The sequence below is a fragment of the Marmota flaviventris genome, chromosome 1 (genome assembly GCF_047511675.1).
Source record: "Marmota flaviventris isolate mMarFla1 chromosome 1, mMarFla1.hap1, whole genome shotgun sequence".
Lineage (NCBI taxonomy): Eukaryota > Metazoa > Chordata > Mammalia > Rodentia > Sciuridae > Marmota > Marmota flaviventris.
Window position 1 is genome coordinate 120,429,816 of NC_092498.1, and position 72,089 is coordinate 120,501,904.

The 72,089-nt window shown below is 38.2% G+C and overlaps 1 long non-coding RNA gene and 1 gene segment (V, D, J or C); both read left to right on the plus strand.

Annotated features, from left to right (window-relative positions):
- The first annotated feature begins 34,599 nt into the window (after window positions 1-34,599).
- LOC114106480 (uncharacterized) lies at window positions 34,600-35,011 on the plus strand. Its single transcript, XR_011706755.1, has 2 exons — window positions 34,600-34,785; window positions 34,912-35,011. It is a non-coding gene; the product is annotated as an uncharacterized lncRNA (long non-coding RNA).
- A 25,089-nt stretch (window positions 35,012-60,100) lies between these two features.
- LOC114106469 (immunoglobulin lambda variable 8-61-like) lies at window positions 60,101-60,698 on the plus strand. The segment is given in 2 exon segments: window positions 60,101-60,252; window positions 60,350-60,698. Coding segments are annotated over 2 exon segments (363 nt in total).
- The last annotated feature ends 11,391 nt before the right edge of the window (window positions 60,699-72,089 follow it).

Here is a 72,089-nt window from a genome sequence, read left to right on the forward strand (position 1 = left end):
TTGTGGATTGGTCTCTGTGTCCTCTATTCTGTACCATTGGTCCACCCACCTGTTTTGGTATCAGTACCATGCTATTTTTGTTACTATTGCTCTCTAGTATAGTTTGAAATCTGGCATCACTATACTGCATGATTCACACTTCCTGTTTAGAATTGCTTTTGCTATTCTGGGTCTTTTGTTTTTCCATATGAATCTCATGATTGCTTTATCTATTTCTACAAAAATGCCATTGGGATTTTGATTGGCATTGCATTGAACCTATAGAGAACTTTGGGTAATATTGCCATTTTGAAGATGTTAGTTCTTCCTATCCATGAACAGGGTATATTTTTCCATCTTCTAAGATCTTCTTCTATTTCTCTCTTTAGGGTTCTGTAGTTTTCATTGTATAAATTTTTCACCTCTTTTGTTGGGTTGATTCCCAAGTATTTCATTTTTTTTGAGGATATTGTGAATGGGGTGGTTGTCCTCATTTCCGTTTCAGAAGATTTTTCGTTGATATACAGGAATGCCTTTGATTTATGCGTGTTGATTTTATATCCTGCCACTTTGCTGAATTCATTTATTAGTTCTAGTAGTTTCTTTGTAGACCCTTTTGGGTCTGTTAGATATAGTATCATATCATCCACAAATAGTGATAATTTAAGTTCTTCTTTTCCTATTTTTATGCCTTTAATTTCTTTTGTCTGTCTAATTGCTTTGGCTAGTATTTCGAGAACTAAATTGAATAGAAGTGGTGAGAGAGGGCATCCCTGTCTTGTTCCAGATTTTATAGGGAATGCCTTCAGTTTTTCTCCATTCAGAATGATGCTAGCCTGAGGCTTAGCATATATAGCTTTTACAATGTTGAGGTAAGTTCCTGTTACTCTAGTTTTTCTAGAGTTTTGAACATAAACTCTGTACTTTGTCGAATGCTTTTTCTGCATCTATCGAGATGATCATGTGGTTCTTATCGTTAAATCTATTGATGTGGTGAATAACATTTATTGATTTTTGTATATTGAACCAGCCTTGCATCCCAGGGATGAATCCTACTTGATCATGGTGCACAATTTTTTTGATATGCTTTTATATTCGATTCGCCAGGATTTTATTGAGCATTTTTGCATCTAAGTTCATTAGAGATATTGGTCTGTAGTTTTCTTTCTTTGAAGTGTCTTTGTCTGGTTTCGGGATCAGGGTGATGTTGGCCTCATAAAATGAGTTTGGAAGAGCTCCTTCTTTTTCTACTTCTTGAAATAACTTGAAAAGATTTGGTATTAATTCTTCTTTGAAGGTTTTGCAAAACTCCTCTGTATACCCATCTGGTCCAGGGTTTTCTTGGTTGGTAGTCTTTTGATGGCTTCTTCTATTTCCTCCTTTGTTATTGGTCTGTTTAAATTGTGTGTATCTTCCTGTCTCAATCTGGGCAAATCATATGACTTAAGAAATTTATTGATATCTTCACTATCTTCTATTTTAATGGAATATAGGGTTTCAAAATAATTTTTAATTATCTTCTGTATTTCTGTAGTGTCCGTTGTGATTTTCCCTTTTTCATCCCGTATTTTAGTAATTTGTGTTCTCTCTCTTCTTCTCTTTGTTAGCATGGCTAAGGGTCTGTCGATCTTATTTATTTTTTTGAAGAACTAACTTTTAGTTTTATCAATGTTTTTTTTTTTTTGTTGTTGTTTCAATTTCATTGATTTCCCCTCTGATTTTAATTATTTCTTGCCTTCTACTACATTTGCTGTTGTTTTGCTCTTCCTTTTCTAGGGTTTTGAGATGAATTGGGAGTTCATTTATCTGTTGGTTTTTTCTTTTTTTGAGGAATGAACTCCAGGCAATGAATTTCCCTCTTAAAACTGCTTTCATTGTGTCCCATAGATTCCGATATGTTGTGTCTGTATTTTCATTTATCTCTAAGAATTTTTTGATTTCCTCCTTTATGTCTTCTGTAACCCATTGATCATTCAGTAACATATTGTTCATTTTCCAGGTGATGCAGGATTTTTCCTTCCTTCTTTTATTATTGATTTCCAGTTTCATTCCGTTATGATCAGATAAGATACATGCTATTATCTCCACACCTTTATATTTACTAAGAGTTGCCCTATGGCATAATATATGGTCTATCTTTGAGAAGGATGCATGTGCTGCTGAGAAGAACGTGTATCCACTTGATGATGGTTGATATATTCTATATATGTCGGTTAAGTCTAGGTTATTGATTGCGTTATTGAGTTCTATAGTTTCTTTATTCAGCTTTTGTCTGGAGGATCTGTCCAATGGAGAGAGTGGTGTGTTGAAGTCCCCCATAATTATTATGTTGTGATCTATTTGACTCTTGAACTTGAGGAGAGTTTGTTTTATGAACGTTGCAGCACCATTGGTTGGTGCATACATATTGATAATTGTTATGTCTTATTGGTGGATGGTTCCTTTTAACAGTATATAGTGTCCTTCTTTATCCCTTTTGATTAACTTAGGTTTGAAGTTGATTTTATTTGATATGAGTATGGCCACTCCTGCTTGCTTCTGAGGACCATGTGAGTGGTATGATTTTTCCCAACCTTTCACCTTCAGCCTGTGTATGTCTTTTCCTATCATATGAGTCTCCTGAAGGCAGAATATTGTTGGATTTGTTTTTTCAATCCAGGTTACTAGCCTATGTCTCTTGATTGGTGAATTTAAGCCATTAACATTTAGGGTTACTATTGATATGTGGTTTGTACCTCCAGTCATGTTTATTTATTTATTTATTTATTTATTTATTTTAATATGACTAGTTTTTCCTCTTTGGTTATTTTTTTCTCCCCTTTACTGAGTTACCTCCCACTGTTAGTTTCGGGTGCTGTTTTTCAATCCCTCTTCTTGTAGTGTTTTGCTCGAAATGCCTTGCAGTGCTGGTTTTCTGGCTGCGAATTCTTTTAACTTTTGTTTACCATGAAATATTTTGATTTCATTGTAAAATCTGAAGCTTAATTTTGCAGGATACAGTATTCTTGGTTGGAATCCATTATTTTTCAGCGTTTGAAATACGTTGCTCCAGGATCTTCTCGCTTTCAATGTCTGTGATGAAAAATCAGCCGTTAACCTAATTGGTTTACCCCTGAATGTAATCTGCCTCCTTTCTCCTGTAGCTTTTAATATTATCTCCTTGTTCTGTATGTTGGATATCTTCATAATCATGTGTCTTGGAGTTGGTCTATTATGGTTTTGTATATTTGGGGTCCTGTAGGATTCCAGGATTTGGCAATCCATTCCATATTTTATATCTGGATGTTTTCTAAGATTATTTCATTCAATAGATTGTTCATTCCTTTGATTTGAACCTCTATACCTTCTTCTATCCCAATGACTCTCAAGTTTTGGTTTTTTTATGACATCCCATATCTCTTGGATTGATTGCTCATGATTTCTTAGCATCCTTTCTGTGTTGACTATATTCTTTTCAACTTGATAAACTTTGTCTTCATTATCTAATGTTCTGACTTCTATTTGATCTAGTCTATTTGTAATATTCTCATTTGAGTTTTTAATTTGGTTTATGGTTTCCTGCATTTCTAGGATTACTGTTTGATTTTTTTTAAAATCTCTATCTCCTGGTAAAGCTCATTCTTTGCCATTTGAATTTGCGTATGTAATTCATTTTCAAAGTACACTTTCATTGTTTGGACTTGCCGTCTAATGTCTTCTCTAAGATTCCATTCCATCTGAGTTAGGTATGCCTTGAGTTCTTTCTCTGTCCATTTTTCTGATGCCTCTAATTTCTCCTGTGAATTTAAGTTGTCCTGCATTGTTTGTAATCCTTTTTTCCCTTGTTTTTTCATGATGCTCACATTAATTTCCAACTCTTTTTGACTGCTGTGTTTCTGTTTTCTCCTTTAAATTTGTTTTGGTTTTTATAGTTCCAATATCTCTCCTTTGTGTTGGGAGACAATGTTTAGAGATATTGGATTTAATTGTGATTTAAGGTAAATTCATTAGTTTCATTAAAGGCCTACAGATTTTGATGGCATATAGAGAATTGAGGTTTGAACTTAGGATTTTATGTTGAGGTCGGGTGATTTGATGGTATGGAGGTTAGAATATGTTAGCTTCTTTGGGGGGTTGCTCAAATGCAGGCAGATATTAACAAGAGAATAGACAGGAGTACTTGGGGGTAGTTAAGGGCTTAGGTGGACTATAGACCAACTCATAGTATTCATCTATTTGCATTTAGTAAATTATATGTAATCTGGGTGGTCATGCTTAAGAGGAAAGATGGGGAAAAGGTTAGGAAGCAAACCAAGAAAGAGAGAGGGAGAGAAGAAAGAAAAAGAATAGAAAAAAAAGAAATGATAAAGAAATAATAAAATGCAGTAAAATAAAAATTACAATTAAAAGAAAATAATTAAAAAATAAAATTAAAAAATTTTAAAAAAGGCACTGTTAGGCTTCTATTTTCTTTGATTCCAGTAGGTGGTGCTGTGCCTTCCAGGCCAAGATTTTGCCCTCTGGCTGTAGGAAACAATCCGTGTGAGGCCACTCCCCCCCCCCCATGTGTCTCAAAACCTGTTAGCTTAGGTTTATTCCTGGACTCTAGTCTCCTCACTTCTCCTGCCAGACAGGCCTCCCAAAGTGTGATACTACTCCACAGTTCAAGCTACACTCTGGGCCTGCAGTTTCCTGGATGTGGAGCGAGGCTATTGGGAACTGGCCCCTTATTGTTTTGATTCCCACCCATAGCCACTCCTCCGAGAGCTGGCGAGACAGGTTTCATTTTCGCCGCTGGTGGGAGGGGGGAGTTGGAGGTCAGGTGCCTTTACCTTTCCCCATGCCTCTATTCACACTCACTCTGATATTCACACCCCCGGAAAGCTGGGGAGAGATTTTATGCGATTTCCCCGCTGTATGTGAGAAGGGCTAAATGTCACACACCTGTTCTATCGCTGAACTTGCTGCAGTCTGTCGGAAACTGGTGATGGTGACGTCAGCTCTCCAAGATGGTGGCCGCTGGCTTCCTCGGTGGGTTGTCCAGTGTGGAGGACAGACCTGGACTGTTTCTCTCCCCTGTCTCAAACCCAGAACTCACCCTGGAGCACAGTGAGGGCATAGTTGGCAGGACCCCGCAGAATCCACAGCACTGTTTCTCTGTGTTGCTGGCACGACGTTTCTCGGAGCGCCACAGTCTACAGCTGCGGGGTGGGCCGCCGATCAATCAGCCTGAATCTCTGGGCGCACGGTTCACTCGCGATAGAGCCCCAGTAATTGATCCTCAGGTGATGGAAATCCTTCCTCTAGGTTTTGGTGCACCCCAATTTTGCTGGAAATTCCTAACAAGAAAGCTTTTGGCCATTCTAACTTGTTATTCACCTGCACAGTGACGCGGCACATGGGGGTGATGCACTCTATTCGCTGCCATCTTCTTCCTAAGTCCCTTATTTATTCTTAAAGAATTAATGAGTGGAAGAAGAAATGAAAGACCCAACTAATTCCCCTATTAGATATTAATTTACATTTTGCATTATTCCTATGGGAGGAAATAAATTCCTGAAGCACTGTTTGTTTCTGAACTTTCTAAATAATTTCCACCTTTTGATAACAGGGCCACAATGTGACAAATGTACAAAAAATTCCCCTTCATCATTCTCTTACACCTGGCCTCTCTTTTGTGAATCTGAAAACATTATTGTATTTCCCACATCTTGTCCTATGGACTACCTGCTGCTCTCCCACATGAGGTACTTTAGGCCCAGGAGTCACCGTATCAGGCACTTGACATTTCACCCCTTTTCTATTTCTTTTGCTCTCATCTTACCACACACACCCACTTATTCCCCTGCCAGTATTATTTGTCCCATTTTTGTCATATAATTTCCCCAGAACTGATGCTCTAAAACATGATATAATGATGTGCATGGTCCAGATTAAACATAGTTCAGTCAACACAGAAGTTATTTTAGGAAAATAAACAGATGTACAGTGTCCATGCACATAGACATTGGTGTGGTCCCAGCAGATTTTTTCCCCTAAGCTTCAACTACTAAGTAAGCTATTTCATCATGCCACCCTCCATTGGTCAGGGACCCAGACCACTGTGAGTACACATGGGAAAGATACATAATATAGGGACATTTGCATGAGCAGCCCAAACTCTGGGAGATGAATGGAGCTGGTATAAGAGGTCAAAGGCAGTGGAGCTTTTAGAGTGAGGCCTAAGAAGGAGCTGTGTCTACCATGGCTTGGACTCTTCACCTTCTTCCAGTCTTCTCTCAATGCTCAGGTAGGTACAGGCCTCAGCACCCTAAGGCAGGTCCTTAGCCTGAGTCATTCCCCTCTGCCTCAAATATCCAAGTCACTGACCCCTGCCTTTGCCCTTCACTGTGATGGGCCTGTGCTTGTAGGTTCCCTCTCTTTGCCTGTGCTGACACAGCCACTCCCTTGCTCTGCATCTCTAGGATAAACAGCCAGACTCGCCAGCACTCTGAACAGAGACCTGTTGTTGGTAGAAAAATACATGTAGTGGTAGTAGCAGGACTTGTATCTGATCACTACTCAGACAAACTTGTATTTGAGTCAGACTCAGACAAACAGCTGGGGCCTGGGTGCCTCAATTGAATTTCTGGATACAAGATGTCTCAACCAATGTAGGGTATTTGTACATCCCTGGATTCCAATCTGAGGACAAGAACAATTATTACTTACTGGATATGAAATTAGTACTATGACAATAAAACAACCATATGAGGTAGTGAGACATGTTCCTCATCTGTAGAGGTTTAAAGTTTATGTCATTTTACTGGTGGTCAAGAATCACACTGTTTATAAAATAACACATCAGTTTCTGGTTTACATTAGTGGTACACAAAATTCTCTCCCATTACATAATGCTCAGAGGAACTTCAAAATGCAAAACAAAATTCTTAACAATTTATATTAATACTAAAAATAATAAAGTTTTCAATTATCACCAGTAAAGAAGGTATGGCACAGAAGTTGATACCCATGAAGATGAAAACCAATAATATCATTATGTCAATATACAACAATATTTTATTTAAATTACAAATTATGCATAATTGTATATGTAATATAATTTTAGTAGTTGTCAGTATCTCTAATCATCAGGATCTAGAAATTGTCATTGCAAATTATACACTGAATTCTGTAACTGCAGTGTCTTTAAAATAAAATCGTTGAGTTAAACATATAAACATTCCTGATGTCTCTGCAGATTGACATGTAAGAGCTGGTTTCATTTTTATTCCTATTTGCTTTTTTAAACTCCTTAATTTTCGTGTATCTTTGCAGTAATCCACAGACTGGCCTTAGTGAATGGGTGAGCTCATGCTAGCTTAGCATATGTAATTATTCCTTTCGATTTATACATTAAGTAAAGGCATCTGGATTTTATAAAGAATATACAGTTTTGGTATAATACATTTACTTTTATTTCAATGCCCTTGTGGAATATTTAAATCACCCCATAGCTGTGTAGCACATTTCATTGCTACTTTAATATACACAGATAGACAAAATTTAGTGTTATTTCATGTGCTTATAGTTTTTATTAGTTATTTTTAGATACGCATTACAGCAAAGCATATTTTGACATATTATTCATACATGGGGTATATCCCATTACATTTTGATCCCATTCTTGTGGTTGAACATGATGTGGAGCTATAGTGGTCATTTATTAATTTATGAACACAGGAAAGTTATGTCCAAATCCTTCTGCTGTCTTTCCTATTCTTATTACCTCCTTTCCCTTCATTCCTCTATTTCTAAAACAATGAACTTCTATACCTACCCCACCTACTATCTCTTCCTATGGGTTAGCAACACCATATCAGACAGAACATTTGATGTTTGGCTTTTTGTAACTGACTTATTTCACTTAGCATGATAGTCTCAAGTTTCATCCATTTACCCGCAGATGCCATAATTTCAATATTCTTTAAGTCTAAGTAATATTCCATTGTGTATATGTACCACACTTTCTTTGTCCCTTCATCCGTTGAAGGGCAGCTAGGTTGGTCTCATAGTTTAGTTATTGTGAATTGACCTGCTATAAACATTGATGTGGCTCCATCACTCTTGTATGCTGATTTTAAGTGCTTGGGGTATAAACTGAGAAAGAGATATCTGGGTCAAATGGTGGTTCCATTCCATTTTTTTAAGGAAATTTTAGACTGCTTTCCACAATTGTTGCAAAGATTTGCAGTTCCATCATCATATGCTTATTTTCTATTTGCAATACAGATTGTTTCATGTTGCTGGGTCTAATGGAAATCCATATGACAAAATAAAATTCACTCCCCTACCTGTCAACATGCACAAAACTTAACTCAAAATGGATAAAGAACCTAGGAATTAAACCAAAGATTCTGCATCTCATAGAAGAAAAAGTAGGCCTTAATCTTCATCATGTAGAATTAGTCTCTAACTTCCTTAATCAGACTTCTATAGCACAAGAATTAAAACCAAGAATCAATAAATGAGACGGAATCAAACTAAAAGGTTTCTTCTCAGCAAAAGAAACAATCTGTGAGGTGAACAGAGAGCCTACATCCTGGGAGCAAATTTTTACCCTTCACACATCAGTAGATCCCTAATCTCTAGGGTATATAAAGAACTCAAAAAGCTAAACACCTAAAAAACAAATAACCCAATCAACAAGTGGCCAAGGACCTGAACAGACACTTCTCAGAAGAGGATATAAAATCAATCAACAAACATATGAAAACATGCTCATCATCTCTAGCAATCAGAGAAAGGCAAATCAAAACTACTCTAAGATATCATCTCACTCCAGTCAGAATGGCTGGAGTGTTGGCAAGGATGTGGGGGAGAAGGTACACTTATACATTGCTGGTGGGACTGCAAATTGGTACAGCCAATATGGAAAACAGTATGGAAATTCCTTGGAAATCTGAGAATGGAACCACCATTTGACCTAGCTATCCCTCTCCTCAGACTATATCCAAAGGACTTAAAAACAGCATATTACAGGGACACAGCTACATCAATGTTTACAGCAGTGAATTCATCAGTGGATGAATGGATAAAAATATGTGGCATATATACACAATTCCATTGTGTATATATGCCACATACACAACAAAAGAGAATAAAATCATGGCATTTTTCAGGTAAATGGATGGTGTTGGAGAAGATAATGTTAAGTGAAGTTAGCCAACCTCAAGAAAACAAATGCCAAATGTTTTCTCTCATATAAGGAGCCTGACTCATAGTGGGGTAAGGATGGGGACCATGGGAGGATTAGATTAAATGTAGATAGGGAAGAGGGGTGGGAGGAAAAGGGAGGGGGCAGGGGTTAGTAAGGATGGTGGAATGTGATGGACATCATCATCCAAGTACATGTATGAAGACTCAAATTGGTGTCAACATACTTTATATACATGTAGAGATATGAAAAATTGTGTCATATATGTGTAATAAGAATTGTATTGCAAAAAAGTACATGTGTAAAGACATGAATTGGTGTGAACATACTTTACATACAAAGATATGAAAAATTGTGCTATATATGTGTAAGAAGAATTGTAATGCATTCCACTGTCATGTATTTAAAAAAATAAAATCAATAAAAAATGGGTCCAAGTATTTTGGGTTACTTTTTGGAAATAAAATTAGAGAAAGGATAATCAAAAGAAAAATCTATATGTGCTGGTATATTTGGATAACTCATGAAGAAGAGGAGAATAATATTTTCTGATCTGCAATGGAGTAGGGAAGAACTTTTGTCCTACTCTTTCTGAATTAAAAGGCAAGTGGAGCTTGTCCTGTGTAAAAAAGAGAATCTGCAGGAAATAAACAGTCATTTCACTTAAGAGAACTGTATGAAGGTGGAAAATCAATTTTCATCAAACCTACAGAAAACCACAAAAGGACATACATTGCCTATTCCTCACCGGTATAGGAAATAAGGAAGAAAGGAATGAAGAAATGAAGGAAGAAATAATGAAAATAAAATTTAATATACTAAACTTTTACAAATTTGAATGTCTTCAAAATGCATACAGTCTAGTATAATTTATTTTATAATTATCTATTAATCAGGAAATGTAAATTTTTTTCAAATTTCTATACTATTGCTTTCAGAAATATAAAAAAAATTAAAGCAATGTACACAATTTATCTTATCACATAAATAAACAATTGCTTGATTTTATCTGGTCTATATTTAATTACAAATTGTGCTGGAGTTGAAAAGTAGCAACCTACCATGCGATGAGTTACCTTCTTAAGTATGGAAGTTTCTAGGCTGTAGAATGGCACTTGTTCCCTATCTTGGGATTTGGAACTGCCAAAATTATGAAAAAATATTTAACATCTCTATCAGAGAAATTAAAATCAAAACTACATTGAGATTTCATCTCACTCCAGTCACAATGGCAAGCTTTGATGATGCAAGAACACAGGCAAGAATCAATGTTAATGATGATGTGGGGAAAAGATACATACATTGCTGGTGGAATTGCAAATTGGTGTAACTACTCTGGAAAAATATTTGGAGATTCCTCAGAAAACTTGGAATGGAAGCACCATTTGACCTGGCTATCCTACTTCTTGGTTTATACCCAAAGATCTTAAAATCAGTATGCTATCGTTATGCAGCCATATCAATGTTTACGGCAGTTCAATTAACAATGTATAAACTATGGAAACAGCCTAGGTGCCCTAAAACAGATGAATGAATAAAGAAAATGTGGTGTATACACACAATAGAATATTATTTGTCATAAAGAGAAGGAAATTTTGGCATTTATGGATAAATGGATGAAAATGGACACTATTATCTTAAGTGAAATGAACCAATCCTAAAAACAGAAAGGCTGAATGTTCTCTCTGATATGTGAATGCTAACTCAAAATAAGGGTAAGGCGTGAGTCGATTGGCTGAGTCGCATGGGCGGAGCCAAAAAAGTCCCCCAATGAGCACCTCCGTGGTCTGAAAGGGTGAGGAAACAGCCCAATGAGCATCACTGCAGAGGAGCCAATCAGCTAGCAGCTGGAAGTTTGTTGGGGCCGCTGTGAGCCAATCATAAGCTGGCAGCTGCAATTTTGCTTGGGATGCTGTGAGCCAATCGTCAGCAGGCAGCTGGAAGTTTTTTGGCAGGTGGAAGTTTGCTGGGGCCCCTTCGGCTGTGGCTCTCAACATCTCCCCCTCTCTGTTTAATCAACAAGCATGTGGCTTAGGTACTGTGACTGCCTTAGGTTGTCCAATACTACATATGGTCCTTACCCATCATCAGATCAGCTGACCTCAAGGCGTCAGCCTCCTGTCTTAGGTTGGTACCACTGCAATTGGATCTTACCTGTCATTGACTACCAGTCTAGCATACAGCCACACCTGTGGATAGGTCTTTGTACCAGTGGGGGGTGAAGTTCTTTGCCTCACCTCTGTTGGCCCCCAAATTTTCGCTGAACAACAATCACAAGCAGAAGGGAGGAGGAGGATACATCAAGCCAACTGATGGCTCCTTTTGGAAAAATTGTACCACCGATGACACCATCAGCAAAAATACCCCAACACTACCACAAGTCGCTGCACCAACAGATAGTTCACAATGCATACAAGTGAGTTCACAATGCATACAGGTGATACATAGTCCAGGCAAGTTCTGCAAGCAGTTCAGTGATAGCTATTCCAGAAGCTGTAGATTGGTTTTATCTTTGTCTTCTCTGGCACTGGGATGAAGATAGGAAATCTGGCAATAATGGCTAAAGAAAAAATTATGTAACATTCCAGCAGGCACTAAAAGAAAACAATTTTCTGAACAATTTACAGTATCCTGAACAGAATTATTAAATATAATGAAAAGGAAATGTGAAAGTAAACAAACAGGTCTGTTAACCTCCTTTTTTGTTCACATATTAAAACAATCCTCAACAGCTGTTTACCCAATTTAAATTAAACCATTTAAATCACGTGAATAAAAAAAAATATTTGGATCCATTTTTTCATGAGCGCTCATCATATATGATATAAGGACATATGTACATACAAACATACAACACAAAACACATGTGTGCACACATATTATAATACATCCAACACATTTCATAATAGTAAAGGCCTCATAACTTTTTCCAGGTGAAATCTCTATTGCAATGTTTAAAAACTCTATAGTCAAAAAATAGAACTGATCAGCAAAACATTAACCTAGGTCTGTATGATCTCAAAAAACAAAATATAACTTCATGATGTGGGAAAGGGCAATAATAAAATAGATACTGAAAAAAGCATCCTGGTTCTGTTGCAGAAGTAAGGATTGCCAAACTGGAGTTTTGGATAGCAGCTGTTATGGATTTGAGCCAAATCATCTTCTTTTTGGTCTGTAGAAATCACTTTAGTTAATCTCTCTGGAATCCAAATCGGCTGCTGTTCTCCCTGTGGAAACACACAAACAGACCCCCGACTCCTGACAATCACTGGGTCAGAACCTTAGTTAAACTCTCTGGAATCCAAATTGGCTGCTGTTCTCCCTGTGGAAACAAACAAACCCCCGACTCCAGACAATTACTGGGTCAGGATCTTTCCATTGTCCTGTTAGAATATCCTTCCAAAGTACCTTGGGCTTATGTACATTTTTTGGACACATATGCCTTTCCGCAGCACTAAGCCCTGATGAATCCAAATTTAAAAAGTTTAGAGTAAAAAGGCTTATTTTAAGTTTGTCTTTGGGGAATATATATACCCCTTCCCAATTCCCTCTTTTTTGCTTTAATAAGTACATTTTAATAGTTTGATGAGCTCTTTCAACTATGCCTTGTCCCTGTGGATTGTATGGGATTCCTGTTATATGAGTAATGCCAAATGATGAGCAAAATTGTTTAAAAGAGGTAGAAGTATAACCAGGGGCATTATCTGTTTTTAACTGTTTTGGAACGCCCACAGTGGCAAAATTTTGTAAGCAATGAGCCATAATATCTTTAGTTTTTTCTCTGGCATGAAGGGAGCCCATCAAAAATCCGGAAGAAGTATCAACTGTAACATGCCAATATTTTAATTTTCCAAATTCTGGCAAGTGTGTGACATCCATCTGACAAATATGGTTAGGTATCAGTCCTCTAGGATTGACTCCAAGATTAACTTGTGGTAAAAAGGTCACACAATTTTGACATTCTTTTATTATTTGTCTAGCTTGTTCCTTAGTTATTTTAAAACGCTTTTGTAAAGTATTAGCATTGACATGGAACTTTTTATGAAAATTTGTAGCTTCTTCTAGTGTAGAGAAAACATGTATGTCATGTGTAGTTTTATCTGCTAAATCATTGCCCAAACTAAGGGCTCCAAGCAATCCTGTATGTGCCCTGATATGTCTTATAAAGAATGGATCTTTTCTGTCCCAGATTAGACTTTGTATAGTGGAAAGCAAAGAGAAAACAGTAGAGGAAGGGGAAATCCTACCAGCATCTTCAAGGGATACTATAGCATTAACTATATACTGACTATCGGAAAATAAATTGAATACAGAATCTTTAAACATCACAAAAGCTTGTAATACTGCATTAAGCTCTACCTTTTGAGCTGATTGTTTGGGTACTAAAGATGTAAAAGTTTGATCAGGTGTAACTATTGCTGCTGTACCATTATTTGACCCATCAGTAAATATATTTGGAGCATTCATGATAGGTATTGTTCTTGTCATTTTTGGAAAAATTACAGGATGCAATAACCAAAAAGACAATAAAGGATTATATGGTAAGTGGTTATCAAATGAAACATTAGATTTACACATGATTATTGCCCAAGTATTTAACTGATTAGCTAACTCATTAATTTGATCCCTAGTATATGAAGTAATAATTTTATTGGGAAAAATTCCAAACACTCCCTTTGCTGCTTTTATTCCTTTGAGTATTAATTGTCCTACAGCCTCAGGATACCTAGTTAGAATAATGTTAGGAGAATAAGATAAATGTATCCATAATAATGGACCTTCTTGCCAAAATACTCCTGTAGGAATATTTTTTGTTGGTAGTACAATAAATAATAAAGGCAAGCTTATATCAATTCTATCCAAATGCATATTTTCCATATATGTTTCAATGATTTTTATTGCCTTTCTTGCTTCAGGCGTTAACATTTGGGGTGAATTTGGATCTGATGGACCTTTTAGGATATCAAATAAAGGTCCCAACTCTCCTGTTGGTATACCTAGATAAGGCCTTATCCAATTTATGTCTCCTAGTAACTTTTGAAAGTCATTAAGTGATTTGAGTTTATCTACTCGTATTTGAATTTTTGGTGGACAGACCATGGTTGAGGATAATAGAAGTCCTAAATAATTAATTGGAAAATTTATTTGTACTTCATCTATTGCTATCTCTAGATTATAATTTTTTAATAAGTTTGTAAGTGTGGCATAACATTCTAGTAATGTGTTTTTATCTTTGTGTGCTAATAATTCATCATCCATATAGTGAAATATTTGTAGTTCAGGATTTTGATTTCTAAGTGGCTGGATTACTTTGTTAACATAAATTTGATACATAGTTGGGCTGTTAGCCATCCCTTGAGGGAGTACTTTTTATTCATATCTCTGATCAGGAACTTCATGATTCAGTGCAGGGATAGTAAATGCAAAACGTGGACTATCCTCAGGATGAATTGGAATTGAAAAAAAAATCTTTAATATCTATAACTAAAACATACCAGGTTTTTGGCAAAGCAGACAGTTGAGGAATCCCCAATTGAGCAGGTCCCATAATAACCATCTCATTATTAATGGCTCTTAAATCTTTCAATAATCTCCATTTACCAGATTTCTTTTTGATGACAAAAATGGGAGTATTATGGGGAGATACAGAAGGTTGTATATGTCCTTCCACTAATTGTTGTTTGACCAGGTCATGGGCTGCTTGTACCTTTTCTTTAGTCAGGGGCCACTGAGGAACCCATACTGGTCTTTCTGATTTCCAAGTAATTTTTATTGTCTCAGTGACCCCTTATGAAAACAGAGTGCATGTCTATTTATTCCTTGATCTATTTGAATTGGTGCTGCTATACATTGTTTTTGTTCTCCGAATCTTTTTTTCTTTCCTAAAACCTTGTCTAGCCCTAATAGTTGGTGCATTTGGATTGATGTTATTTGTTAATGTCAAACCTAATTGATCTAGAACATCTCGTCCCCATAAATTTATCGGAAGATGATCCAATACATATGGCTGTATAGTTCTTTCACATCCTTCAGGTTCCTTCCAATCTAATACCATTGCACTTTTATGGGGATTAGTCGCCACTCCCAGGCCTCGCAGCATTTGAGTGGCTTGTTGTAATGGCCAATGTTTTGGCCATTCTTGATGAGGGATGATGCTAAGTTCTACACCTGTATCCAGTAGCCCATTAAATTCATGTCCTTGAATATTTAGTTTTAGCATGGGTCGAGAATTTAAATTTAAAGAAAGCATAGCCCAATCTACACCTGTGGAGCCTAATCCCCTGGAACCTCTTTCTACAGTATGACTGGAAAATTTATCATGTAGGCTGGGTATTATTAGTAACTGTGCTATTCTATCTCCTGGTGAAATTACTGATATACCCTTTGGAGAACTGGCTATAATTTTTATTTCACTTTTATAAGTGGGATCAATTACCCAGGACTTATCATAAGTCCTTTTAGAGTAGCAGAACTGCATCCCAATAATAAGCCTACTGTTCCTTTGGGAAGAGGTCCTTTTACCCCTGTGGGAATGATTTGAATTCCCATCTCCGATGTTAGTACTGTTCTTCCAGAGGCACAGATGTCCAATCCTGTGCTTCCTCTGGTTTGTCTAGTGAGGGATCTAATGGACAATGTGTCCTGTGTCCTGGATGGTGTTGCTGGGTTCCTCCAGTGCTCCGTATACTTGTGGTCTTGGGCCCTGGAGCATTGGGCCCCTCTGGCCATTTTTTGGCAATGAAGCCCGATGCCTTTCTCCACGATATTGTGGATAGACACTTGGTCCTTGTTCGTTTTTTGATAATGGAGTACCCTCTATGGTGGTTTGAGAACAGCATTCATTAGCCCAATCTCTCCCTCTATGGCATCATGGGCAAATACCCGGTGTTCTACTCCTTTGATACCTAGTTTTGTTAAACCCCCCTCCTATGGGGCAATTCCTTTAAAATGTCCTGTTTGTTCACAACTGTAGCATGTTTTTGGCCTGGGATCTAAAACCTGTTGTACTTCAGCTGTCACGACTTGCCCTTGTTCATTAATGTCTCTACATAATTTAATATGTGTGTTTAAATCTTCATGTTTCCATGGTCTAATGACTTCTCTGCACCAACGATTCGCTTGCTCATAAGCCACTTGTTTTATTAATGGCATTGCTTGTTCTGTATTCCCCCAAACTCTGGTAGCTGTTTGAATAAGCCTATCTACAAATTCAGCGTAAGGTTCATTAGCTCCTTGTATTACCTTAGATAATTGACCTTGTAAACCTCCATGTCCTTGTAAAGTCTTCCATGCCCTAAGCACATCTGCAGCAATTTGTGAGTATATGACAGGATCATATGCAATTTGTTGCTGCTGATCCTCATAAGGTCCCTTTCCTAACAACATATCTAAATTTCTCTGAGGATAACCAGCTGCTGCATTTCGCCTAGCCGTCTCCTTGCAAAATTCCTCATTGGCAACCTTCCATAACAGGTATTGTCCTCCATTTAGCACAGCTTTAAACATACTAGCCCAATCTGCTGGCGTCATGTTCAAGTTGTTAATGGATTCAACCATGCTTACAGTGAAGGGTGCTTGAGGACCATAGGTTGTTACAGCCTCTTGTAGCTGCTTCACTGTTTTGAAATCTAAAGCATGATGAATTCTCTGCCCTCCTGCCTGCTCAAATACAGCGCATGTTAATATTTGAGGTCCTGTCTCAGGATCCCATCTATGAACTACGGGGTTTGGGGGCCTCCCAGCATATGGAGGTGGTGCTGTTGGTTGGAAACTTTTGCCCTCTGGTGATAGAAAGGTGTTAGTAGCAGTCTTCTGTTGTAATTTTTCCCCTGATGGCTTTTTCTGCTCTAAACTTTCTTCCTCTGACTAGCTTGAGAGACCTTCTCTTTTACTTGAATTTTTTCCTCTGACTGACTAGCTCAAGAGACCTTCTCTTTTACTTGAATCTTTTCCTCTGTGTGACTAACTTGAGTGACCTTCTCTTTTACTTGAATCAATATGTCTTCTCCTTCATCTACTATTGTCCAAACTGAAGGCTTTGGAGTAAGCAAACAAGATACGAACATCGACAATGGCAATGTGCCAACTGGCAGAGTCCCTGGGCTTTTCTTTTCTATTCTTTTTAAATCTTCACCATGATGGTTTCATTGTGATATATTTAACAACTCCTTCTTAAAAAGCCATGGGTTACATTTTTGTATTGTATCAACATATGCCCTGACTGCTCTTGATTTTACTGGGATGCCTTCTTCCTCTAACAATTTACTTAACACTCTTTCTGTTTGTTTTTTACCAATTTCTGATTCCATATTTTTACTATAACAAGATGATGCCAAACAAAACTGAAACAGAATGAAACAAAAGTGGAACAACAAAAAATCATTATAATAGCCTTTCTATAATCCTGAAATGTCCATCCATCCTTTCTCCCTATCTGTTCCTCAGATGCAAATAGTTTTTCCTCAGATGTGAGCATTTTTTTCTTCTGCCTTAGACATCTCCAGGGACAGGCAACTTAAAACAAAAGCAAAACAAAACAAAAGAAGAATCTTAAAATGGCTACCCATCCTCTAGCCCTGCCCTCAAGGGCGAGCAGTTTGTCTTATCACTTACCCTCAGTCGTTCCCCATATGGTCACCAAATGCCACAGTCTGGCTGGGCACAATTCAGGAGCCACTTATTAAGCAAAAACAAACTTTATTTTTAGAACACACATGCAAAACCACAGGAGCTCTTCAGGAATTCCCTCAGAGCCCAACTGCCACCACCGGCTTCCCACAAGCCTCTCAACCCCCCCACTCCTCCTGCTCTTGAGGCCAATTGGCTGGGTCGTGTGGGCAGAGCCAAAAAAGTCCCCCAATTTGCAGCTCTGTGGTCTGAAAGGGCGGGGAAACAGCCCAATGAGCATCACCGCAGAGGAGAGCCAATCGGCTGGCAGCTGGAAGTTTGCTGCGGCAAATGTGAGCCAATCATCAGCTGGCAGCTGGAAGTTTTTTGGCAGCTGGAAGTTTGGGGGGCCCCTTCGGCTGTGGCTCTCAACAAGGAAGCATCTGAATATATTCCTCTTCCTGACTGAATCCTAAAGTGGAGGATATTTATGATTTACTTGGGTGGAAGTGTGTCACAACAAACAATTCAATTATTTTCTCAAGAGTACAGCAGCACCTGGTCCTATCTCACCAGTAACAATGAATTTTCTCCATAATTAAGCATCTCCAGTAATATTTTTTTTGCCATGTAAGAGAAAAACAAAGAAATCATCTTCTGTACGTCCATTATATTAGGTTTAATTTTAGTACTATTACATTGCATATTATTTGAAAATATCAAAAAGTATAAAAATTTTGGAAAACATCCATCTCTAATGGAATATGTTAAAATATATTCTCGTAAGAAGACATGTTGAAGTGATGATTCTAAATACCACAGATTGTGACTTTATTTATAAAAAGAGTCATTGTAAATGTCATTAGGTAGAATGAAGACATTCAGGAGTGGGGTGACATACTGATCCAATATATCTGCTACTCTTATAAGATGATGGCCATGAGACATAGGAAAACACAGATAGAATGTCATGTGAAGATTGAGGTAAAGACTGGACTTATGTAACTTCAGGCCAAAGGACACCCCAAATTGTCCTCAAAGAACTAGGAGCCAGAAAATTATTCCCTAGAGGTGTCATAAGGAACATGATTTCATTTGTCAATTTTGGATGATTAGTCACAACAAGTATAGGAAAATATGTTTCAGATGTTACTAAATACGAAGTTTGTGGTATATGGCCATTATTGTTCTAGCAAATGAATATACCATATACTCAATATCACAGTGTTAACTTGCTTTTAGTTTTCTGTCTTGCCCTATGATTTATCCACAAATATGATCTTATTTTATGTTCAGATTTCTAATGTTGATGACTGTGTTTGTGACTTAAGGCTGAAATAAAGAATTTCTGTGTTAAAATATATAAATATAGTACACCTCTTTAATATTAAGATTAGAAGCATTAATACAAAAACCACAGCTTTTACAAAATCCCAATTTTTTACTGCTATCAAGATGCAAAGATACATAAAATTTGGTGTATAATGACCAGAAGAGTAAATCAGAAGTTAGTTTGTTGGATATATTTTGAAGGAACAGAATAAATTGAAGCATGAAAAACAATTTATAAGCAAATACCCATCTTTTCTTAGACGAGTGCTTCTCAGAAGCACTTCTTTTCTTTGACTTATTTTTTTCATGTATAATGTGCACAGGGATCCTCTCTGTATCTTTTAAAAATATGGATTGTGAGTTTGTGGTTTGAGAGTGAGAATTAAATTTCTGCATTTCTGAAAGTCCCCTTGCCCTAAAATCCACACTTAGTCTTTATCATCATCAAATTCATAAAAATTGTATAAACAAAGAAGGGAAGACTTAACAAACATAAATCAAAGAAATATCTTGTAAAGTAAACCAGAGTTTTGATTAAATAAAAATCTGCAAGCCATTCTGGGAGAAAACAAAAAAATAAAGGTGAGAGTCTGGGAGAGACTGTGTTTCCTATAAAGAGTACCAATAGAACAGAAATCAAACAACACAGAACAAATTTCATATTGACCTGACCTCCCCTCTAGCTCTTGCCCCTTCTCCATATTGGCTTCACCTCTGGTCAGTATTCATCACTTCCTTCCTTTATTCTTGGTTCTTTCTTACTACTCCTTAGCTATGAGCTGCTCACTGTGACCTGCTTAATACCAAGGTCTTTATACCTGAAAATCCAGGGAAAGCATTTGAGATCTGTTTTTGGAAGCTGATCCTCATCCCTTCTTTCTTGAACTTTTCTGATCCCTAACTTCATAAGGATCCTCCAGTTCATTGTTTTGTTTTTCAATTCCCTTATAGCTTTTCTTTTTACTTCCACCTCTTTCTTATTTGCACTATGTCCTTTGAGTTATTGACTGTACAAATTTATTTTCTCAATCACTCACTAATCTGATCTCTATGTGTGTCCTTGTGAGAAATCAAGTAGGGAGAGAGAAAGCAGACTTTTTGAGCAGCATGAGAGATGAGTCATTCCTGAACTCTTCCAGGGCCCTGATATTTGACTTCTTTATTTATGTAGAATTTGAATATAAGACACTCTTTCCTCTGACGGTCTCTTATAATGTGGAATGAATTATGTGTCCTCCTACTATTAAGGAAGAACCAATAGAAAACTGAAGATGGAGGTGGAATCAGACTATTCCTGCAAAAGAACTTTATTCTGACCTTGGGCAAGGAGAGGGCAGTGGCTAAGGCCCTGGTGGAGGCAAGAAGCTTCCATCTGGACCACATGTCCTCTGCTCACAGATATGATGAACTTGATCCTGGCAGCAGGAATTGATGTGGGCCTGCTATGGAGGGGCCTGTGGGGCTCTCAGCTGTGAACTTGCCTCCTGGTCTTTTATTGGGCCCAGTATCCAGGGACTCTCTGGGTACCTGAAGAGCCTCAAGCCAGGCCATGCCAACTTCCCCCCTATTTCTCAGTAATGATAGCTAGACATTGGACTACACACTGAATCAAAGAGGGGTTTGGTTGGCCAGAATAAAAGGAGTCAATTTAAATGAAGCTCCTGTCTCTCTTCTCTGGGAATTCACAGTGTATAAAAGAGACCTGAAGTAGGACTGTCTTTGCAGACCTCTGGGGTGTCTGCTCCATGGCCTCTATGCTACTGCTCTCTCACAGTTCGCCTTCACTGTGTGGGTCAGGAGAAACCTCACCATCCTTATTCCCAGATCATTCAAACATCTTTGTAACTATGTGCCATTAATATTCTCTCATTTCTCTTCCTAGTCTGGTACATAATGAGTTTCTTTTTTTTTTTGACTTTTTTTATTGGTTGTTCAAAACATTACAAAGCTCATGACATATCATCTTTCATACATTTCATTCAAGTGAGTTATGAACTCCCATTTTTACCCCAAATACAAATTGCAGAATCACATCAGTTACACATTCACGATTTTTACATAATGCCATATTAGTGACTGTTGTATTCTGCTGCCTTTCCTATCCCCTACTATCCTCCCTCCCCTCCCCTCCCATCTTCCCTCTCTACCTCATCTGCTGTTGTTTAATTCTCTCCCTTCCCCCCCCCTTTCCCCTCACAACCTCTTATATGTAATTTTGTGTTACATTGAGGGTCTCCTACCATTTCCATATGCTTTCCCTTCTCTCTCCCTTTCTCTTTTCCTCATACTCTTCCTCCCTGTTCTGTTCTTAGTTGCTCTCTTTATATCAAAGAAGACATTTGGCATTTGTTTTTTAAGGATTGGCTAGCTTCGCTTAGCATAATCTGTTCTAATGCCATCCATTTCCCTGAAAATTCTATGATTTTGTCATTTTTTAGTGCTGCGTAATACTCCATTGTGTATAGATGCCACATTTTTTTTTATCCATTCATCTATTGAAGGGCATCTAGGTTGGTTCCACAGTCTAGCTATTGTGAATTGTGCTGCTATGATCATTGATGTGGCAGTATCCCTATAGTACGCTCTTTTAAGATCCTCAGGGAATAGTCCGAGAAGGGCGATAGCTGGGTCAAATGGTGGATCCATTCCCAGCTTTCCCAGGAATCTCCATACTGCTTTCCAAATTGGCTGCACCAATTTGCAGTCCTACCAGCAATGTACAAGTGTACCCTTTTCCCCACATCCTTGCCCACACTTATTGTTGTTTGACTTCATAATGGCTGCCAATATTACTGGAGTGAGATGGTATCTTAGGGTGGTTTTAATTTGCATTTCTCTTACTGCTAGAGATGGTGAGCATTTTTTCATGTGCTTGTTGATTTATTGTATGTCCTCCTCTGAGAAGTGTCTGTTCAGGTCCTTGGCCCATTTGTTGATTGGGTTATTTGTTATCTTATTGTTTAATTTTTTGAGTTCTTTGTATATTCTGGATATTAGGGCTCTATCTGAAGTGTGAGGGGTAAAAATTTGTTCCCAGGATGTAGGCTTTCTATTTACCTCTCTTATTGTTTCTCTTGCTGAGGAAAAACTTTTTAGTTTAAGTAAGTCCCATTTATTTATTCTTGTTATTAACTGTTGGGCTATGGGCATCCTATTAAGGAATTTGGGGCCCATCCCCACAGTATGTAGATCATAGCCAACTTTTTCTTCTATCAGACACAGTGTCTCTGATTTGATATCTAGATCCTTGATCCATTTTGAGTTAACTTTTGTGCATGGCGAGAGAAAGGGATTCAGTTTCATGTTGTTGCACATGGATTTCCAATTTTCCCAGCACCATTTGTTGAAGATGTTATCCTTCCTCCATTGCATGCTTTTAGCCCCTTTATCAAATATAAGAAAGTTGTAATTTTGTGGATTGGTTTCTGTGTCCTCTATTCTGTAGCATTGGTCCACCTGCCTGTTTTGGTTTGCACTTTTCTTGGTTGGTAGTCTTTTGATGGCTTCTTCTATTTCTTCCTTTGTTATTGGTCTGTTTAAATTGTGTGTGTCTTCCTGACTCAATCTGGGCAGATCGTATGACTTAAGAAATTTATTGATATCTTCATTATCTTCTATTTTATTGGAATATAGGGTTTCAAAATACTTTCTAATTATCTTCTGTATTTCTGTAGCGTCTGTTGTGATATTGCCTTTTTCATCCCGTATGTTAGTAATTTGAGTTCTCTCTCTTCTTCTCTTCATTAGCATGGCTAAGGGCCTGTCGATCTTATTTATTTTTTCAAAGAACCAACTTTTAGTGTTTTCAATGTTTTTTTTTTGTTTCAATTTTGTTGATTTCTGCTATAATTTTAATTATTTCTTGTCTTCTACTACATTTGCTGTTGTTTTGCTCTTCCTTTTCTAGGGTTTTGAGGTGTAGTGTGAGTTCATTTATTTGTTGGTTTTTTTCTTTTTTTGAGGAAAGAACTCCAAGAAATGAATTTCCCTCTTAAAACTGCTTTCATTGTGTCCCATAGATTCTGGTATGTTGTGTCTGTATTGTCATTTGTCTCTAAGAATTTTTTTATCTCCTCCTTTATGTCTTCTGTAACCCATTGATCATTCAGTAACATATTGTTCATTTTCCATGTGATGTAGGAGTTTTCCTTCCTTCTTTTATCATTGATTTCTAGTTTCATTCCATTATGATCAGATATGGTGCATGGTATTATCTCCACACCTTTATAAATATAAAGAGTCGCCCTATGGCATAATATATGGTCTATCTTTGAGTAGGATCCATGTGCTGCTGAGAAGAACGTGTATCCACTTGAAGATGGTTGATATATTCTATATATGTCGGTTAAGTCTAGGTTATTGATTGTGTTATTGAGTTTTATAGTTTCTTTGTTCAGCTTTTGTCTAGAGGATCTGTCCAATGGCGAGAGCGGTGTGTTGAAGTACCCAATAATTATTGTGTTGTGGTCTAGTTGACTCTTGAACTTGAGGAGAGTTTGTTTTATGAACGTTGCAGCACCATTGTTTGGTGCATACAAATTGATAATTGTTATGTCTTGATGGTGGATGGTTCCTTTTAACAGCATATAGTGTCCTTCTTTATCCCTTTTGATTAACTTAAGCTTGAAGTTGATTTTATTTGATATGAGTATGGCCACTCCTGCTTGCTTCCGAGGGCCATGTGAGTGGTATGATTTTTCCCAACCTTTCACCTTCAGGCTGTGTATGTCTTTTCCCATCATATGAGTCTCCTGAAGGCAGCATATTGTTGGATTTGTTTTTTAATCCAGGTTACTAGCCTATGTCTCTTGTTTGGTGAATTTAAGCCATTAACATTTAAGGTTACAATTGAAATATGGTTTGTACTTCCAGTCATGTTTATTTATTTATTTATTTTAGTTTGGCTACTTTTTCCTCTTTGGTTATTTTTCTCCCCCTTTATGGAGATACCTCCCACTGTTAGTTTTGGGCACTATTTTTCACTTTCTCTTCTTGTAGTATTTTGCTCAAAATGCTTTGCAGTGCTGGTTTTCTGGCTGCAAATTCTTTTAGCTTTTGTTTATCGTGAAACATTTTAATTTCATTGTCAAATCTGAAGCTTAATTTTGCAGGATACAGTATTCTTGGTTGGAATCCATTATATAGTATGCAGTGCTTCATAGTAACAATGAACATGTAAAAATATCAAACCTAGTATGTATACTGTGTAGTTATCTGGCGGAGTAAAAATAGTGTCCTTTCCTGATTGGAGCACCGGGACTGAGGATCTCACTCTTACCTTACTTATGCAATTTTATTTCAGTAATTATAACTTTATTAATTTCTGAACTAAAGATTTTAGAATTCTTCCTAGAATTCTAGAAATTACAAGGTAAATACAATTAAGTGGGGTGGAGAGAGTGAGAGAATGAGCAAGCATAGCGGGAATAAAAGCTCTGACATCCTTTGGCTTTGTATGAAGTCATGGGGAAATTTATGTCAGGTGCTTAGCACCTGGGATTTGAAAGAGAGGGACATGGAGGAAAGAAAAATCACATGACAGTGAAGATGGCAATCAACGCACACCTTGATAACCATGAAGAATTGAGAAAAAAAAGTCAAGAAATCTGCCTTGAAATCACTGAAATTGTTATCAGGAGTTGGTGGTAATTTCAAATAGACATTGCAGCTGGAGAGGAGTCTTGTGCATGCGGAAACTTTCCTGACCTTTCCTCCCCTCTCGCCCAATGCTTCACTTCCATGCTTTACCTCCTCAACTGACACTGGGCCACAGGACTACATGCAGCTTTGAGCGTAGCTCAGGGAATTGTAAACTTGACTCCCATGTTTCTACATGAAAATCATCAAATCTCACATTTCAGCCCCTCTTTCCATTTCAATGTGATATACAGCCAGCCAGAAACATAAGGTAAATGCCTCCTTCTTTTAAAACATTATTTTCTAGGCTATACCTTTTGAGGAATCACTATAGACTTTTAGATCATAGAAAGATTGCCAGTACGTTTAATATAATTCAAAATGTTTATGATGTGACAGTAGATAAATCAATAGGTGTCTCCTGTGATCTTATTTAATGAAGTTTCTCAAGGGAAAAGTGACTCATTTTTAATTTCAGATGCTGTAAATTACTGAACCAACATGGTTTCTGTATCTAGGGGCCTCACAACCTGGAAGTATTTTAAAAACTCCAATGTCTGTGCTTCACTTTATACCAATCAAATTTAGCCAATGGCATGGGGTTGAGTAATATTATTATAAAAAACTCATGCTTAAAATGTTCAAACCTGAATAGATGGATGTGTGAGTCAGTTGAGTTTTAGTTAACAGTTTGTCTTTTGGGCCACAAAATCATGCAAATATTTTATTATTATTATCGCTGGAGAGACTCCCTACATAGTTCATTGTCTCTGTTAAACAGGCCATGGAGTAGGAGAAATATGGTAGAAGCAATGTGGTAGAAGAAAAGATCAAAGGTCAAGGTAGACTCTGAAACCTTGTTTTGCATCATGCCCTGCAAATTTGTATTGAAAATAAAAGTAGTATAAATTTTAATATATCAATAACAAGTATAGTGTGAGGCAGTGGAATTACTCTACAGAATATCTGCTTATTTAATGGTGCTGGAATTGAAATGAACTGAGCTATGTACCCAGCCCCAAGAATATCTCTTTTATAATTCATCAAACCTGTGCTGCAATAACAACAGTGAATCCTGACAAATTAAAATGAGTTATACTTATAAACACAAGTAGCCTTCTAATTAGAGCTGGTGGTCCTTGAGGTACTGTATTTGCTAGAACAAAGTAATACAGCCTCAATTGCATGGTTTTGAGCATCAATCTGCGGATAGCATGATTTTCCAAGCAATTAATAGGCAATATACAAGAAGCAATTAAAACATTTTAAGTCACATGTTAAAATGTTGTGACAAGACTATGTTAAATCTTCTATGTGTCAAATCTGGAATGGATTAGAGCTTTTGCACATTCCACAAAACATCATATAGATACAACTTAAAGACAATGGCAGCATTGAATGTATTTCACAGTTCTCTGGACTCCAGAAGATGGGCGATAGGGTTTCCTATGAAGTATCAGGGGCCCATAATATCAGTGAACTCACCAGCCTACTAGGGATTCCCTAGTCTGTAGAGGGCATGGATATCCCTTCCACAGTAAAATACAAATTATTTCATCTCACAGTTTTCTCTTCCAAAAAGAAATCACTATATATTGATATGTGTATTTTGGTACTGGAGCACGTTTCATAGGTGAACAGCTTGGACTCATTCTACAGGTGAAAAGAGGAAACCAGGTTTGAGGGTTCCAGAGAAAACAGTCTGCATGCTCTGTATGGTGCAAGCATTACTGTGAGTGGAGTCTTCACTTGTCAGATACTGAGCTAGTATCAGTAACTGACTAGGAAAAGCAAAAACAAATACCATGTGTAATATTTGCAAACTTTAATAGGAAAAAAACCACATAGCTCCCCAGTGACCTGGAGCAATAAGGAACTAAACTCCATTCAAAAGTAAATTTTATTTATTTATTTTATTTGTTCTTATTAGTTTTACATGACAGTATAATGTGTTTTGACATATCATACACCAATGGAGCATAACTTCTTCTTTTCCTGGTTGCACATGATGTAGAGTCACACTGGTCGTGTAGTCATATATGCATATAAGGTAATAATGTCTGATTCATCTACTGTCCTTTGTATCCCCATACCTATTCCTCTGCATATTATGCTATGTGTTCTAACATTTCTAATTTACTGGCAATGAATATGTAAACTCTAATATATCTTGTGCATTTATGTTTTTAAAAAATAAAGAAAACAAACATTTGCAATAATCTATTTTAGGATTTACTTTTTAAAGATTGTATTCACATGGGAGAGCATTCACTCTGTCATCTCAAATAAAACCTCTAGTACAAAAAAAAGTAAATTTTAGAGTGATATTTGATCCTACTAGACACCAACCATTTGATCAGGTGACAATGAATTGACCATGAACCTAGGTATGCCCATTATTAAGTGTGTTTCTGGGCACGCTCAGGCAAGACCTTAGGAAATTGCAATATTCTACTTCTATCAGCAAAATTAATACATCACAAAACATCTAAAACTAACTCTAATTTACCAATATAAAAATAAATACAAATTTCTGTTAGTACAAGCCTATTAGTACTCAGTAATGTGTCTTCTTTCTTTGCTTCTTCGTCCAGTTCACCAAACCTGAGTGCTGGTGCAAATCACATCCCAGGTCACAGGAGGGGTAAAATAATTTTAAACAATTAAAATTTAAAAATAAGATAGAAATTTAAGTTTAAAAATTTAATTAAATTTAAAATGAAGTTAAAATGGTTTATTAAAAATTAAACAATTGGCTGGGATTGTGGCTCAGTGGTAGAGTGCTCACCTAGCACGGGCAGGACTCGGGTTCGATCCTCAGCACCACATAAAAATAAAGGCATTGTGTTGTGTCCATCTACACCAAAAAAATAAATAAATATTTTTAAAAACCCAAAAAATAAATAATAAAAAATTAAAAATTTTTTAGACAGAACAAGTTGAGCCCTCACAGAGGACCAGGTGGGATTACTGCAGGAATATGCTCCACATATACCCTTTCGAAGAATCACTTTTTTAAACTCTGCTGCTTGGAGGATTCATCAGAAAACCACAAGTAGTCAATCACTTAAGGTTTACACAAGCTGCAAATTAAAGCATCCTTATTCTAGTAAAACTTTTCCTTCATAGAGAAACCAATATTTAGTGAGGGAGTGGAGAGTATAAACTCAGCATAGGTGAAAAGAACAGCAAAGTCACCATCACCAAGATGATTCCTGATGAATGAACATACTATTTGAGAATGCATACACACTGCAACACCCAACTATCCAATTATATATATAAGCATTTTTTTTTTCTGCTCAGATGAGGCTAGTTTAGCTCACTGGCTAAGATCAGATTTACAAGAAGGCCCAGTGTCTCCAAGGGTGCAGATGGTTGTGAGGAGACGTGAGCTTCCGCTAGGGGGCTCCAGGAAGCAAATATACAGGTAACTCCTCAGCTTCCATGCCTCACTTTCCATATTTTCCCTTCCTCTCTTAATTATTGCTCAGGCAAGGAGGAGAAGAAGACATATTGTAATGGGACCTGCTCAGCCTGGGGCCTCCAACCCCAGACATTGAAGGCTGTCTTTGAAATTATAGGAGAATTTGTGCCTATATGAACCAGATATGTAGGGCAACAATTCAATCCTTTCAAAGGTGATGATGTCTCGGGGCCCAAGTTTGGAAGGGAAAAGAATTGGTAATTATATGTCATCACCTAATTTCTCTAAACTGCACTAGTTGGCTACATGGCCCTAGAATTTATGCCCAATTTTGGATTTTTTTTTTTTTTTTGCATTTTACTTTGCTCTTTCAAAAGTCTAAGTCAGTTATGGTCCGAGAGAAAGGGAAAGAGCCACAGGAAGAGATCAGAGGCCTGGGGGCAGGTAATAAGAGGGGGAAAGCTTTGCTCTTCCCTGGGAAGTAGGAAGAATGGGAATTTTTTAGTGCCTTAGACAGTGTCTTCCCACTGCTGTGTGTATCCATTGAATTTCCTTCTCTGTTGCCTTCCAGGGCAGAGAAGGCAGAGTTTATCAGGAAGGCAGAGTTCTCAGAAATGTCTTTTAAACCACACCATGAGCTGAACAGGAAAATTCAAGCAGGATAAGGATAGGTGGAGACACAAGACCAAGGTTCATCATGCATGGACACTACTCAGATCTGTCCTTTTGTGGAGTAATAGTGGTGAGTAAAGACAATATGTTGGTATGTCTTGGCCTCTTGTAGTAGGGTTGCTGTGGACTGACCCTGTGGGCTCTGCTGTGAATATTTCCTCATAGCTACCACCCAACCCTGGTCTGGAACTCTCTGGCCCCTACTCCCTGAGGTTCAGATGATTTATCCTCACAGGCTACTGGGGAGCCACAGTCTCCTCACCCAGGTCCACCTATCCCAAGATCAGCTTTCCAGGAAGCAATCATGTTCAGGGTGTACGGTGGGGCTTCTATAGTCTAGGAATCACGTTGATTAGCATGAAAGCCTCTTCCATTACCTCCTGCTGCTGGAGGGTTTAAAAGGGATTTAGGGAACTAAGGCCCAGTTGAGGGTCCTCAGAGTACAAGTCTGTATAGGATTTTCCCCTGAAGTCTTGGTTCCCCTACTTTCCACCCTTCTCATTCACTACACAGGTGGCTAGAAGCTAGGACTCAGATATTGGGATAAAGACATTTGGTATCCTTCATATGTCCTTGTCCACTGAACTGCCCCTCTCACTCTTATTTTCTATTGACCCTCAGAGTTTCAGCTTCTGCCACCTCAGCCATCTACTGGGTCCATGTCTATGGGACTCAGTCACCATTTCCTGACACCAGGGTAGATAGCCATTATCAGCAGCTCCCTGGAAATACCCCCACAATCCTCAGATGTGAGGATATTACTTGGGCCTCAGGGAACCCTACCCAATTTTCAGTCTCCATATTGGACCCTGTAGCATTCCTTAGTATTTAGAGGCTCCAGCTTGAGATGAGGTCGATTATTATTGCATAACTTGGGACACAAAAAGCAATGCTTACACAATTCTCTAGGCCAGGGAGGAAATGAGAAAAATACCTGCCATAATCCTGGCATTGAGCTTTCCCCGCTCAGCACTGATCTTGCTTTCTATTGAGTTAATGCTCAGCATATGAGGCTCAGAACCTCCCTGAGGAGTATAATCCTGCCCTTTCAAATTATAAAGCCTTCTTTGTCAGGACCATATTGATTTCCTCTAATTCATGTGAATTAATGTAAGGGACAGGATGTCTTGGAGAGAGACTCATGGTGGTTTCAGGGCAGAAATTGAACACAAAATCTATTGTGTCTGACTTAGGAAAATCCATGGATTCAGAGATCCACACATTTGCTTCATTTACTGAACACCTCCTAAGTACCAGAATGGGCTCTTTAGGACACAGTTTGAATAAGACAAGTATAACCCTTGTTCTCAGAGAATTGACACTAGCATGGTTGTAGCCTTATTTGTCTCCAGGTTTGTCACAAAATCTCTGTGAACAATCTGTGACAATCAAGACTAATTATCACTGTCTCACCTGCTTTGAAGCCAATACCACCAAGAGCCCTTGTGTCAGGAAGAAGATAGATAAGAAAAAAGCTGTGCTTTGGTTTCATCTCTACTTGTCCTGCCTATGGCCAATACCAGTTCATGGTATGGTCATGGTATCACTCATGTTACTCAAACTAGAGGACTTCATACTGTTTTTTTTTTCAGTCCATCTTTTTGGTTTAACAAAAATACATATTTTCTTGCTTGCCTGCCCATGTAATCAGAATCTTTGTTTTTCAGAAACAGAAGTAGCCACCAGATGTAGGATAGTGTCACAGACAACACCAGTAGGTGAGGCTCTCTGCCTGGACACTGTATGTCATTGTTCCTGGCTCAGGTTATGCTTCTCATTTCCTGAGCTCTGAAATCTCAGAGAAGCTGGGTTTCTGTTTTTTTTTTTCTTCTTTTTTGAAAAAAACCCCCTCAATTTCCAGGTATAGAGTGATACCTCCCCAATAAGACATGGCTCTCAGACCCAACTGAAGTTGACTTTGGAATTTAACATAATTTTTCTAATGCTTTGTCCTGTCTAGTTCTTTGCTTGATATGATGTTGAAGAAACATCAGTAATTTTGTAGCTAGACATTATAAACACAACCCACAGGAAATCCATAGAACTCTTAGTGAATAAACTAAATCATGGTCCAATGAGCATGAATGATAGGTCACAAGGTTTCCTGTGGTCAGGATTTGGAAAAGAACATCTAAAAAGGGACAGAGATTCCACTTATAGTAATGTTCTTTTAATAACCATTTTCTAATTCAAGGAAATTACAAAGCCAGGCTAACATATCCTAATTATTTCAGATACTCAAAAAAAAATCTTTTTTAGTCAAAGCAAATTAGATCCAGAGAATCAAGAAAGAACAAAAATAGATATTCTCTGACAGTTTTCTTTTCTCATGAAAAATATAAATGTGAAAATTGAAGGCATGTACAGAGGAGGATTTGGAGATTTTCACAATAGCAACAGAAACTACGAGGAAATAGTAAGTTATCTTGCAAGAGTCAACAGTTGTGAAGATTGCTAGGTGAGATCCACCAGAAGACTTTCAGCCATGACTTTGGTTCAAGAAGACAGTCTCGAAATAAGCCCAGAACATGGTAGAGGAAAACTCACTTGGAATATTTGGTAGCATAAGCACTATGAAGTAACTCTCTGACTTCAGGTTATTACTGATCTTGAAAAAATAATGTCTAAATCCCCAACACCATGGAGGTCACCTCCCCATTCACCTGTCCTTTATATTAACATCAGAAAGATCCATCTGCAGAAGTTCATGTGTTCTTCCAGAAGATTTGGGCAGGATGAAAGAGGTCAGATGATCTGGGATGTGAGGCCATTAGGGGGCACCATTACACTGGTCATGAGAAGGCCTGGCTCTGGGCCAGGTCACAAAGGAAAATACTTTACAAGCCTTTAAACACCTGAAAAGGCAGTATTCTTTTAAAAGTTTGTTCTAATTAGTTATACATGACAGCAGATTACATTTTGATACATTGTACACAAATGGAGCACAACTTCTCATTCCTCTGGCTGTATACAATGCAGAATCACACCAGTTGTGCAATTATATATGTACATAGTGTCATAATTAGTGATGAATCCACTTAGATAGAAAAATATCCCATTCACAATAGCCTAAAAAATAAAATGAAATACTTGGGAATCAATCTAATGAAAAAAAGTGAAAGAGCTCTACTATGAAAACTATAGAACACTAAATAAAAACAATTGAAGAAGATCATAGAAGATGGAAGTATCTCCCATGTTCTTGGTTACATAGAATTCATATTATCCAAATGGCCATACTACCAAAAGCCTTACAGATTTAATGCAATTGCTATTAAAATCCCAATGACATTCTTCATAAAACTAGAAAAAAAGCAATCATAAAATTCATTTGGAAAAAGAACAGACCCAAAATAGCCAATGTAATCCTTTGCAAGAGTAATGAAGGAACCATCACAATACCAGACCTTAAACTATAATACAGAGTTATAGTAACAAAAATGGCATGGTATTGGCACCAAAATAGACATAAGACCAATGGTACAGAATAGAAGACACAGAGAAAAAAACACCTAAATAAAGTTATCACATACTAGACAAAGGCACTAAAAGCAGTACTCTTTAAGAATTGTAACATCCTTGTTTCTTTCCCCCTAAAGCAAAATAAGGTGACTTTTACCTTTGTTTCCTCTTTCAGTTTTCATGCTTATGGTGTTGTTCAGGTCTGAGTTTCAGGGAGAGATACAAGGATAATTACACAGATGGAACAAATTCATACAAGGGAACTTGATCTAAAATCCATTGCATGAATAGTGTAAGAAAAACTTGGAGATGGAAGCACCTCAATTTGAACAATTTTGCTTTAGTAAATGGAACTCTGTGGGTTTCTCCATCATGACCAAAATATCTCTTTCCTTTATAATCCTCAGTTATTATTATATAAGCATTTCTCTAGGGAGCAAATGAAGGATTCTGGAAGCACACTGCCATTAACTCCTGTCTCCAGAACATGGGTAGCTGATCCTATCTCTTGTATTACATTGTAGATCTTCTGCAGGAATCATGTGTTGAGCATCATCCACAGCATCTAAGTCTTTGGATAAAACTTTATATATTTTGTTGTTCCAGCAGTATTAAGACACCCACTAAAAGATGAAAATAACAGATTTGAATATTAGAAGTTGATCTCCTTAAATAACATAGCACATATTTATCAAAATATTAGAAAGTTGTATCATATACATATATATATTTAATATAAATATTTTTCTTCTTTAAAATTATCATTTTTTTCTTCCTGAATTTCATTTTATACTGATAAAGATTTACCTTGCCCATCCAGGAGTTTATAGATTGAGACATTTGCAAAGTTTCTGGTGGATTATGAACAAGAACTGTGGAAGGAGAGAACTGAAGAAATATGAACTATATATCAGATGCTCCAGTTAGGAAGAGAACCTCTGAGTTCTCAGTCCTGGTTATATGAAAATGTATGAGAGAAAATTATGGAGCAACTGACCAAATAGCCAGCCATGGAAGGAAATATCAGTGTGGTCCTTCAAATTACAAAGTATAGTTTAAAAAAGATTATGACTGTGTTAAGACACATCATCCAATGGCTACCAGAACCAACTCTCTTGGCATCTTTTGCATTGTGATGGATTCCTGGTAACCTGGGTTCTCTTTTAATATCCATATTAGCAAGCCCACCATTCATCACTGACTCTTAATCACCATGAAGCTATCACTAAAGGATCAGAATTGTTGTCTGAGGTATGTTGAAGGTGTAAGAGACCTGGGGTTGTCTCAGAAGACCCTTCCAAGGTTTCAGAATCCATGCTGTTAAATATGATATTCCAATTCATTTATCATGAGAATATCTGTAATAATCTGTAATATCTCTAATATCCTTAATATGCAATATTTTCCTATTTTTTTATTTGTCATTGATGTCAGACATTTAAAGTGACTTAGAGAAGCTGTTACATATATTTTGGAATGTTTCAGTCATTTTTATATTCATTTATTTGCTTGATACTATTATTTAATCTCATTTTTTATATATCTAAGCTACATGTTTTTTCTAATATCAAAGGTATACATTTTCCTAATACACAGAATCTAATCCATAAATATTTGGATCTGATTTGAGACTCTATAAAGCCAATGATAGGGAAAAACTATAAGCAAGAAAAATTATTAAATTGAAAATTCACCAACAATTTAGGAATTAATATACAGTTTTCTTTTATTCTGTAATAGGCACTGATCTCGCTGCTTATTTTTCAACAGTTATGGGAGAAAATGTCTCTCCAAAATTCTTCTTGACAACTAGATAAACTTTTCTTTCCTCCTTCAGTTAATTTTAAGTTATTTTTTTGATAATTGATTACATAAAACTATTACTTATAATTGATTATCACAAATTATACCTAGTGGTCACCTAGAATAAAGAATAGTTGGCATCCCAAACCTGAGTGGGCTTCTCTATGTCACTCAAGCACCAGGTTACCCTCTGCTGTTGGTGGTGATAGTTTTAAGACTCAATGTTTTGGGGGAATCCCTGTCTCTTCACATTCCAGACAGGGACTATATGATTTTTCTGTGGATTCACTTCTGGAGGGCGGAAGTCCCAGTAATCACCCACAGAGGGAGGAAGTGAGTTCACTGGGGAGGAATGTGGCCCAAGCACCTGCCTAATGATCTGCATCTCTGCTGTTGTTAGTGCTTCATTTTGCAGGTGTTTCTGTGCCCACAATGAGGTGAGCCCTCTCTTCTTCCACTTTTAGTTTTCATTTCTCAGAAAGAGCTGAGCTGAGGTTAAAGGAGAGGTCTGCACCACCTTCAGAAAGGGAGAGATTTGCATAGAGACATCCCACTTATAGGATCACAAGGACAGATAAGAAGGGTTGGTGGGCTCAGTTCTGGCTGAGGGCTCATGAAGGAGAGCCTGGGGGCATTGTCACCATGGCCTGGGCTCATGTTCTCTTCACAATCCTCATTCACTGCACAGGTGGCTGTCTACAGGGGATTCTTGAGGGCACCTAGGCTGTCACCTAGGATGATATCTTCTCAACCCTTCCTGGGAAGGAGGATCTGGTCTAACCTCACTGATCTCTATGTTACTTTCTTCTTCCAGGGTCTTGGGCCCAGTTTGAATTGACTCAGCCTCACTCTGTGTCGGCATCTCCAGGGAAGACAGTCACCATCTCCTGTACACGCAGCAGTGGCAATATTGGGAGCAAATATGTGCACTGGTACCAACAGCGTCAGGGCAATGCTCCCAGCACTGTGATCTATAAAGATGATAAAAGACCCTCTGGGGTCCCTGATCGGTTCTCAGGATCCATTGACAGTTCCTCCAACACAGCCTCCCTGTCTATCTCTGATCTGCAGATTGAGGATGAGGCTGACTACTACTGTCAGTCTTCTGATAGCAACTATAATCACACAGTGCTCCAGACACATGGGGAAGTAGGACAAAAACTCCCCAGAGTGTCGTCAGTCTGAGTTAACCACTAACATGTTCCAATAGTGAAGGTTGCTCCCTGCTGCCTCCTTTTTGAATGTTGGAGTTTGAATTGTCTGCTCATGACTTCCTCACTGTTCCTTCAAAACATCTTGATGACTTATATTCTCATAGATCCAAAATCAATCCATGGAAGACATGCAACTTAAACATGGATTCTGAACCACAACTCTATTGATAATTTTTGTTGGGAACTGTCCTGCACATGATAAAATATTTAGCAGCATCTCTATCTTATAAACACTCAATTCGATTAACATTCTTCTCTCAATTTTTACAACAAAATAGTTCTAAATAGTGCCAACTGTTTCCCTCCAGGAAGCAAATGCAGCATTGAATGAGACCACACAGTTCAAGAGCTTGCCATTAGTTATATAAAACTGGTGACTTTGAATCTTGTTTATGGCATTCACTGTTCAAATGTGTAGATTTTTATATCTCTGAGCTTCTGATCCCCACCTGTAGAACAAATTATTATGACAGAATTCAAATGAATATTTTGATAATTGAATAGTGTTCTAAGTAACATGAGAATAGATTCTGTATAGTATAGAAGCCCCAAGGAGGGTGTAAGATGTAGTATATATCCCAGACTAGATATTCTCATAATATTTCATATATTTGTACAATGCACATGGAAATGAACTGGAACCATTCATCCAAGTTGTATAAAATCTATGAAGAATGTGCTACCACATGGATGAACTTGAAAATTTATGCTTGGTCACAATTCACCATACGTATACTGTGGATCCAACCTAAATTCCCTTTAGGAGAGGAATGGATAAAAAATGTGGCATATATACACAATGGAATTTTACTCAGCAATAATAGAGAATAAAATCATGGCATTTATAGGTAAATGGATGGCATCAGAGAAGATAATGCTTAATGAAGTTAGCCAATCCTCAAAAAATGCTTAATATTTTCTCTGATATAAGGAGATTGATTCATAGTGGGGTAGGGAGGGGGAGAATGAGAGGAATAGATGAAGTCTAAATAGGGAATTGGGGTAGGAGAGAAAGGGAAGGGGCAGAGGGTTAGCAAGGATAGTGGAAACGATAGACATCATTTCCAATGTACATGTATAAAGACATGAATTGGTATCAACATACTTTATATAAACCAGAGCTATGAAAAATTGTGCTGTGTGTGTGTAGTAAGAATTATAATACATTATGCTGTCATTTAGTTTTTTAAAAAATCAATAAAAAAAGAAAATTCCCGCTGGGAGTAAATGAACACAAAAGATCACACATTGTATGATTGCATTGATAAGAAATATCTAGGAGAGAGGGAAGATGGTGGTGAGGGGAGTGCATTGCCCCCGTGTGCTGCTTCACTGTGTGGGAGTATGACAAGTCAGGATGGCTAAAGGCTATCTTGTTAGGAATTTCCAGCAGTAGTGGGGTGCTCCGGAACCTGGAGGAAGGATTTCCATCGCACGAGGATTGGCTACGGGGACTCAAACGCGAGAGGTTTGTCACACGGAGGGTAACACTGCTTATTCAGCAAATCGCCCCGCAGCTAGAGTCTGCAGCACGCGCTGGGAAACGAGGAGATAGTGACGCAGGGATACAGCACTGCAGTTTCTGCCAGCCGCGCAAGCACCGTACTCAGGGCTGAATTCTGGGTTTGAGACGGGGGAAGGAAGCGGTCCATCTCGGTTCTCCACACCGGTCAGATCACAGAGGAGGCCAGCAGCCACCATGTTGGAAAGCTGACATCACCATCCCTGTTTTTGACTGACTGCAGCTCATTCAGCCATAGAACAGGTAATTTCAGGCTGCCATTCGCCTGTGGCTTGCAGACAGATTGCTAGGGTTCAGTGCCTGGGTGCTTCTTAGAACCTGATCTTATCGGAGCGAACACCGAGCGCGGGGCGGCCGAGTTCTGGCTCCCGGAACCGCCCTGGCCCAGGGCTGCGGAGCCTGCGGAGGCTGCTTCTTGGACCCTGCTCCTATCAGAGCATACACCAAGCACTAAGCGGCCGAATTCCGGCTCCCAGAACTGAGCCCGCGGGGACTGCTTCTTGGAGCCTACCCTTATAGGAGCTTACACCGAGCACGGATCGGCCGAGTTCCGGCTCCCGGAACTTCCCTGGCCCAGGGCTAGGAGCCCGCGGAAACTGCTTCTCGGTCCGGGTCCTGCTGAGGGCCGGTCAGGACTCACCTGTTGCTTTGGTTGCCCGGCAAGGGGAACGAAATGCTGCCATTCACATAGGATACCAACATGGCAGAGATCTGATGTCATCAGAAAGCGGCGCAGGAGAGAACTTCATCAATACCAGCGGCGACAGAAACAGTTGGTCTCCTGGTAGGGGGTGTGAGGCACAGACACCCGAGTCTCCTCAATTTGTCGTCGAGCCAGAGGGGAGGAGCCGGGCTGCCGACAGCGCCCGGAGCAGGCCCAGCGGCTCGCCAGCGTGGTGACCGCGTGACCCCAATTGGAGAGGGGGCGGAGCGGAGCCGCCACCCGCACCCGCAAGGTGGGCACACCCGCGACGCAGTGGTACATGGGCGCGGTAGGAGGGGCAGGGCAGAGCCGCCATTCACGCTTGCATGGTAAACAGTCCTGTGACAGCCTGGCGGGTCAGGCCCAGTGGCCTGCCAGTGTGGTACACACGTCACCCCAACTGGAGTAGGGGCAGAGAAGATCCTTCTCCCACGCCCAGATCAGGCCCTGCCGGTGTGGTGGCCACGTGACCCCAATTGGAGTGGGGGCGGAGCGGAACCGCCACCCGTGCCCGCAGGGTGAGCAGACCTGTGACCAACCTGCAGATCAGGCCCAGGGGTCCGCAGGCGTGGTAGGAGGGGCAGGGAAGATCCGCCGCCCGCGCATCCAAGGTAGGCAGACCTGCAACAGACCGGCAGATCAGGCCCAGGAGCCTGCCGGCGTGGTACACACACCACCCTAATTGGAGTAGGGGCAGAGCAGAGTCGCCGCCCGTGCCAGGAACAGGCCCAGCGTCCTGCAGGCGGGGTAGTCACGACACCCCAATTGGAGTAGGGGCAGAGCAGAGCCTCCACCCGTGCCCGAAAGGTGGGCAGATCTGGGACCGACCAGCAGGACAGGCCCAGTGGCCTGCCGGTACGACAGACACGTCACCCCATTTGGAGTAGGGGCAGAGTACAGCCGCCGCCCGTGCCTGCAGTGTAGGCAAATCTGCAACCGACCCGCGGATCAGGCCCGGTGGCCTGCCGGCGTGGTAGCCACGACACCCCAATTGGAATAAGGAGAGAGCAGAGCCGCTGCCCGCACCTGCAGGAAAGATACGCAAGCAGTATGAAAAGACAAGGAAAGAAAGGACCACAAGCAATGCAGGTCAACGCAACTTTAGAAGAGGTAACAGCTGCAGCAGATGGAATGTCAGATAAAGAATTCAGGATATACATGCTTCAGACGATCTGGAGTATCAAGGAAGACATTAAACAGCAAAATCAAACAATGAAAGATCACTTCGACAATGAATTACGCAAACAAATCCAGGAAGCAAAGGATCAACTATACAGGGAGATAGAGCTTATAAAAAACAAACAAACAGAAATCCTAGAAATGCAGGAAGCAATAAACCAACTTAAAAACTCAATGGAGAATACTACCAGCAGAGTAGAACACTTAGAAGATAGAACATCAGACAATGAAGACAAAGTATTTCAACTGGAAAAGAACATAGACAGCTCAGCAAGACTGTTAAGAAACCATGAGCAGAACATCCAAGAAATATGGGATAACATTAAGAGACCAAACTTAAGAGTCATTGGGATACAGGAAGGTACAGAGATCTAAACCAAAGGAATGAGCTGTCTATTCAATGAAATAATACGAGAAAACTTCCCAGACTGGAAGAATGAGACAGAATCCCAAATCCTAGAAGCCTACAGGACGCCGAATGTGCAAAATCATAAGAGATCCACACCTAGACACATTATAATGAAGATGCCCAACATACAGAATAAGGAGAGAATTTTAAAAGCTACAAGAGAAAGGAAGCAGATTACATTTAGGGGTAAGCCAATCAGGATAACAGCTGATCTTTCAACACAGACTCTGAAAGCTAGAAGATCCTGGAATAACATATTTCAAACACTGAAAGAAAATGGGTTCCAACCAAGAATTGTGTATCCAGCGAAATTAAGCTTCAGGATGGAAGATGAAATTAAAACCTTCCACGATAAACAAAAGTTAAAAGAATTTGCAGCTAGAAAACCATCTCTTCAAAACATCCTCGCCAAAACATTACAGGAAGAGGAAATGGAAAATAACAATGAAAACCAACAGTGGGAGGTAGGACAGCAAAGGGGGGGGAAATAATCAAAGAGGAAAACAAACCATGTTTAGTAACAGAAATAAACAAATATGGCTGGAAGAGCAACCCATATCTCAATAATAACCCTAAATGTTAATGGCTTAAACTCACCAATTAAGAGACACAGGCTAGTAGAATGGATCACAAAACAAGACTCAACAATATGCTGCCTACAGGAGACGCATTTGATAGGAAAAGACATACATAGGCTGAAGGTGAAAGGTTGGGAAAAATCATATCACTCATATGGACTTCGGAAACAAGCAGGAGTGTCCATACTCATATCAAATAAAATAGATTTCAAGCCAAAGTTAATCAAAAGGGATAAAGAGGGACACTACATACTGCTTAAGGGAACCATACACCAACAAGACATAACAATCATAAATATTTATGCCCCAAACAATGGTGCAGCTATGTTCGTCAAATAAACTCTTCTCAAGTTCAAGAGTCTAATAGACCACCATACCATAATCATGGGAGACTTCAACACACCTCTCTCTCCACTGGACAGATCTTCCAAAAAAAAGTTGAATAAGGAAACTATAGAACTCAATAACACAATTAATAACCTAGACCTAATTGACATATATAGAGTATACCACCCAACATCAAGCAGTTACACTTTTTTTCTCAGCAGCACATGGATCCTTCTCAAAAATAGATCATATATTATGTCACAGGGCAACTCTTAGACAATATAAAGGAGTAGAAATAATACCATGCATCTTATCTGATCATAATGGAATGAAACTGAAAATCAACAATAAAAGAAGGAAGGAAAAAGCATACATCACTTGGAGAATGAACAATAGGTTACTGAATGATCAATGGGTTATAGAAGACATCAAGGAGGAAATTAAAAAATTCTTAGAGATAAATGAAAACACAGACACAACATATCGGAATCTATGGGACACATTGAAAGCAGTTCTAAGAGGAAAATTCATTGCTTGGAGTTCATTCCTTAAAAAAAGAAAAAACCAACAAATAAATGATCTCATACTTCATCTCAAAATCCTTGAAAAAGAAGAGCAAAACAACAGCAAGAGAAGCAGAAGGCAAGAAATAATTAAAATCAGAGCTGAAATTAATGAAATCGAAACAAAAGAAACAATTGAAAAAATTGACAAAACTAAAAGTTGGTTCTTTTAAAAAATAAACAAAATCTACAGACCCTTAGTGATGCTAGCGAAGAGAAGAAGAGAGAGAACTCAAATTACTAGCATACGGGATGAAAAAGGCAATATCACAACAGACACTTCAGAAATACCGAAGATAATCAAAAACTATTTTGAATCCTTATACTCCAATAAATTAGAAGATAGTGAAGGCATAGATAAATTTCTTAAGTCATATGATCTGCCCAGATTGAGTCAGGAGGATATAGACAACCTAAACAGACCAATATCAATTGAGGAAATAGAAGAAACCATCAAAAGACTACCAACTAAGAAAAGCCCAGGACCGGATGGGTATACAGCAGAATTTTACAAAACCTTTAAAGAAGAACTAATACCAATACTTTTCAAGCTACTTCAGGAAATAGAAAAAGAGGGAGAACTTCCAAATTCATTCTATGAGGCCAACATCACCCTGATACCTAAACCAGACAAAGACACTTCAAAGAAAGAAAACTACAGACCAATATCTCTAATGAACCTAGATGCAAAAATCCTCAAAAAAATTCTGACGAATCGGATACAAAAACATATCAAAAAAATTGTACAACATGATCAAGTAGGATTCAACCCTGGGATGCAAGGCTGGTTCAATATACGGAAATCGATAAATGTTATTCACCACATCAATAGACTTAATAATAAGAACCATATGATCATCTCGATAGATGCGGAAAAAGCATTCGACAAAGTACAGCATCCCTTTATGTTCAAAACTCTAGAAAAACTAGGGATAACAGGAACATACCTCAATATTGTAAAAGCAATCTATGCTAAGCCTCAGGCTAGCATCATTCTGAATGGAGAAAAATTGAAGGCATTCCCTCTAAAATCTGGAAGAAGACAGGGATGCCCTCTCTCTCCACTTCTGTTCAACATAGTTCTCGAAACACTGGCCAGAGCAATTAGACAGACGAAAGAAATTAAAGGCATAAAAATAGGAAAAGAAGAACTTAAATTATCACTATTTGCAGATGATATGATTCTATACCTAGCAGACCCAAAAGGCTCTACAAAGAAACTATTAGAGATAATAAATGAATTCATCAAAGTGGCAGGATATGAAATCAACACGCATAAATCAAAGGCATTCCTGTATATCAGCGACAAATCCTCTGAAATGGAAATGAGGACAACCACTCCATTCAAAATATCTTCAAAAAAAATAAAATACTTGGGAATCAACCTAACAAAAGAGGTGAAAGACTTATACAATGAAAACTACAGAACCCTAAAGAGAGAAATAGAAGAAGATCTTAGAAGATGGAAAAATATACCCTGTTCATGGATAGGCAGAACTAACATCATCAAAATGGCGATATTACCAAAAGTTCTCTATAGGTTTAATGCAATGCCAATCAAAATCCCAATGGCATTTCTTGTAGAAATAGAGAAAGCAATCATGAAATTCATATGGAAAAATAAAAGACCCAGAATAGCAAAAACAATGCTAAGCAGGAAGTGTGAATCAGGCGGTATAGCGATACCAGACTTCAAACTAGACTACAGAGCAATAGTAAAAAAACAGCATGGTACTGGTACCAAAACAGGCGGGTGGACCAATGGTACAGAATAGAGGACACAGAAACCAATCCACAAAACTACAACTATCTTATATTTGATAAAGGGGCTAAAAGCATGCAATGGAGGAAGGATAGCATCTTCAACAAATGGTGCTGGGAAAACTGGAAATCCATATGCAACAAAATGAAACTGAATCCCTTTCTCTCGCCATGCACAAAAGTGAATTCAAAATGGATCAAGGAGCTTGATATCAAATCAGAGACGCGCCGTCTGATAGAAGAAAAAGTTGGCTACGATCTACAGTCTGTGGGGTCGGGCTCCAAATTCCTCAATAGGACACCCATAGCACAAAAGTTAATAACTAGAATCAACAAATGGGACTTACTCAAACTAAAAAGTTTTTTCTCAGCAAAAGAAACAATAAGAGAGGTAAATAGGGAGCCTACACCCTGGGAACAAATCTTTTCTCCTCACACTTCAGATAGAGCCCTAATATCTAGAGTATACAAAGAACTCAAAAAATTAGACAATACGAGAACAAACAACACAATCAACAAATGGGACAAGGACCTGAACAGACACTTCTCAGAGGAGGACATACAGTCAATCAACAAGTACATGAAAAAATGCTCAACATCTCTAGCTGTCAGAGAAATGCAAATCAAAACCACCCTAAGATACCATCTCACTCCAGTAAGATTGGCAGCCATTAGGAAGTCAAACAACAACAAGTGCTGGCGAGGATGTGGGGAAAAGGGTACACTTGTACATTGCTGGTGGGACTGCAGATTGGTGCAGCCAATTTGGAAAGCAGTATGGAGATTTCTTGGAAAGCTGGGAATGGAGCCACCATTTGACCCAGCTATTCCCCTTCTTGGTCTATTCCCTAAAGACCTAAAAAGAGCATGCTACAGGGACACTGCTACATCGATGTTCATAGCAGCATAGTTCACAATAGCAAGATTGTGGAACCAACCTAGATGCCCTTCAATAGACGAATGGATAAAAAAATGTGGCATTTATACACAATGGAGTATTACTCTGCATTAAAAAATGACAAAATCATAGAATTTACAGGGAAATGGATGGCATTAGAGCAGATTATGCTAAGTGAAGCTAGCCAATCCCTAAAAAACAAATGCCAAATGTCTTCTTTGATATAAGGAGATTAACTAAGATCAGAGTAGGGACGAAGAGCAGGAGAAGAAGATTAACATTTAACAGGGATGGGAGGTGGGAGGGAAAGGGAGAGAGAAGGGAAATTGCATGGTAATGGAAGGAGACCCTCAGGGTTATACAGTGGAGGGGGTAGAGAGAGAGGAGGGGAGGGGAGGGGAGAGGTGGGGAGGGGGGAGGGTGGAGGATGGGAAAGGCAGCGGAGCACAACAGACACTAGTATGGCAATAGGTAAATCAATGGATGTGTAACTGATGTGATTCTGCAATCTGTGTATGGGGTGAAGGTGGGAGTTCATAACCCACTTGAATCAAAGTGTGGAATATGATATGTCAAGAAATTTGTAATGTTTTGAACAACCCACAATAAAAAATTGAAAAAAAAAAGAAATATCTAAAATGTTTAAATTTTTAAAGGAATAAAATAGGGAGTATACTCAAAATCTTTCACAACTGAGGGTGAGAGGGATGACAACAATAATGGGAAACAGAACTATCTGAAAAAGTAACATAGATTGACAATAGCTTCAATAAAGTTTGATGGTTTCTCAGTTCCTTGGTGGCATGTAGTCCACTAAGTGCAGCTGAGATGTGTGTAAAAGTCACTCGTTTCATTTTTTTTTTGAAATAAACTGAAGAGAACAAGGTGTTGGTGCTGGTTTTATGAAGTCACTTACACACTGGAATGACAGCCTCTGTGATCCCCTTCACTTCTAAACATCAGCATCTGATGAAATTTACAGCACCCCAAATGCACATCTGTGAGATCCTCAGGTGAGTCAGATGCATATCCTCATGGGGCATAAAAGGACTTGGGGCCAGTAGTGATGATTTGAACCATTCTCAGAGAGTGACTCTGACAATGCTAGCTGGGAAACCCCTCAGAAATATGGACGATAGTTGAGGAAACAGTGAGTTCCCTCTTTGTTTGGAGGTGATCATAGTTGCCAGGTTCTCTCAGGACACAAGACCATTGAAGTCCAGTTTTGTCATTCTCAAAAACATTGTTTGGCTAAAATCCTCATCTTCTTCCTCAGAGATGCAAAAATGATCAGGAAGGAGAAAAATATTTGAATTGGGTCTTGTGGAGAATTAAAGAGAATCCTACTCCATGCTGGAGTCTCAGGGAGCTCTTGCCTTATCACCTGCTTCTTTCTTCATCCTCCTCCTCCATCTTTTCACAGATGGGGCCTGATCTATCTGAGGCGGAGGACTCAGAGCAGGGACTTAGCCCTTCCATTCATGCATATCATTGTTTTCTCTGTGTCTCCCCTGTGGGGTTTGAGGCCCAGGCAAGGAAGTCACTGAACCAGATCTCATGACAGAATACCACAATCACTTGCACTGAAATAGCAACATATTGTCAGAAAGGGCATAGCTTGGTAGCTGCATCAGCTAATACATTGTTCTCAGACTCTTATTGCTCAGGAAAAGCTTGCATTCAGAGTTATTAAAAAGATTATTAAAAAGATTCTTTGGCTCATACAAACAATTCAGTTGTTCTTTATCAAATGAGACCTTATCTCTCTGGAACAAAAACCCTCCAGGGGTCACTGTGTATATTCATGGAAAACTGGTAGAGACTCAACTGGTTTAGCTTTACTGGATCATATGCTCAATGGACCATGCACAGCACTAGAGCAGCTGCTTCCTCCAATGGAGACAATCCTTAGCACATTGCCACCATGTTTTGGAAGTTGATAGTGAAGGACTCTTATTTATATGATGCATTACATAAACATGACCCCTTCAGCAGGTAATTCAGTAAGAAATCATGGGCCATCAGGAAGTCTTGTCTAAACTTTAGGGCAAGAGAATCCTTCCAAAAAGCATACCACAGCTGAAAATGTCTCCTTCATTTCCTCATTCAGTGTTCAAGATGATAAAAATTTGGATTCCAGGCATTGTTGTGGCTCTCTTTTTTTCCTTCCTCATTGTGGACATGTTTTTTTTTTTTTTTGGGGGGGGTGGGTCCGCTTCTCAGGTTGTGAAACTCAGGAGCCCTCACTTACCACTTGGTCTAGAGGGACAGTCACTGCCTTCTGTGGCTCCAGATCACTTCACAGTTGCAGCAGAAGTCGAGCCAAGTGCCCAGGACCCTGATTTGAAACACAAAAACCAGACAGTCTGGGTTACTATCCTTATTCTCAGGCTCCCTTGCTGTGGGCAAAGCAGCCTGATTCTCTCAAGTGCACAGCCTGAGGGTGTAACAAGTTCAAAGTGTGAAACATTACAGTGATGCTCAGCACAGTCAGACCCAGATGGGGAACAGAGATTGAAGCTTGCACTTGACTTAGCTTAGATGGAAATATGATCATAGGTTATAGGAATCATAAAACTGGAAACTGACCACTCTGTCAACACAATGATGACTGTCCCTGGAGATAGGTTAAGAAAAGGGTCTGGTTAGTTTCAGTTCTTATATAAGTTCAGAATCAAGGATATCTGTCAATTGTTTGTGAGGAAATGTTCCACAAAATACATATTTAATTATCTGAAATCCTCTTCTGTCCATTCTGTGTCCTCTGCTTGAGCCAAAGAAGTGCTAGTCTCTCTTAGCCTTAGCATTTGTAGTCCAGACCTGAAGACACTAGTTAGTTAATAAACATGCTGCATGAATGATTAAGTACAAATGCACACAAAAGGGTCATCCAGCATTAGCTGATAAAGTGTTTTCAGGATTATCTTACCCTTTCCTCTTGATTGAACAGGAGTACCAGTGTTCTATCCACACCTCTTCTCTCTTATTAGCATCTACATTCCTCATTAGTGACTTCCCCCACACTGCTTGGACCAGATCTTTAATACCAAGGTGAGAACATGTCACTATACAAGGTCACAATCAACTGTTCCTAAACAAAGAAGCCTAAATATCTGACTCCTGAACAAGTATTTAATTCTCTTATGGATAGAAAAAAAAACATCTAATTGCTATATTTTCCACCATACTCAAGAATGATAGCACCTTTCTGGTTATTCAAAAAAGAAATGTCCAGTTCCTAATATATTCTTTCATTCTCACCCAACAGGTATTTTTTTTAACAGGTTATGAAGAGTTTGTCTTTGAACAGAGTTCTGATGATCTTCCCATCCTGTTTTCCATTGTTAGTGTTACTGTATGGACAAATTAATGTCTTCAGAAATCTTTTGAGAATATCTAGCACTGCAATATAATATGTACTATGATATATGTAATTTAAATATATAATATGTGTGTGTATATGAGAGTTTCAACCCAGGGCCTCCCACATGCTAAGCAAGCACTCTATCACTGTGCAACAATCCCAGCCACCCTCACTCAATTTATAGCCTCAATTCATTGTGCAGACCTTGGAGAAGACCCCTTAATGTCCCAAATAGTGAATTTCAATTGTTCAGAATTTGAATTGTGCTAGAGCTTATAACATTCACATAATTGTGAATGTTACTTCCCTATAGTGCATAATTCTAAAATGACAAAAAGCATGCTAATATTAATGAAATTGTGTTTATGTGCAACTTATTACACAGGCATTCCTGGCAAAGCAATATATCAAATAATGGTAGAAAATTCTGTGGCATTCATCTGTGAGGACCCTAAAGATTGACCTGTGACAAGGTGGTGAAGAAGAGATGTACAGGGTATTCCATTGTGTTTCTCACAGCTGGCTGAGCCCCACTAGCCTCAGGTCTAGTAGAGAATGAGCTGCCTCCTGAGCTCCCCAAGGAGATCTTCAGTCTGGAGCTCTCAGGGCCTGTTGATGGCTCTTGAGCAGGATCCTGTGCAAGGTTTCCAATACCTGCTCTGTCAATGACATTTCCTATGGTGAAACTCTGAACAGGCATCACCCTCAGCATCCTTTACCCTCAAATCCTCTCTAAGCTCATGAATTAGAGATCAGATGTAATCTGAGAATGCATGAAGATAAGAGTTTAATTTATAGGAATAGCCAGTCCTTTTCCCCATGGGCAGCAGAGAGGATAAGAAAAGCCTGGGGTCATAGAGTCCCTATTTTGAGATCAAGCACTATTCTACCATGGCCTGTATGTAACCTTACTCCTCCTGCTACTTCCCCATTACACAGATAGGGACAGATCTCAGAGACTCAAGACAGCTCCTATCCCATGTCAGTTCTTCTAGTTCAGATGACCAGTATTTTAAATATGGTTCCTATTCAAGCACATATGAATGTCTGTGTTTTCAGGTTCTCTACCCAGCATGGGATGACTCAGCCACCCTCCATTTCTGCAACTCCAGAAGCATCTATCAGACTCATATGCACCCTGAGAAATGCCTTCAATGTTGCTAAGAAATGGATCCAGTGGTACCAGCACAAGATGGGGAAACTTTCTAGAGTTTCCCTGACATTCTACTCAAATTTGTGTAATCTCCATTGCTCTGAGGTTCTTGGTCTCTTCTCTGGATCCAAAGATATCTCAACAAATTCATCATTTTTGCTCATTTTGGGGCTGCAGCTTGAGGATGGGGCTGACTATTACTGTGTCATTGGAAATGTTAATTTTCCTCATAGGAACATAGGGAGATAGAGCAGTAGTACAAAAAATTAGCCTGCTCAAGTTTTTAGACTATACCTAAGTTATATGTCAGAGTGGTATCCTCTAAATTTTCTAATCAGTTTCTGAAATCTCAGGAAAACTGAAAATAAATAAACACCAAAATCAAATGCAAACCAAATAATAACAACAATAAATATGATAACATTCAAACATTTTATTATGATCCATAAGGTGATCTGCATTTATAACCAGATCCTGTTGAGATAGATTTGTTCTCCTGGAAATAAAAGTAAATCAGTTCTCTTGTTGGCCATGAGCCATAGACCCCCCCTTCCATCAGAAGGACATCTCTCTACAGCATGGGCTCTTCTCTTTAAGGGGGCAGAGAAGATCCCACCTCGTTTGTCTCCAGTTGTTTGTGCTCTACACTGTAACAGGCTCTCAGGGATTGAGACACTAAGATGTGAAATGGTTTGGGAAGATGGAGGCATCAGAGAAATTCCAGGCCAAGGCCCAGCCTGATTCCCTTGGGGGGGACCTGCACCTTCAGTTTTGATTTCAAGTATTAAATGCTAGGCATTGGGGTAGGGATGTGTTAAGGAATTTGGAAGTGAAACCAGCAAACTTTTTTGAGGCACCTGAGTGACTGAAGGTGAGGCTCCACCATTTTTTTATTAGTTGTTTAAAACATTACAAAGCTCTTGACATATCATATTTCATATATTTGATTCAAGTGGGTTATGAACTCCTATTTTTACCCCATATACAGATTGCTGAATCACACTGGTTACACATCCACGTTTTTACATACTGCCATACTAGTGTCTGTTGTATTCTGCTACCTTTCCTATCCTCTACTATCCTCCCTCCTCTCCCTTCCCCTCCCATCTTCTCTCTCTATCCCATCTACTGTAATTCATTTCTCTCTCATTTTTTCCCTTTCCCTCACTTCCTCTTATATATAATTTTGTGTAACAATGAGTGTCTCCTTCCATTTCCATGCAATTTCCCTTCTCTCTCCCTTTCCCTCCCACCTCTCACCTCTGTTTAATGGTAATCTTCTTCCCATGCTCTTCCTCCCTGCTCTGTACTGAGTTGCCCTCATTATATCAAAGAAGACAGTTGGCATTTGTTTTTAGGAATTGGCTAGCTTCACTTAGCATAATCTGCTCTAATGCCATCCATTTCCCTGTAAATGCCATGATTTTGTCACTTTTTAGTGCTGAGTGATACTCCATGGTGTATAAATGCCACATTTTTAATCCATTCATCTATTGAAGGGCATCTAGGTTGGTTCCACAGTCTAGCTATTATAAATTGTGCTGCTATGAACATTGATGTAGCTGTATCCCAATAGTATGCTCTTTTAAGGTCTTTGGGGAATAGTCTGAGAAGGGGAATAGTTGTGTCAAATGGTGGTTCCATTCCCAGCTTTCCCAGGAATCTCCATACTGCTTTCCAAATTGTCTGCGTCAATTTGCAGTCCCACCAGCAATGTACAAGTGTACCCTTTTCCCCACATCCTAGCCAGCACTTGTTGTTTGACTTTGTAATGGTTGCCATTCTTACTGGAGTGAGATGGTATCTTAGGGTGGTTTTAATTTGCATTTCTCTGACTGCTAGAGATGGTGAGCATTTTTTCGTGTACTTGTGGATTGATTGTATGTCCTCCTCTGAGAAGTGTCTGTTCAGGTCCTTAACCCATTTGTTGATTGGGTTATTTGTTTTCTTATTGTTTAATTTTTTGAGTTCTTTGTATATTCTGGATATTAGGGCTCTATCTGAAGTGTGAGGAGTAAAAATTTGTTCCCATGATGTAGGCTCCCTATTTACCTCTCTTATTGTTTCTCTTGCTGAGAAAAAACTTTTTAGTTTGAGTAAGTCCCATTTCTTGATTCTTGTTTTAACTCTTGTACTATAGGTGTCCTATTAAGGAATTTGGAGCCCGACCACACAATATGTAGATTAGAGCCAACTTTTTCTTCTATCAGACACAGAGTCTCTGTTTTGATATCAAGCTCCTTGATCCATTTTGAGTTAACTTTTGTGCATGGCAAGAGAAAGGGATTCAGATACATTTTGTTGCATATGTATTTCCAGCTTTCTCAGCACCATTTGTTGAAGATGTTATCCTTTCTCCATTGCATGCTTTTAGCAACTTTGTCCAATATAAGATAGTTGTAATTTTGTGGATTGGTCTCTGTGTCTCTATTCTGTACCGTTTGTCCACCTGCCTGTTTTGGTACCAGTACCATGCTGTTTTTGGTACTATTGCTCTGTAGTATAGTTTGAAGTCTGGTATCACTATACCGCCTGTTTCACTCTTCCTGCTTAGAATTGCTTCTGGTATTCTGGGTCTTTTATTTTTCCAGATGATTTTCATGATTGCTTTATCTTCTCCTACAAGGAATTCCGTTTGTATTTTGATTGGCAATGCATTAAACCTATAGAAAACTTTTGGAAATATCACCATTTTGATGATGTTAGTTCTGTCTATCCATGAACAGGGTATATTTTTCCACCTTCTAAGATTTTTTTCTATTTCTCTCTTTAGGGTTCTGTAGTTTTCATTGTATAAATCTTTCACCTCTTTTGTTAGGTTGATTCCCAAGTATTTTATTTATTTATTTTTTTGAGGATATTGTGAATGGGGTTGTTGTCCTCATTTCCATTACAGAAGATTTGTCGCTGATATACAGGAATGCCTTTGATTTATGCGTGTTGACTTTATATCCTGCCACTTTGCTGAATTCATTTATTAGCTCTGGTTTCTTTGTAGAATCATTTGGGTCTGCTAGTATAGGATCATGTCATCCGCAAATAGTGATAATTTAAGTTCTTCTTTTCTATCTTTATGCCTTTAATTTCTTTCATCTGTCTAATTGCTCTGGCCAGTATTTCAAGAAATATATTGAATAGAAGTGGTGAGAGAGGGCATCCCTGTCTTGTTCCATATTTTAGAGGGAATGCCTTCAATTTTTCTCCATTTAGAATGATGCTAGCCTGAGACTTTGCATAGATAGCTTTTACAATGTTGAGGTAAGTTGTTGTTATCCCAGGTTTTTATAGTATTTTGAACAAAGCTGTACTTTGTCGAATGCTTTTTCTGCGTCTATCAAGATGATCATATGGTTCTTATCTGTAAGTCTATTGATGTGGTGAATAAGATTTATTGATTTCCATATATATTGAACCAGCTTCGCATCCCAGGGATGAATCCTACTTGATTGTAGTTCATAATTTTTTTGATATGTTTTTGTATCCGATTCACCAGAATTTTATTGAGGATTTTTGCATCTAGGTTCATTAGAGATATTGGTTTGTAGTTTTCTTTCTTTGAAGTGTCTTTGTCTGGTTTCAGAATCAGTGTGATGTTGGCCTCATAAAATGAATTTGGAAGAACTCCCTCTTTTTCTATTTCCTGAAATAACTTGAAAAATATTGGTATTAATTCTTCTTTAAAGGTTTTGTAACACTCCGCTGTATACTCATCTGGTCCTTGGCTTTTCTTGGTTGGTGGTCTTTTGATAGCTTCTATTTCCTCCATTGATATTGGTCTGTTTAAATTGTGTGTATCCTCCTGACTCAATCTGGGCAAATCATATGACTTAAGAAATTTATGGATGTCTTCTGTTTTATTGGAATATAGGGTTTCAAAATAATTTCTAATTATCTTCTGTATTTCTGTAGTGTCTGTTGTGATATTGCCTTTTTCATCCCGTATGCTAGTAATTTGAGTTCTCTCTCTTCTTCTCTTCATTAGCATGGCTAAGGGTCTGTCGATCTAATTTATATTTTTGAAGAACCAACTTCTAGTTTTGTCTATTTTTTCAATAGCTTCTTTTGTTTCAATTTCATTAATTTCCGCTCTGATTTTAATTATTTCTTGCCTCCTGCTACATTTGCTGTTGTTTTGCTCTTCCTTTTCTAGGGTTTTGAGATGAAGTGTGAGCTCATTTATTTGTTGTTTTTTTTCTTTTTTTAAGGAATTAACTACAGGCAATGAATTTCCCTTTTAAAACTGCTTTTATTGTGTCCCATAGATTCTGATATGTTGTGTCTGTATTTTCATTTATCTCCAAGAATTTTTTGATTTCCTCCTTTATGTCTTCTGTAGCCCATTTATCATTCAGTAACATATTGTTCATTTTCCAAGTGATGTAGGATTTTTCCTTCCTTCTTTTATTATTGATTTCCCGTTTCATTCCATTATGATCAGATAAGATGCATGGTATTATCTCCACAGCTTTATATTTAAGGGTTGCCCTATGGCATAATATATGGTCTATCTTTAAGAAGGATCCATGTGCTGCTGAGAAAGAAGTATATCAACTTGATGATGGTTGATATATTCTATATATATCAGTTAAGTCTAGGTTATTGATTTTGTTATTGAGTTCTATAGTTTCTTTATTCAACTTTTGTTTGAAGGGTCTGTCTAATGGTGAGAGAGGTGTGTTGAAGTCCCCCATAATTATTGTGTTGTGGTCTATTTAATTCTTGAACTTAAGGAGAGTTTGTTTTATGAACATTGCAGCACCATTATTTGGTGCATATATATTGGTAATTGTTATGTCTTGTTGGTGAATGGTTCTTTTTAACAGTATATAATGTCCTTCCTTATCCCTTTTCATTAACTTAGTCTTGAAGTCAATTTTATTTGATATGAGGATGGCCACCCCTCCTTGCTTCTGAGGACCATGTTCTTGGTATGATTTTTCCCAACCTTTCACCTTCAGCCTGTGTATGTCTTTTCCAATCAGATGTGTCTCCTGCAGGCAGCATATTGTTGGGTCTGTTTTTTTTTTTTTTTAATCCAGGTTACCAGCTTATGTCACTTTATTGGTGATTTTAAGGCATTAACATTTAGGGTTACTATTGATATATGGATGTACTTTCAGTCATGTTTGATTATTCATCTTTTTTTTTAATTTGGTTTGTTTCTCCATGATTAGCTTCCCCCCCCCCCACTCTCGCTTTACTGAGGTACTTCCCACTGTTGGTTTTGGTTGTTGTTTTTCAATTCTTCCTCATGTGGTGTTTTGCTCAAGATGTTTTGCAGTGCTTGTTTTCTGGCTGCGAATTCTTTTAACTTTTGTTTATCATGAAAGATTTTTATTTTGTTGTCATACTGAAGCTTAATTTTGCTGGATACAAAATTCTTGGTTGGCATCCATTGTCTTTCAGTGTTTGAAATACGTTGTTCCAGGATCTTCTTGCTTTCAGCATCTGTGATGAAAAATCCCCCGTTAACCTAATTGGTTTACCCCTGAATGTAATCTGCCTCCTTTCTCTTGTAGCTTTTAATATTCTCTCTTTGTTCTGTATATTGTATATCATCATAACAATGTGTCTTGGAGTTGGTCTACTGTGATTTTGTATGCCTGGTGTCCTGTATGCATCTAGAATTTGTACATCCATTTCCTTTTTTATATCTGAAAGTTTTCTAAAATTATTTCATTCAATAGAATGCTCATTCTCTTGGTTTGGACCTCTATACCTTCCTCTATCCCGATGACTCTTAAGTTTGGTTTTTTTATGTTATCCTATATCTCTTGGATGTTTTTCTTGTGGTTTCTTTCCAGCCTTTCTGAGTTGGCTAGACTCTTTTCAAGATGATATATTTTGTCTTCATTGTCTGACGTTCTGACTTCTACTTGCTCCACTCTGCTAGTGATACTCTTGTTTGCGTTTTCAATTTGGTTTATAGTTTCTTCATTTCTAGACTTATTGTTTGAATATTTTTTTATAATCTCTATCTCCTGGCAAAATTACTTATTTGCTTCTAGAATCTGTTTATGTAATTCATTTTCAATGTGTTCTTTCATTGTTTGAATTTGCTGTCTCATGTCCTCTTTAAGATTCCATTCCATCTGTCTAAGGTATTCCTTGAGTTCTTTATTTGACCATTTTTTCTGATGCCTCTAGGTTCTCCTGTAGATTTAGGGTGTCCTTCATTGTTTGTACTCCTTTTCTTCCTTGCTTTTTCATGATGCTCATGTTACTTCCGGCTCTCTTTGACTGCTGAGTTACTCTTTACTCCTATAAATTTATTTTGGCTTTGTGTATCTCCTGGGTCTCTCCTTTGTGATGGGAGACTATGACTAGAGATGATGAATTTTATTGCACTTTAAAGCAGATTCATTCATTTCCTAAACTGTGAACAGATTCTGATTGCATATAGCGATCTGTGGTTTGGTCTTGGGACTTATTTTTATGTTGAGTGATGTGATGGTATTGAGGTTGGTATATATTGGCAACCTTGGAAGATTGCTCTCCTGATGAGGGATATTAACCGGAGAATGGTCCGGAGTATATGGGGGTAGCTAGGGAATTGGTAGCACTATATAACACCTTGGAATATTTACCTTTACACATTTAGTAAATTACATATAAACAGCGTTGTAATGCTTGGGAGGAAAGGTACTAGAAGGGGAGGAAAAAAGTCACTAAAGAGAATGAGAGTAAATTGGTACAATTCAAGAAAAGGGGAATAAGGAAATTGAAAAGAAATGAAAAGACAAAAAACAAACAAACAAACAATAAAACAAAAACAAACAAAAATAATGCAGTCTTAAAGTTTGATTAACTTTTCTTCCATTAGGTGGAGCTGTGCCCACTGGGCCAAACTTCTCCTTTCAATACGCAGGAACCAATCCCTGTAAGGCGGCTCCTCCTCCCCCTCTGGGTGGCTCTCCAATCCTGGTCACCAGGGCTTTTCCTGGTCTCCAGCCACTTCTCCACTTTTCCTCCAGCCAGGCCCCACTCACTGGTGGCGTTCACCACAAAACATGCTACATGCCGGGTCTGCTGCTCCCGGGAGCCTTATTTTCTTGAATGACTGGGAACACTCTCTCTGTTTGCCATTCCCCCAGACCCCAAGGTTGTGGAGCACAGGGCTGAGAACCATCAGCTTATTTTCCCTGCTTCCCTCCGATAGCCATGCCCCCGGAAGTTGGTGCAAGAGACCCCGGTTGTCGGCGCTGGTGGGAGTGGTAGCCAGGGGTCAGGCACAGTTCCTGACTCCCTCGGTCTGACAATCACGCTCACGGGAGAGCTGTGGGGGGCTCTTGAGATTTCCCTGCTGTGTGGAGATGATGGGCCTGGGCGGTCACACACCTGCAATCACCAGTTTCAATGAAGCTATCCCCTCCACTGAATTCTGGTGACATCAGTTCTCTGCCATGATGGCTCCAATGAGAAAGGCTGCCATTGGTTCTCTTTGCCGGGGTATCAGATGCGAAGGGTGGGTCCGGTCCGACTCTCCCAGGTCCCACCTCAATTCTGGGCTGGCTGCCTATGGAAACTCGCTTGGCATCACCTCAAAAGATTCACAGAGAAACCAAAGAGTTGTTTCTCTTTTCCGCTGGAGCATCTGTAGCGCTGAGACGCGATGGTTTGGTGGTGAGATGCAGACAATCAACCAGAGACTGCGCACGGGCAAACTGAATTCACCCGCTCCGAGCTCCCTGTGGGCTCTGAAGGGAGCAAACTGGTCGCCTTAGGTCCACTTCAGCCCAGCATTGACAAGTGATCCTGAGCAAACAGCATTCAGTCGGTTTAAGACTCCATTTGCCCGCGCAGCTGAAGAGGTCGCAGAATTGATCTCTCAGCATCTGCCGCCATGTTGGATCTCCCGAGGCTCCACCATTAATTATAAAACTCTGAGAGTCCTCCTGGGATGTTGAATGAAATAAGTCCAAGGATGACAATATCCTCAATGTGACACCACTCAGGATAATGTGGACTTTCATAGGAAGGTTTTTCTCAGAACATTGGAACTGAAATCTGTCCTTTTATCCTCTAACACCCATTGTGGGTTTCAAAATTCCAGATCTTAGAAGTAGATTGTGAACCTTCAGGGAGCAGAAATTCCCACACACATGGTGTATATATATGTGTACACATATATATATATATATATATATATATATATATATATATATATATATATATATACACTCTATCTCACAACCTGAGGTCATTTTATTTTACACAGAGAGCAAAGGAAGATTTGGAGCTTACTGTGGCAACTGGTACACAGGATTTCCTTTGAGAAGTCCTAGATCTGTGACTTTATATAAAGATATAAGTGATTAGTCATCAAGGATTCAGTCCTAAACTTGGGCCAAATTTCTGTCAGTAGCCCCTCCTTGATTTCCTCTGGGTTTCAAACTGAAAAACAGAATGAAAAAAGGCTGATTATCCCTTTCCTCCCCTGCCCCAAACACACTCTTTTCTTATTCACATTTGGATACATTATCAATGCAAAAGATCTTCAACCTAGGGTGAATTGACATAATATCACTTCTCCTGTGTGCCTCATGATTGCTCTGTCTCTGCCTATGAACAACACACACTGTGTTTGGATTCTGCAACCCACTTCAGGTCTATTGATCCTTTCCCAGGCTGGGCTCATCTTCCCTGAGATCTGAAAACATAGAAAATCTGTGCCTCATTTTCTCTTCAGATTTCACTCCTGTGTGGCTTTAGATTCCATGATGAAGAATGGACCTTATCCAGTAAGATATAGCTCTCCAACCCCTACCATGCTCATTTCTCCCTGTCAAGCCTCAAAGTTATGCTTTTCTCTGAATAATCTTCAGGTGAAATGATGTTGGATAAGTATCAGGATTTTTTAGACCTAGACTTTGTAAACCTACCCACCTTTAAATCCATGTAGCTTTAACAAATGAACCTGATTAGGAAAACTTTTTCTGATATAAAAATTCATAATGATTGCTTAATTGAGCAGTTGTAGAAGTACTTAACAACAGTAATTTATATTCATGGCAATATTATTTTATATCACCCATATGGAAATATCCCTCATAGCAATATTATTTTATATCCACTCATATGGAAAAAAATATAAAATTAGAATAATATAACATACATATTGGATTCCAAATAAAATTGATTTTGTCAGATTTTGATATTCAAGGGCAAATTAGAGCACAGAGGAGCAATCAAAGCAGAAAACACTCATCCCCTGATAATATTATATTCTCATAGGGAAAACAGACATCTGAAGAAAAGTCTGGTAGAGTGCGGTTAGCGAGAACACAAAAGGAGACTCTCAGAAAGCAGCAACCTGACATTAAGAAAACCTCTAAGAGCAGCACAGACGGAATTACTACGGTTGTGACCCCTCCTGAACTTTAGCCTTTAAACATTGTTTAAACATTTCATACACTGGGAAAAACCAAAGGTACCTGGCTGAAGCATAGCTAAATATATACCAGGTAATTCTGAAATATGTATTACCATAAACAGTGCATTTAGAGTTCTGGAGACCATTAGAAACTGGAAAAAAAAGTTCTCAGCACAAAAACAAGGGTTGTTTTACTTGCAGGGAAATGAAATAAAAAAGGTTCATTTGTTCTTGCCAGGTTGTGAGAGGGGTTAAAGACCCAGAACCAGAGGCCAGCAGGGGGAGATGTTGCACTACTCATGACAGGACAGGGCTCTGCACCAAACCAAAAAGGCTTTACACCTCTGTGCAGAAGGTGTTCTGAACAAAGTGTGAATTTCCTGCACCTGGGTCCCCAGAAGCCACATGAGCATTAGGATTTGACCTACACCTTTGCTTCCTATTTCATCTTTCCACCCTGTTTGAGTGATCATTTAGGCCTGCTGTCCAGGCAGAATGGAAAAATGGTCACAGAGTAGGATAAAATTTAGATAAAGAAGCAAACTAGAAGACTATCTGGAGAGAAAATAAGAGGAAATCAGGTCTCAATACTGAAAATAGGAAATTAGAGCCCATGTAGTTTATGGAGAAAAATGCAAATGAGTATTAGTTGACTTGGTTTTAGTAAAAAAATATAGACAACAAATGATTCACATAAAGTAAAGAGAGGTTTATTTTGATACATGGATTTAGAAGTTTAAGTTTAAGGCTGGCATGGGTAGCCAAATGTGTTTTAGACACTGGAAAACACATGATAAGATGGGGAAGGGTGACAAAGGTAAAAGCTCACATCTTAAGCCAGGACATTTAGAGGGGGAGGGAAGAAACAGTGTGTTATATAACCACCATATTTGTGGACATACCTCCAATAAACTAAGGCTTTTGCACAAGGCCCTACCCCCTCTCACAATGTACTATCACCAGGTAGTACCTTCTGGTACTACCACCCTGAGAGGAAGCCTATATGTATAGACTTTTGGCAGATACTCAAAATGTACCCACAGTTTAGCAGTATGTTAGGAAGTGGAATTCATAATAGACTGAGAAAGACTTATCTTGACCAACAGGAAAGATTTGGACTAAAAATATGATGATAGTATTATTATTATTATTATTATTATTATTATTATTATTATTAGTGTGTGTGTGTGAAATCTATGAAGGATGCTGAACATGGACTTTGAAGGGTCAGCAGATATAAGAATTATGAGAAAAATGTCAGATGTCATAATCAGGGAGATAGCCTCTAAGGTCCCAGAAGTTGGACTTGAGCCACTGTAGGGTGAAAAGATGAAGTCACAGGACCTACCTCAATTGGACTTCAATGGGACTAATCAATACACTGTGGATTTCCATACTTTGTAGCATATATCAGTATGGTCCTTCAGGGATAAAATGCACAGCCCAAATTAAACACTTATCTGAATTAAGCAGTATCACCTGTACACACAAGGAAGCTGTTTTTGCGTTGCTGACATGAGCTCCTGGTACCGTGAATCTTCTTTGTTCCCAGGTTTCCTATTTCTCATTTTACCTCTGGCTCCTTATTGCCAAGTGGACATCACAGGAGAAATCTATTTATTCATATTTCTATGAGAATGATTGACACAATTACAGAGGCAGACAGTGCTCACTGTAGAAGTTAGGATTATTTGCTGGTCACTGTGATTTCCTAATTCATCTGTATTTAAATATGTGATCAATACGTTAACCCATTGCTTTTCCTGGTTTTACATTGCATCTGAATAATTTGTAATTTTCTTTCAGTGAGTTTTAATGTAACTCATAAAAACTGATAATATTAAGGTTTTTATGTATTAAAAGTAGCATTTCTCTTTCTTTGTCACTAAACTTTCAGATCGTCCTCTTTATCTTTGCATTACAAACACACATAAATATATCTGTGTATGGACACTCTATCAGATCCTTTTGACTACTGGCCATAACCAAATTTAATGTGAAGCATTATTTCTAATATAAGTAGATCTCTTAAAACACACACAAAAAACATAAATGATTTGGAAAGAAAAATAATAACAATGAAAATATAATATAATAATTATGAGCAATTTAGAAATTCTATTTTAGTTTGAAGTTATGACCACCATTTTTAAAAAGAAAATTGTACTTCAAAAGGGAATTGAAGGAGTTTCATTATGAACTCCCCAAGTACCCTCATTTATTATTTCTAATCATCTTGAAAAGTGGAAGTGTCTTAAAATGGTAGAGAAGTTCACATTAATTTGATCATAAATATTCTTAATTTTGTTCTCAAGTATGTTGAACATGATTTTATTTATTTTTTCTTATTTTTGATGCTGGGAAGAATCTCATACTTTATCTCAAATTCTGTAGTTACACCTGTGCTAAAGCCATATAACTGATGACTTCTTAGAGCAGAGGCAGATGGCTTCCCAAACCTTGTGCTGCTGCTGTGGGTGTCTGTAATCTCAACCTGGGGTTCTACTGAGGCTACTTGAGATAGTTTCTATACTCAGTCAGTGGGAGACCCCTAACTCTCTGGACCTGGCTATGGAGATTCCCACAATACTGGCTCTGGAGTGTCAAAATTGAATCTATGCTGAAGAAAAAGGGCCTGAGAGTTAACTCAAGGGGAACAACATTCATTTACTGGAGAGGAAAGAAATGTTCACCAGGAAGGCCTGGGTGTGTGATAAAATAGATGAACTAGGTAGACATGGAGAATTCATTCTTGTTTTTATTCTATCTCTGACTTTCAAAAGATGAAATTTGTGGCTGGATTGAAGAAGTTTGAGGAAGCTGATCTTATGAAAGGCATCAACTATGACTCACGTGTCTCAGTTCCCTATAGTCACTGGTCTATGTGAGAGTCCCCAGCACCTGCTTTTTTCATTATCTCCTTCAGAGGACACCAGGCTGAACACTGGGGCAGGACGAGAAAGGAAGTTTGATTTGCATGAAAAACCTGAGTCTGAAGAGGCCTTAAAATGCCAAACTCAAAGTGAGGAGTTTGAGGACACTAAGTGCTTGTGAAGATCCGCACCATGGCCTGGATGATGGTTCTACTGGTGTTCCTCTCTTATGGTTCAGGTCAGGGGAGGGTATCGAATCCTGGGGGTGCCTACATAAAAGCTCTGTTTTAGGAGGACCTCTCTTAATAACAATAACTGTCTCTTATTGCTTTTAGTGGTGGATTCTCAGACGACTGTGATCCAGGAGCCCTCACTCTCTGTATCTCCAGGTGGGAAGATGACACTCACCTGTGGGCTTAGTTCTGGGTCAGTCTCTACCAGTTCCTACCCAGGCTGGTACCAGCAGAATCCAGGACTTGCTCCTCGCCCACTTATCTACAGCACAAACAACCACCCCTCTGGAGTCCCTGATCGATTCTCTGGTTCCATCCTTGGAAACAAAGCTGCCCTCACCATCACAGGGGCTCTGACTGATGATGAGGCTGATTATCACTGCTCACTCTATATGGGTAGTGGCCGCACAGTGATCTAAACCTATGAGGAAGTACAACCAAAACCTCTTCATGTGCTCATAATGTCTTATGCTTTACAGGGTGGAAGGAGATTGAGAGGGTGAAAATGTTCAACACTTTTCATGGGAAGATGCTGCTGCTGCATGACTCCTTGTCCTACCAGTGGATCATGCCATGTGCCTCAACCTGTCTCATTTCTCTGTGTGTATCCTCCTACACTAGGTTTCTACTCTCCCTCTTTGGTTGGGAGGAGGAGCAGAGGAGCTCTTCTCCAAATAGGTATCCATCAGGAAGATTCAGAGAATCCTCCCCTACCTTAAAGACTCTTCTCACTCAAAATACTAACAAGTGATGGTTAGTCTTTTCTCATACAATGATTTGATTATGGAGATCAAATGATTGCTTACTTTGCTTTTAAATTATAACAGCAAAATTGCTCTTATATTTTTTATGATTAAAACATAATACAATTTTGCTTTCTAATTATGTTATTAATTTAGTTGTGGTGATTTATGATTAATATGCAGCCAGAATCACCATCCATGTCTAAATTATTTCCATATAAAAATATCAAGTCTAGGCTGGGGATGTGGCTCAAGTGGTAGTGTGCTCACCTGGCATGCGTGCGGCCCGGGTTCGATCCTCAGCACCACATACGAACAAACATGTTGTGTCTGCCGAAAACTAATAAATAAATATTAAAAAACTTGTCTCCCTCCCTCTCTCTCTCTCTCTCTCTCTCTCTCTCTCAAAAAAAAAAACTTTCTCTCCAACTTTATAAAAAAAAATATCAAGTCATTGCAAGGAACAATGATCTAATTTCAAATGTCAGCCACAAGATGGGATGCATATCTGCAAAAGTTCTTTGTAAGCCTAATTTCAGTAGGTCATATGAATATCTGAATATTTCAGTGGCTCATATGAATATCTGTATATTTTAGTGGATCACAGGAATATCTAGTATATGCATTACTGGAAACTCCCATAGAAGTCTGACTTCCAAACACTCTTCTATCATCTGCTGGGCTGACTCTTCTGATGAAGCACACAAAGGTGTAGAACTGAAGATTATACATGGAAATGAACAGAGCCTATTGTACTCAATGCTGACAGGTAAAGGAGATATGTGTGAAAATTCAGTATGAGTTAGTTTTTTGCTTTATCCATAGAAAATGATATTATAAACTATTATGTTGAGGTAATACACAATGAGAAAAAAGGAAACTCTATATAGGTTAAATTCCTGATATGTGTTTATTATTGCTATCTTATGTTGCTCTTATTAACCTTTGATCTACTTTTAACATTTTGTGGTTTAAATAAATAATATAGCTGCTAAAAAGTTCTCATGTGTATGAATGGAAATTAATCCCACAACAATACAGACTCTCAAACCAGTTTCTCCAGTACATTTTCTAGTCTGCAAAAGGTAATTTGGTGGAGCTCTCAATCAGTCTTCAAAACATAGAACCTCCTGGCAAACCTGAAAGTTTTCCCTCCTTGTAGAGATTACACCAGCTGGAGTCTGTGGCATCTCCATGTAGCCCTAAAGTTAGCTGGTGTGCATGATGCATTCTGGGAGAAACAGGACAGAAGGAAGTATGTGTTCTCAGTGGATGCTAATTTGTCATCAGGATCTGTGGCTGCATTAATGGAAGAGTAGGGCACATGATTCCTTCAATGCCTTCAGTTGCTGGGTAAACATGAAGTGATAATAGGAAATCATAAAATAGTATATTTTATTTTAGTGTCTGCATTAGATGTGGTCTATATAATAATGGTCTTTGAGATATATTTACTTATTCTAAATTAACTCATGTAGAAGGTGGTAGCTAGAAAGAAATATAGTAATACCTATGATCTGTAAGAATAATTGCTCTTTCTTTTATTTTCTTTTTCTCATTCTGTATGTGCTCACACATATGTGTTTGTATGGCAGATCTGATAAGTAAATATACTACCTACATTTAAATGTACTCATACATATATGTAAGTTATATTTGGATTATCAATTTTATAAAAAAAATCTTACAGTGAATTTTTATAAATTTATATCTATCAACCAAACAAGAACATGTTTTCCCCTTAAATTACATTTCTCTCTGGCAATTCCCCTCTGCCTGAAATACTCAAGTCACTGATCCCCTGCCTCTGCCTTTCACTGTGATGGGTCAATGCTTGCAGGTCCTCTCTTTGCCTGTGCTGACACAGCCACTCCCTTGCTCTGCATCTCTAGGATCAACAACCAGACTCACCAGCACTCTGAACAGAGATCTACTGTTGGTAAAAAATAATACCTGTAGTGGTACTAGCAGGACTTGTATCTGAGCACTACTCAGACAAACTTGTATCTGAGTCAGACTCAGACAAACAGCTGGGGCTTGGGTTTCTCATTTGAGTTTCTGGATATAAGATGTCTCAACCAATGTAGTGTATTTGTAAATCCCTGGATTCCAGTCTGAGGACGAGAACAATTATTACTATCCTGGATATGAAATTAGTACTATGACAATAAAACAACCATATGAGGTAGTGGGACATGTTTCTCATCTGTAGGGGTTCCAAGTTTATGTCATTTCACTGGTCAAGAACCTCACTGTTTATAAAATAACACATCAGATTCTGGTTTACATTAGTGGTATGCCATAATTATCTCCCATTACATAATGCTCAGAGGAACTTCAAAAGGCAAAACAAAAAAGTCTTGACAATTTATATTAATCCTAAAAATAATAAAGTTTTCAATTATCACCAGTAAAGGAGGTATGGCACAGAAGTTGAATATTCACAGAAGTTGAATCCCATGAAGGTGATATCCCATAGTATCATTATGTCAATATACAATAATAGTTTATTTAAATTATAAATTATGCATAATTGTATATGTAATATAATTTTAGTAGTGGTCAGTATCTCAAACCCATCAGGATCTAGAAACTGTAATTGCAAATTATACACTGAATTCTGTAAGTGCATTATCTTTAATATAGTATTATTGAATTATACATGTAAACATTCCTGTTGTCTCTGCAGATTAACATGTAAGAGCTGGTTTCATTTTTCTTTCTATTTGCTTTTTAAACTTCTTAATTTTTGTGTATCTATTACTATCCACAGACTGGCCTTAGAGAATGGGTGAGCTCATGCTAGCTGAGCATATGTCATTATTTCTTTTGATTTACACATTACGTTATGGCATCTGGATTTCACAGTGAATATACAGTTTTGGTATAATACATTTATTTTCACTTCAATGCCTTTGTGGAATATTTAAACCATCCCATAGATGTGTAGCAGATTTCATTGCTACTTTATTATACACAGACAGATGAGATTTAGTGTTGTTTCATGTGCTCATTGTTTTTATTGGTTGTTTTTAGATATACATTACAGTAAAGCATATTTTTCATACATGGGGTACAACCCATTACATTGTGATCCCATTCTTGTGGTTGAACATGATGTGGAGCTATAGTGGTCATTTATTAATTTATGAACACAGGAAAGTAATGTCCACCTCATTCTGCTGTCTTTCCTATTCTTATTACCTCCTTTCCCTTCATTCTCCTATTTCTAATACAATGAACGTCTACACTTACCCCACTTACTATCCCTTCCTATGGGTTAGCAACCCATATCAGACAGAACATTTGGCGTTTTCTTTTTGTAACTGGCTTATTTCACTTAGAATGATAGTCTCAAGTTTCATACATTTCCTGCAATGTCATAATTTCATTCTTCTTTAAGGCTAAGTAATATTCCATTTTGTATATGTACCACACTTTATTTGTCCCTTCATCTGTTGAAGGGCAGCTAGGTTGGTCTCATAGTTTAGCTATTGTGAATTGAGCTGCTATAGACATTGATGTGGCTGCATCACTGTAGTATGCTGATTTTAAGTGCTTGGGGTATAAACTGAGAAAGAGATATCTGGGTCAAATGGTGGTTCCATTCCATGTTTTGTGAGGAACCTTCAGACTGCTTTCCAGAGTTGCAAAGATTTGCAGTTTCATCATCACATGCTTGTTTTCTATCTGCAATACAGATTGTTTCATGTTGCTGGGTCTAAAGGAAATCCATATGCAACAAAATAAAATTTACCCCCCATCTCTCACCTTGCACAAAACTTAACTGAAAATGGATCAAGGACCTAGGAATTAAACCAAAGATTCTGCGTCTAATAGAAGAAAAAGTAGTCCCTAATCTTCATCATGTGGGATTAGACCCCAACTTCCTTAATAAGACTCCTATAGTGCAATAATTAAAACCAAGAATCAATAAATGAGATGAAATCAAACTAAAAAAATTCTTCTCAGCAAAAGAAACAATCTGTGAGGTGAACAGAGAGCCTACATCTTGGGAGCAAATTTTTACCCCTCACACATCAGATAAGGCACTAATCTCTAGGTTATATAAAGAACTCAAAAAGCTAAACACCTAAGAAACAAACAACCCAATGAATAAATGGCCAAGGACCTGAGCAGACACTTCTCAGCAGAGGATATAAAATCAATCAACAAACATATGAAAACATGCTCATCATCTCTACAATCAGAAAAATGCAAAACAAAACTACTCATCGATGTTCATAGCAGCACAATTCACAATAGCTAGACTGTGGAACCAACCCAGATGCCCTTAAATAGATGAATGGATAAAAAAATGTGGCATTTATACACCATGGAGTATTATGCAGCACTAAAAAATGTCAAAATCATGGAATTTGCAGGGAAATGGATGGCACTAGAGCAGATTATGCTAAGTGAAGCTAGCCAATCCCTAAAAAAACAAATGCCAAATGTCTTCTTTGATATAATGAGAGCAACTAAGAACAGAGCAGGGAGGAAGAGCAGGAGGAAAAGATTAACATTAAACAGAGACATGAGGTGGGAGGGAAAGGGAGAGAAAAGGGAAATTGCATGGAAATGGAAGGAGACCCTCATTGTTATACAAAATTACATATAAGAGGTTGTGAGGGGAATGGGAAAAAAACAAGGAGAGAAATGAATTACAGTAGATGGGGTAGAGAGAGAAGATGGGAGGGGAGGGGAGGGGGGATAGTAGAGGATAGGAAAGGTAGCAGAATACAACAGTTACTAATATGGCATTATGTAAAAATGTGGATGTGTAACCTATGTGATTCTTCAATCTATATTTGGGGTAAAAATGGGAGTTCATAACCCACTTGAAACTAATGTATGAAATATGATATGTCAAGAGCTTTGTAATGTTTTGAACAACCAATAAAAAAAGATATCATCTCACTCCAGTCAGAATGGGAGCTATTATGAAGACAAACAACAATAAGTGTTGGTGAGGATGTGGAAAAAAAGGTACACTCATACATTGCTAGTGGGACTGCAAATTGGTGCAGCCAATATGGAAAACAGTATGGAAATTCCTTGGAAATCTGGGAATGGAACCATAATTTGACCTAGCTATCCCTCTCCTCAGACTATATCCAAAAGACATAAAAACAGCATACCACAGGGACACAGCTACATCAATGTTTACAGCAGCAAATTCATCTGTGGATGAATGGATAAAAATATGTGGCATATATACACAATGGAATTTTACTCAGCAACAAAAGTGGATAAAATCATGGCATTTATAGGTAAATGGATGGTGTTGAAGAAGATAATGCTAAGTGAAGTTAGCCAATCCCAAGAAAACATATGCTGAATGTTTTCTCTGATATAAAGAGGCTGACTCACAGCAGAATAGGGAGGGGGAGCATGGGAGGATTCGATGAAATGTAGCTAGGGAAGAGGGGTGGGAGGAAAAGGGAGAGGGCAGGTGGTTAGTAAGTGTGGTAAGCCATTGTTATAGATCGTGGCTGCCATTAGAAGATGGCGCCAGCTTCCACTGTGGCCTGTGATAAACAACTCCTTTTTTGGAGAGTTGGCACGTAATCCTTTATCACCCTATGAGAAAGCTCCACGTGGCAGCTTTGCATTGGGGCTTGAGATGCTTTATTAAGGCTGGGAGGGGCATCCGAGGGAGAGAAGAAGAAATATCAAGGGCCTGAATAAACTGCTGAAAGAAGATTCCTGAGTTGCGTCTTCCTTGCGGGCAAGGGGTCGCGACAAGTAAGGATGGTGGAATGTGATGGACATCATTATCCAAAGTACATGTATGAAGACTCGAATTGGGATCAACATACTTTATATACAGAGATATGAAAAATTGTGTCATATATGTGTAATAAGAATTGTATTGCAAAAATAATACATGTGTACAGACATGAATTGGCATGAACATACTATATATAAAAAAGATGTGAAAAATTGTGCTGTATATGTGTAATAAGAATTGTAATGCATTCCACTGTCATGTATTTAAAAAATAAAATCAATAATAAAGGATTAAAGTATTTTGGATTAATTTTTGGAGATAAAATTAGAGAAAGGGTAATCAAAAGAAAACTCTACATGTGTTGGTGGATTTGGGTACACTCATGATGAAGAGGAGAATAATATTTTCTGATCTGCAATGGAGTAGGGAAGAATGTTTGTCTTACTCTTTTTGAATAGAAGGGCAAGTGGAGCTTGACATGTGGAAAAAAAGAGAATCTGCAGGAAATAAACAGTCATTTTACTTAAGAGAACTACATGAAGGTGGAAAATCAATTTTCATTAAACCTACAGAAAACCACAAAAGGACATACATTGCCTATTCCTCACCGGTCAAAAAAATAAGAAAGAAAGGAATGAAGAAATAATGATTAAAATTTAATATATTAAAGTTTTATAAATTTTAATGACTTCATAATGCACACAGTCTAGTATAATTTATTTTATAATTCTCTATTAATCAGAAAATGGAAGTTTTTTTTCAAATTTCTATACTATTGCTTTCCAAAATATAAAAAAATTATATTAAGCAATATATACAATTTATCTTATCCCCACAGAAATAAATATAACTGCTTGATTTTATCCCAGTCTATATTTAATTACAAATTGTGCTGGAGTTGGAAATTAGCAACCTATACTGTGCGATGAGTTACATTCCTAAGTATGAAAGTTTCCAGGCTGTAGAATGGCACTTATTGCCTATCTTGGGATCTGGAACTGTCAAAATTATGAAAAAATATTCAACATCTCTAGTAGTTAGGAAAATTAAAATTAAAACTACACTGAGATTTCATCACACTCAAGTCACAATGGCAAGTTTTGATGACGCAAGAATACAGGCAAGAATCAATGTTATTGATGATGTGGGGAAAAGGTACATACATTGCTGGTGGAATTGCAAATTGGTGGAATTGCAAATTGGTGCAACTACTCAGGAAAAATGTATGGAGATTCCTCAGAAAACAAGGAATGGAACCACCATTTGACCTGGCTATCCTACTCCTCAGTTTATACCCAAAGATCTTAAAATCAGTATGCTATCATTATGCAGCTATCAATGTTTATAGTAGTTCAATTCACAATATATAAACTATGGAAACAGCCTAGGTGCCCTAAAACAGATAAATGGATAAAGAAAATGTGGTGTATATATACACAATCAAATATTATTTGCCATAAAGGGAAGGAAATTTTGTCATTTATGAATAAATGGATGAAACTGGACACTATCATCTTAAGTGAAATGAACCAATCCTAAAAACAGAAAGGCTGAATGTTCCCTCTGATATGTGAATGCTAACTCAAAATAAGGGTAAGGGGTGAGGAATAATAAAGATACTTCAGAGTAGACAAAGGGGAATGAAGGGAATGGATGAGGAATGGTAAGAGGAAAGACAGTAGAATGAATTGGACATAGTTTCCTATGTGTATATATGAATACATGACCAATGTAATAATACATCCTGTACAACCAGAAAAATGGGAATTTACACTTTATATATGTATAATATGTGAAAATACATTCTATTGCCATCTATAACCAATTAGAACAAATAAAAGTAAAGTAAAAAGTTTTAAAAAATTTAGAATATGATTTAATTCCTCAGCTGGAAACATGAGACCCTTGTAAGATATACTGAATCATGTTGAACAAATATAAACAAAAGCTGATATTCATGCCCACACTACCTGCACATATCACAGTGACTAGGACAATGCATTTTCATCCATGACTGAAAACATTCATGAGTCCTGGAGTCTGAGTCTTTTCATGGTCTCCAGTGTTATATGCATCTCTTCTGTAGGGTAAGTGACTTCTGAAATCTGGGTGCCCACAAGTTCCCACAGAAAGAACCTGCGCTAGTTAACCCAGATGTCAGAATTTCCTGGAGTCAGCCAAAGACAGAGGCCTGACATCGAATATGGTTTTCCTATAGGATCCCCTATAAAATGTGTGAAGGGTGCTTTCTGGGCTGCAACAATAAGCTTTGATGATGCATTCACTCACAGGACAGGGTTTGTGCCTATTCCTCTATTGTACTCCTCTATCTGAACCAACATGAAGTTAAATCTGAGTTCTTTCAGGGGTTTTGAGCCCTTGCTCTCTGCAGGCCCTGAAACTACAGAGATAAACTCTTTCCCTACTCTGTATAAGGAGGAGGTCCTCAGGCCTGGAATATCCTTTTGGGCAATCCCATACCCTCCTGTGCCTGACTCCTGCTGCTCCCAACCTGGGACCACTCCTTGAATTCTCTACATATCTCTAGTGTCTGATGCATGTGAAAGATCTCATTTATTGTTAAAGAATAGATGAGTGAAGGAAGAAATAATCGACTCATCTAAGTCCCCTACTAGTGGTTAATTTATTATTATTACTATGGGAGGGGGATAAATCCCTGCAGCACTGTTCATCTCTAAAATTGCTAAATATTTTCCAACTTTTAATACCATGGTCATAATGTGCTAAATGCACAACAAAAAACCATTCTTACCCACTCTTCCACCTGGATGCACTGTGGATCTGAACACAGGTGTTGCCTTTCCTTCATCTTGTTCTATGGAGTACATCATCTTCTCCCACTTGATGTTCATTGTGTCACACCTACTCTTGACATATCATCTCTTTTCTATTTCCTCTGATCTCATCTTTCACAATTCACCAACAAATGCCTTCTGCCCCACATCTTTGTCCCAATTTTGTTGTACAATTTCCCCAGAGCAGATGCTGTAAAATTAGATATTAAAATGGGCACAGTCCTCGTTAAACATATTCTGGTCAATAAAGATATCACCTTAGGAGCCTAAAAATGTACAAAATGGCTAGATTTCCATGCATATGCACTTTAGTGTGGTCCTAGCAGTCATTTCCTCCTAAGCCCCATGTATTAAATAAGCTAGTTCATCATGCCACCCTCCCTGGGTCAGGGACCCAGACACTGTGAGTTCACATGGGCTAGAGACAGGGGTATGGACACATTGTATGAGAAGCTCCAACTCTGGGAGGCCAATGGAGCTGGAATAAGAGAGGCCTGGGCTAGTGGATCTATCAAAGTGAGGCCTAAGAAAGGGCTGTGTACACCATGGCCTGGACTCCTTTCATCCCTCTGCTCCTCTGTCAATGCAGAAGTAGGTACAGGCCTCAGAGTCCCACAGCAGACTGCTGACCTTAGAAATGACCCACTGCCTTGAAGAACACCCAAGTCAGTGACCCCTGCCTCTGCCTTCATTGTGATGGGTCTATGCTTGTAGATTCTGTCTCTTTGCCTATGCCAACATGACCATTCCCCTTCTCTGCATCCCGGGGTCAACACCCAGACTCACCTTCACTCTGAACAGGTGGTAGAATAAACTATGGGAGGGGTACTAGCAAGACTTGTATGTGAGCACTCTTCCTCAGACTCGAACACCTGGGGCCTGAATTTCCAAGTTGAATTTCTGGATAGAAAGATTTCTCAACCAATTAAATTATTTATAAAACTCTGGGCTCCAGTTTGAGGACAAGGGCACTTATTACTGTCCTGTATATGAAAATAGTGTGACAGTGAAAAAACCAGGTGAGCAAGTGGGTAAAAACACTCATCTGTAGAGGTTTTAGGTTTATGTCACTTTACTATGGTAGTTAAGAACCTCATTGTTTATAAAATAAGACATCAGCTTTTGGTTTACATTAGTGGCACACCATAATTCACTCCCATTATACAATGCTCATAGAAACTGTAAAAACAAAAACCAAAAAAAAAATCACAAAAAATTATATTAATACTGAAAATAATAAAATTGTATATTATCACCAGTAAAGTAAGTAAAGCACAGAAGTTGTAACTCATCAAGATGGTAATCCATAATATCTGTATATCTTAATATATAACATTTTATTCAAATTTCAAATTTCACATAATTATGTATATATAATAAATTTCATTATTGACAAGTGTCTATCCATCAACCTCAGATTTTGAACTTGCAAATTAGACACTAAATTCCATAAATGGACTTTCTTCAAAGAGGATTATTGAGTTAAGCATGTAAACATATCTGATCTCTCTGCAAATTGACATGCAAGGTCTTATTTCATTTTGTCTTTTACTTGCTGTTTTTTTAACTCCTTAATCATAGGCCATTTAAAGTATCTATGTGAATAGTAGAATTCAGATATTCTTCTCCAAGTGGAAGCAGTGTAAGTGAAGTTTTAAAAATATGTTTTCTTTCCCTGTATAAAATATTTTCAAACTTAATTCCAATATTCCAAAGCCTTAGAACATAACAATAAAATTGTTTTATTTTACTTATGTCATAATATCAAGCCTGGTTAAAAGAATAGTTTGCATTTAAAATCCTCCATCTCAGTAAACTTAGATCCTGCATTTGTGTTTAAACTAATGAAGAAAGGCATTGTAATCATAGGCTAATATCATTACATGGTTTATTCTTCCTAAGAATAATCAGTGTATGCATGGGTGTATGCAGTAATCCACAGATTGATCTAAGTGAATGGGTAAGCTCATGCTAATTGAGCATAAGTCATCATTCATTTTGATTTCTGGATCACCTTCAGGGACCTTGATTCATAGTGAATATTTGGTATGCATTTATTTTTCACATCAATGTGTTTGTGGAATATTTAAACCATCCCAAAATGTGTAGCTCATTTTATTGCTACTTAAATATGCACATTCTAATGGTAGATGATGTTAGTATTAATTCATGTGCTTATTTTCTTTTTATATTTGTTGTTTTCAGATATCCATGACAATAGCATATATTTTGACATATACATACATGGGGTGCAACCCATTACACTTTTGATCCTATTCTTGTGGTTAAACATGATGTGGAGTTACACTGGTCATTTATGTATGTATGAACTAAGGAAATATAAGTCTGATTCATGTTACTGTTTTTTCTAATCTCAACTCACCTCCCTTTCCTTTATTCCCTTTTGTCTATCTAATGAACTTCAATACTTCTTTCTACTTTCATTTGTTCTAGGTTATCATCCACATATCAGAGAGAATATATGGCCTTTGGTATTTTGGGGGACTGGCTTGTTCCACATAGCACACTAGTCTCCAGTTCAATCCATT